Consider the following 67055-nt stretch of genomic DNA (forward strand, 5'->3'; position numbering starts at 1 on the left):
GCCCCTTCAGAATTCAAAGTCTTGGGAGGAGCCGTTATCACTCGTGCGCATCCAAAAACCGTGCCTATGTTTGCGGTATTGTATCGGTGTGGGTACGTGAAGCCAGTTGATTTTATATAAATGTTATATATATTCTAGTTTTTTTAAAATTTATAAAAAATTTATAGTATATATATCTTTTAATCTTGATGTCCATCATAATTAAACCCTAGCTCTGTCCTTGAGTGTATGCAGCTCTTTTCTTGAGTCATGCCATTGGTAATTCTAAAATTCTCATATAATTAAATTATTAAAGATTAAAGAGTATTATTATATTTTTTGTTTTTAACTGTTCACAATGTCGGATGTCTTATATTTTAAATTTTTTTCATATGATGTCACCTTTTAATATTTGAACTCGATGCAATTATATCCTTACAGTTAAAAAGGATGAGCTTGTTAGTTAACCTAGAAAATTAAAAAAAATCCCAAAAATCCCATTAAATGACCCTTTAAAAAAAAATTGAGTTTCTTAAATTATAAATAAATTTTTAAAGACTACTGTTATTTTTTACCCATATAAAAAACTAAAATAGCATCTTGACTAGTTATTTTGACCAACTATAGAATGATTATTGGATTATCATTGTTGGAAATAACAGTAAAAATTATTAAATATTAAAGTGTTAATATTTCAATATGATGTTATTAAAGAAAAAATATTATTTTTTAAAATTAATCACTAATATTGTTACTAATAATGATGACCTGTCAAAGTAGTTGGTCAGATATAGTATTAATTCTCTCTTATTTCGTTTTGCTTTCCATGAAAATTATTCTTTTTTCAAGTCTTTTTTTATATTAAAAGAGAAAGATTGTATTACAGCTCTATAAAATAAATTGTGTAATATCCAAAATGCCGCTCAGTACACTTTATTTTATTATTTTATTCCCGTGTCAAACGACCTATGGGTTGTGGAAAACTCAATCATTCATTATACATTTTTCTTAGATTATTTTTCATAAAATTATTTTTTTTTTGTGAAACAAACTCAATACTTACACATACTAATGATTAATTATAAAAATATTTTAATTCAATTTTTTTCATTTTAAATGTAATTATTATGCATAACCAAATTTCTTAAGCCGAATGATTGATTTGTTTTTCAATATGATTGATCTCAAATATAAAATGCTTGCACTAGTACAAAAGATGAAATTCAAGGGGTACTTTCTACATCGGTTGAAAGGCAAACGATGTAAAAAGTTAAGGCAGTGGCATTTTTGTAATTTTGATAATGCGTATTATAGTTTTTACACCGGGTGAAAAGGCAACCGATGTTAAAAATAATTTCTACACCGGGTGCATGGACAGCCGTTATAGAAAACTTATTTTCTACAGCGGGTGCACGGACACCCGCTGTAGAAAATCACTTTCTACAGCGGGTGAGAGGTGACCCGCTGTAGAAAGTGGTTCGAATTTTTTTTAACTTTTAATGCGCGCTTCTCCTTCCTCATTTTTGTGCCTTCAGAACATTCTTTTGTGCTTCCTTCCCTCGTCCCCTTTCCCATACTCCCGTCCTCGGCTCTTGCCCCCCGCCCCCCATCCCCAATCCCACCGCCCCTTTCCCCACCCCCCTTTGGCCCCTCCCCCCTCTCCAGCCCCCCCTCGGTCCCCACCCCCGTCCCCATCCCCCTCTGCCCCCTCCCCCTAGCCCCCTTCGGCCCCCAGCACCTACTCGATCCCCACCCCCATCCCTACCCCCCTCTGCCCCCCTCCCCCGTCCCCAGCCACCCCCTCGGCCCCCCTCCCCTGTCCCCACACCTCTCCCCCTACGGCTGCCCCTCCCCCCTTCTGCTGCCATTTCCTCCCCTTGCCTCTACCGCCTCCTCCTCCTCCTCCTGCTTGCTCCTCCTCTTATTACTGCCGCCACTTTTAATTGATTAGGTATGGCTCTTAATTTTTATAAAGATAATTTTTTATTTAATTATTTTTTTATTAATTTATTAAGCTGATATGTGTATATATATGATAATAATGATATTGATTATTGTTAGGAGTACTGTTAGTGGATTTATAAATCCTTAAGTTGTTGCATGTGATCTTTAATTTTATTTAAAATTATCAATTTTCTCTATTAAAATTTTTTAAAAGTCTTGGGAGGTCCAATTTTTAGGGGAGACTCTGTCGAAAATTTTTTAAATTCATTCTTTTCCCTTGAATTGCTTAAAATTAGTTTTTAAGAAGGCCTCATCAAGTTGTTTGCATGTGGTCATTTTTAAGAAGGTCCAATTTTTAACATTAGTATGTTCTTTAGGAGTTGACATATGGATCGTACTTAGATGAATGCTAGACGAATGAGTGATGAGTATGATAATGAGGTCAAAGAATTTTAGAATTTGCTAAGAAAAATGCTGTTGACAATAGTGCAAGGTTCTATTGTCCTTGTGTTAATTGCTTGAATGAGAGGAGATTAGGTGCTGCCGAAATAAGAGAGCACTTGATTTGTGATGGGATTTGCAAGAATTATACAGTCTGGATTTGGCATGGTGAACGATTGGAAAATTATAATAACACGTCTCAATATGTGAAAATTGATAATCTAGATGATGAAATAGATATGAATGAAGATCGGCTAAAGGACATGATCCGTAATGTGGGGGAAGAAGCTTTTGAATGAGCACATGTGTATGATAACTTGTGCACTGACACGGAGAAGCCTCTATACCCGAGGTGCACTGATTTTAGTTTGTTATATGGGGTGTTAAAACTGGTTACCTTAAAGGCAAGAGCTGGGTGGAGTGACCAAAGTTTCACTTGGTTGCTAGAGTTACTTCAAATAATGTTGCCAAAAGGCAATGTACTACCAAATCGTTATTATGATGCCAAGAAGATCTTATGTCCAATGTGTATGAAGTATAAAAAAATACATGCATGCCCTAATAATTGTGTGTTGTACAGAAAAGAACTTGAAGAGGAGAAGAAGTGTCCGAAATGTGAGGCACCACGGTACAAAGAGAAGGGGGCTCTTGCAAAGGTCTTATGGTATCTTTCAATTATACCAAGGTTCAAGCGCTTGTTTGTAAATACTAATGATGTGAAGAACTTGATGTGGCATGCAAATGAGAGGATATCTAATGGAAAACTTCGACATCCAGTCGATTCTCCTTAGTGGAAGAAAATTGATCAATTGTTTCCTGAATTTGGTAATGAGCCAAGAAACCTGAGGCTCAGACTTTCTACTGATGGAATGAATCCTTATAGTAGTCTCAGTAGTATACATAGTTCATGGCCTGTTCTTTTGGTGATTTACAACCTATCACCTTGGCTGTGCATGAAATGGAAGTACATGATGCTATCCATGTTGATTTCAGGACCAAAACAACCTGGAAATGATATTGATATTTACTTAAGACCTCTAATTGAAGATTTGAAAATGTTGTGGGAGGTAGGTGTGGAAGTGTTTGATGCAAATCGAAAGGAAAATTTTAAGTTACATGCTATGATCTTTTGTACTATAAATGATTTTTCTGCATATGGGAATTTGTCTGGCTATAGAGTGAAAGGTCATAAAGCTTGTCTAATTTGTGAAGAAAGCACAAACTATCATCAACTTCAACATGAAAGGAAGACAGTCTACCTTGGCCATCGGAGGTTTCTTAGACGAGATCACCCTTATTGTAAATTGAAGAAAGCTTTTCATGGTCACCAAGAGCACAATCATCCTCCGGATGCTTTGACTGGGGATCAAGTGTTTGAACGAGTGAAAGATATCAATATTGTCTTCGGTAAGACTAAAAAGAACATTGGTGCAAAAAACATATGGAAAAAAAGGTCTATCTTTTTTGACCTTCCATATTGGAACAATCTTAAAGTGAGGCACTGTATTGATGTTATGCACGTGGAGAAAAACGTGTGTGATAATATTATTGAACGCTTCTGAACATACCAGGAAAGACCAAGGACGGTGTGAACGCAAGATTGGATTTGAAAGAAATGGGAATACGAGAGGATTTACACCCGAGACCAAAAGGTAAGCGAACTTATTATCCCCCAGCCTCTCATACATTGTGCAAGTCTGAGAAAATAAATTTTTGTAAGTGTTTACATGAAATTAAAGTTCCTTCAGGGTATTCTTCAAATATTGAAAAGCTTGTGTCTGTGAAAGAGTTGAAATTGGTAGGCTTAAAGTCTCATGATTGCCATGTCTTGATGCAACAACTATTACCTTTGGCTATTCGAGGTATATTGAAAGAAGATCTAAGACTTACAATAACTAGACTCTGTTTCTTTTTCAATGCTTTATGCAGTAAAGTTATAGATCCCTGTAAACTAGAAGAGTTAGAATAAGAAGCTTGTATGATTTTGTGCCAACTTGAGATGCACTTTCTTCCTACTTTTTTTGACATTATGGTTCACCTAATAGTGCATCTAGTGAGGGAGGTAAAATTGTATGGCCCTGTTTATTTACGATGGATGTACCCAGTTGAGAGATACATGAAAATACTAAAAGGGCATGTCAAGAATCCATATCAACCTGAAGCATCGATAGTTGAAAAATATGTTGCCGAAGAAGCCATGGAATTTTGTTCTCATTACTTGTCAAGTACAGAATCAATTGGACTTCCTAAATCTCATCGTGAGAAGAGGCAATTAGGTCAAGGCACACGTGAAGTATCAGTAAAGAGCATGAGTCATGATGAATTACAAGAAGTACATTTATATATCTTGAATAATATTGATGAAGTTAAAGAATACATTTCTTCTCACAAAGAACTTCTAAAGGCAGAAAATTATTGAATGAGAATGACTGAACAAAGGTTGTTGAAAGAGCATAATAAGACTTTTGTAGATTAGTTCAAGCAGAAAGTTTTAAATGAAAGTAACGTTTCTAATACAATTAAATGGTTGGCAGGAGGTCCTAACTTTGATGTTATATGTTGGAGTGCGTATGATATTAATGGGTATTCTCTCTACACAAAGTCCTTAGATGAAAAGAGTACAGTGAAAAATAGTGGGGTTATGATAGTGGCTGAAACCGTTCACTTCTCTAGCTCAAAAGATAAGAAACCTAAACTAGCAGCAAGGACTTATTTTGGGGTTATTGAAGAGATTTAGGAGGTTGATTATACAAAATTTAGAGCTCTTGTTTTCAAATGTAAATGGGTTGACATCAACAGTGTTTCTGATGATAAGTTAGGATTTACAATGGTTGATCTTAAAAAAATAACTTATGGGGATGAGCCATTTATCATGGCAGACCAAGCTAAACAAGTTTTTTATGTGACAGATCCAAAAATAAAAATTGGTCAATAGCACTGAAAGGAAAAATGGTGATTGATAGTGATGATAATCAAGAATCAAGCTTCAATATTTCTGAAACCCCTACCTTCTTATCAGGGCTACCAATTTTGAATGTAGTAGATGAAGTAAATGACGAACATGCTACAAGAAATGATCACCATGAAGGGATATGGGAGAATATCCCTATATGAATTTAGTTTTTAAATTAAAGTATGTTTCCTAAGTTTAATTAAATTTATATTATGTTTTGTAACTATCTTATATTTGTTTGTTTTTCTAATTAATTTAATCTATATGAATTAATAGGAACATGGAGTATCAGAGTGAACATAGTGATGACACTCAGAGCCAGCCCACTATTGGCCAGCCATTTGGTGATGACTCAAGTCAGGGTACCCTTAGTGAGAGCCAATCTGTGAGGAGAGGTAGACGTGGCACACGATTGAGAGATTTGACATTAAGTAGGAGTGCTGGGCATAGGTTACCAATCCAATTTGATCGGAGATGGAATCCGATAGGGGAACACAAGGCCAAGTTTGTTAGTTTTCTTGGTCTCCTATCTCGTACCAAGCCCCCTATTGTATTTGAGGACTGGTCTGATGTGCTAGAACGTGTGAAGGACCAGATATGAGAAAGTATTCAGGTACGTAATTAATTTATGCATATAGTTATATATTATTGTTAAATTACTAATTATCATTTTGTGTTTTCATTACAGCTCACATACGATGTTCCTTTTAATCAAGATTGTCGACACAGGTTGATTTCCTACTGTGGAATGCACTGGAGAAATTTCAAGACTGATCTTGCTAGGAGATATATCCATATTGAGGTGCTAGAGGGTCAGGCTCCTCCTAATCCTCTCGACACATACCAGTTCCTTGATGAAGATACTTGGCAAGAATTTGTCAGGATTCGAACTTCTAAAAAAGCTTTGGTTTGTTGATTTCTAATTAATTTAAGTTTTGTTTAGTTTTACTTCAACTATAAAATTTAAAGATAATTTTTGTTAACAGGAAAAACGAGCTAGAGGGCAGGAAATTGCTCGACAGAATCAATGCCCCCACACGCTGTCTCGTGGGGGTTATGCTAGGGTTGACAATATATTGATGGTGGAGAAACAGAAGAAGAGAGAAGAAAAAGTTAAGTTTGATCCTTCCATACTCCTTTCTCCACCATCCCCGTCTCCCGAGAGGAGAAATGGAGATATGGACACCAATACAAAAAAGGAGGCAAAAAAGGCTATACAAGCGAGACGGCACGCGAGATTGCTGAAAGGATTGTAACTAATATTATTATTTCTTGTCCCTTTAAATTTCTATGCAATTATATATAATATTAATTAAGATTGTTATTTTTATGTTACAGGATGCTTTTAAGGAGCAACAAGCCCAAGGAAGTTTCATTCCAGAAGGCAGAAATGATATCTTGACGGTTGCAACAGGAAAACCAGAGCATCCAGGTCGTGTGAGGGGCGTTGGATGGGTATAAGAGACTACTTTGGAGCACCTTTATGCCCAAACTCAAGAGGTGTAGTGACTAGAGAAGAACTTGAAACAGTGATATCCATTTTGAGACAGCAAACTAAAGAAGAGTTTGAAGCTTCATTCGAGGCCTGGCTTTTACAAATGAAGGAGCAAATGAAGGAGGAGATGATGAGCCTGATGAACTCACGACAGGAGACGCCTACTGAACCAGTTCATACATCTCCTGGATTTCATAGCACAAAAGGGAGTAATGTTCTTGAGCGTGTGTCAGAAGGTCCTTTTGGTGACAACATTGGTGAACAATGCAAGATGTTTCTAAAAGATCCTGATAGATGCTTAGTTGCTCTTGGTAGCATTTACAACTTGGGGTCAATTATCCACCAAAAGCAAATTCAAGATTATCAAGTAAGAGTGGTGGTTGAAGATCTAAAAGTGCCAAACGCGTTGATTCCATTCCCTACTGATGAGGTGAAGACTGTAGCAGAAGCTGTTAGCAATTTTATCCTGTGGCCCAAGAGACTTATAAATATGGTTCAACCTGTGGTATGTAATTTTATTATGTTGCAGCTTTCCTAAAATGTTTTCTTACTAACTATTTCTTTCTTTTTTATTATGTATAATAGCTTTTCACACTGAATCTCCCAAAACTTCCAGAACCCTCGTTAACTCCACACCAACAAATGATCTTAATGGCGTGTGATCCATCATTCAAATTCAAAGATTTGAAATGGATCCGAAGGTTGTAGGTAAGAAAGATATGATAGTGACAATTGAACGGGAAGATTTGCTTGGACTTTTGTCAGATAGTCAGCTTACCATACCACACATTGAACTATTTATGATATAAGTTTATGTTTTTTTAATAAAATTAACTTAATTATCAAGTCTAGTGATCTAACACAATTGCATTATTGTAGGTACCTTCATCGTTTGTGCATCACATCGGGCAAAGGTGATAAGTTCGGATTCCTTTGCCCACATCACATAACAGAGAAAGGGAATACTCCAGAGTTAAGGGCCCAGTATCTCCAGCAAAGAATAAGTGAAGTCAAGAAAGATGTTTTTATGGCTCCATACGTGCACTCGTAAGGATCAATTTGTAATTAATAGTTTTTTCGATGTAGATTTACTTTAACTCGTCATATTTTGCAGGGATCATTGGTAGTTGTTTGTTCTTTCAATGAAGAGCAACACTATTATTTTCTTATATTCCCTCCATTACAAACTTGAGAAGGAAATGAAGAAGACGATAGACTCGTAAGTATATTTGTGGAAAAATATTTAATATAATTTACACTAAATATTTTAGTTACTAACTTGGTGATCTTGAACATAGAGCAATGAAAACATATCAAAATATGGTCTTGCAAAAGCACGGACATGAGCTCAAGGATTCTACATGGATCGAGCCAAAGGTAATGCTATACTTTATGAATATGTTCAATTACTAAGATTTTTTTATTGATTTCTTATAATTTATTCTTATACAGAGCTGTAGACAACCAGTGAAGACGAATTTGTGTGACCTATATGTCATGAGACATATGCTCAACATTATCACATTGGGTATGACGGAATTTACAAAAGAGGTAAATATATTTTTAAGAATTTTATTTTATTATGTTATTTGAGAGTACATAATAAGTTTTGTAAAAATTTTTGTACAATTTAAGAAGTTTATTAGTTATAAATAACTTTTGAAAACATTTGTTGACACAATGTTTTGGATAGCTCAATATATAGTTCTTAGATAGTTCATAGATAACTTTGAGTTTTGGATAGTTGTTTATTTAATTTTATATTAAAAATTATAAATAAATTGAGCTGTCTGATTTGGCTGTGGTAATTTTTGTGTACAGAGTAGGGTAAATTTAAAAATATGGATGTTTATTTTAAAAATAAAATACACTTTTTACAGCGGTTATTACCATAACCGGTGTAGATATTAATATTCTACATTGGTTAATGAAAAAGTTGGTGTAAAATAGTAAACTTTCTACAGCGGTTGAGGTTCCAACCGGTGTAGAAAGTGTTTCAGTTTTTAATTTTTGAATCGTTGAACTATTTTCGACATCGGTTATAATTAACCGATGTAGAATATCTATTTTTTACAGTGGTCGTATAATCGATATAGACTTTCTACATCCCCTGTAACAACATCATCTATTTAACCGCTGTAAAAAGTTATTTTTAACCGCTGTAAAAAGTTATTTTTATAGTAGTGTTGTAACTTCCTTGCCTTTGATTTCATCTTCACTTATGAAGCCTTGTCTGCTTTTTCTTTTGTATCCTTGTCATGGAGGCTCATTTTATTTATATATGAGAGTCATGAAACCTTTTTGTTTTTCTCAATTTATGTGTAAAATGAGACAAAAACATTCACCAAATCCTAAATTTTTTTTTTTTTACAGAAATCACCTAATCTTTTGGCTGTCGGTATCTCATAACCATTTCAAATATTTTTAAAAACATTCTCAAATTATATAAAAATTCATTTTTTAGAATAAACTGCTCCTTTCAACTCTATCTATAAATCCTCTTCTAGAAAAATTTGTTGGCTTAAATATAAATTACTTTACAAGAGTTTATGCACTATTAATTACTTTATTCCAAATATGCCGTTTATTCTATTCGATTTCAAAGACAAAGAATGTTTATTTCTTAAAAAAATTATTGTATTTATTAGTTTTTTAAAAAATTATGGTATTTCTTAGGAGGTGAAAATGAAAACCAAAACAATTAAGTTTTAAACAAGGGAAATGTACGTATAAGTTTCATAGAGTAGATTTATTTTAAAAAAAATCCTGAAGACCTGACTATGGTTTTAAAATAATGCATAGTTTCAAGGGAAAGAAGCCAAATGATTTTAAAAATAATGCATAGTTTCAAGAGAAAGAAGCCAAATGATGCATGGTTAGACACAGAGATCTCTGATTGTGGAACCTTGACAACTCTGTTGCTACGTCCAAAGTTATTGTCCTTCCGTCTCTATCAACTCTGCCCCAAAGAGGTATTCACTTTGGCCATCTTAAGAAAAAGAAAAAGAAAAAAGAAAAGAAAAGAACAAAAAAATGTTGGTAGATCTCTCATTCAAATGGATAATCCAGATAAATTTAAAAGAATACAAAAGCAAATTAACTCTTAAATTATTGATTCAGGAGCATTTGGGTCAATTTTTTTTTTTAACAATGTTAATTCTTAACTTTTAAAAACATTTTAATCTAATCCCTATAGTTAAAAAAAATTTATATTGACCATTAGTTGATAAAAAATTATAAAAAATGACCAGTAAAATGCTCTTGGTCATTTTCTATAATTTTTTTATTCTTTATTTCTAATTTTTGGATTTTTTGTTGTAATTTTTGAGTTTTTTGTTGTCATTTTCTAATCAATTAATAATTAAAATTAACTTTTATTAACGGCAGGAATCAAATTGTATCATTTTTAAAAATTAAAGAGGAATATTATATAAAAAATGCGTTTAAAATTTAAGATGTTCCTAAACCTATAATTTAAATACCAATTTGCTCTTTTACCCTAAAATTAAAATACTAAAAATTTCATTCCTATCTTGCTCAAATTTTAGCTCTTCTTATTCTAAATGTTTGAGAGGATCCAAGTTCTTACTTTATCACTACCACGGGCACGCTAAAATAGTTGGAAGAAATGGGCTTTTTTTTTTTTTGGGCACGATATGAAATTGGCAAAGGCATTGATGAGGCCATCATCCTATTTTGTTGATGACTTATCTAAATTAAATTAAACAAGTTCAGTGAAGAGGGATATGGATCAGTCCCACGGGTTCTCATTATCTGCAATCAGGACCTAGGAATCACAATGGAATTTCAGCAATGGATGATCCAAAATTCTGCGTTGATGAGGTTGTGGAACTCAAAGACGCGGATCATATGGATATGCTTTCTACTCCCATAGAACTTTCACATGCTCTCCTCCAAGTTGCTTCTAAGTATGCTTAGATAATTAATCAATGTTGATGTTGTGTTTCTGTATTCCTTGCGTCTTCTACATAGAAGGAATTAATGATTCCATAAATAAGTCACTTTGTAAGTTATTGATTAGCTTTTTCTAATATTACCTTTGATGTAATGTACTAGGAGGAGATTTGAAACTTTATGCAATGTTTTTCTATACTTTTAAATAAAGATTAAGTCATCCAGTTATCCTCTTGATTTCAATTAATTAGAGATTTGATATGATTTATAATAAAGATTGGAATAAATATTTCTGTTTTGTTTTGAATAATAAAATTTTTAGTTCATTAAATTTGCTTTATTTGTTGACTTGATTTCTTAAGTTTAATTTTTACCGATTTGATTCATTAAATTTTTCTCAATAATTGCTTTGAATTTTATTGTTTAAATAAGATATGACACTGATAAAATTTGCTAACATGAATAATAAAATATTAATGGCAAAGAAGTAAATTAATTAAATAAAAGCGTAATGATTTAAATGGAAAAAATAAATTCAAACAATTTTAAAAACAAAACGTATTATAAAGGACTTGATTAATAAAAATTAAATTGATTTGTAAGCTAATGTATTTATATATATATATATATATATCAAGTCATCAAAATATTTTATACATTAAATTAATTTAAAATTAAATTTATTTTTTAAAATTTAAAGGACTAATATAATAATTTAAAATAAATATAGAGAATCAAATCAATAAAAATTAAATTTAAGTATTAAATTGATAATTGAAGTAAATTTAAAAAGCTAAAATTTTTATTATTCCAAATTTAAGAAACAAACTTACAATTTAATACTAACCTAGGGAGGAAAAAAAAGAAGAAAAAATTCCAAAAATACATAACCTTGATGTGCTGGCAATGTGGTGGCGCTTGGAATGCGTTTGCATTTAGTGTTCGTCGTTGTGATGAGCGCCAAGCGCTCATCAATACGTGGCTAAATCATGGCCTTTTAGTTCATTTTGAAATGATCTCAGTTGTTGATTTTAAATTAATTTTTAAATATTTTAAATATCATATATATGAATATAAAAATTATAAAAATCCTGATGTTAAATCTGGACTCTCTTCCATACTTATTCAAAAATGAGAACCATTATACTCATAATATTTGATGAGATTTGGATCATCCAAATATTTTTTTTTTAATTACATTTATCAAAATAAAAATTTTAAATATATAAAAATTTTTAATCAATTTGTTATTATCAATCTGGCCAGTACATATTTAATCTGAAAAGTCTAATTTAATATTAAAATTTTTTATAATTTTTATAATTTGACTATCCAAATGTATTCTGGACAGTTAAGCTATAATTTAAATGATTTAGTTTAATATTAAATTTTATTATTATTTTTACATATTATATAAATATATTATAGACAGTCTAGATTTTACATCAGAATTTTTTATAATTTTTCTATTAATATTTAAAATATTTAAAATATTTAAAAATAAATTTAAAATGAACGGTAGAAATTATTTGAAGATAAAATCAAAGGCCGTGATTTGGCCACATCTGATGAGCGCTTAGTGCTCATCAAGGCCAATAGCCGACAAGCGCCGAATGCGAACGCAGCTTGGAATAAAGGCGTGAAGGATTGGAGAACATGATCATATGATCAGAGGCAGAGACGACGACCTTGATGTGTATGTGTTTTGCATTTGGGTGTTTGTGAATCACCCACGTCTGAAACCCTGGCTTTAGCCACTCGGCCTGGTTCGCACACTATATACAATGTAGCAACGCTTCCGAAGTCATCATGTGTCATTTTGATTTCTCGTTCCAGCACTTCTTCGTCTCCATAGAGCCGAGTGGGTCTCACCGGTGTCAGCACCAGGCTCAAATCCTGCTTTCACATCAATCATACAGTGATGTCATTCATACAGTTGCGATAGATAATTATTAAAGTTGTTACTGTATTCATGAATGTGGGTTTAAGAATCGTGATAATCTCATAAACTTGTTATTATTCGTGAATTTTATAAAAACAAATTGTCAACAAATAAATGGTTTTGTCAATATATGTATCGTTATCACCACTCACCAGTCTAACAGTGGAAATCCCCATGACAACACGTCTGCTGGTAGATTGTCCCGTTTGTCCGGGCCCAGAGGATCCGAAATTCCGAATCTTCCAAAGAACACGGGAGATACAGATGGCAGAAACACATGCATCCTCGTGTCACATCACGGAGGGGCTCCGGAAGATTGAATTGCATAATGCAGTTTGCAGATGCCGCTACGCAAGATCCGGATTCAGAAATCGGGACTATGGACGTTAGTGTCTGTGATGGTGAAATTCCCCAAATTCTTAATCGGTTCGGTGCCTTGACTTCTCTGATTCCAGTACCAATGAGGAATATCGCCGAATCTCACCACGTGCCCTCCTCCTCCTCATCCGATTCTGCGGTTCTTCTCATCTTCTTCCCTGCCTCCAATTTAACTTATTCTTCACAACCGAGATACAGTGCCCTAAATTCAACCAACATGCCAAAGATCTCGCGTCGCCCAATGTCTCATTCTTCTGCTAAGTTCTTCTCAGTATACTTATAGTTCAAGTCCCAGCTCTGTCTCTGTTTATTTCGCCGGAAAATCTTAGAGAACAATAAAACAGTAGGAAGACGGAATGGACATGGAAGGTACATAATCTTTTGAATTTCCCTAGTTTTAATTAATTGAAATTGAAACCATGTGATTCAGTTTGTTCCTTAGAATATTCATAATAGACGAAATGCGAGGATGGAACATGGAAGCCATACCCTATTGGCAATATAAGCTAGTGTTTGCCTGTGGAATTGATATTATTTTGTGCATTTGCAAATTTGTAATTTATTCATGATATTGATGGTGCAGTAAACATGGAAGCTTAGCGTTTTGTGGCTCTCCCGTCCATGACGGTTGAGGCTCTAATTCCTCTACTTGAGTGCGATGTGGAAGCAGCGAATGAAATTTTTTCAGCCTTTCCAGGCGATGAAATGAATAAACAAGACAATCCAAAAATCCAGGCTTCCAGGGATAAGATTCCGGGAGGGGAACTTTGGAATGATGGACTCATCTGTGCTTTTGAATTTGTCTCTGCACCTCGGAGGGCTAGACTGACAGAAGAAGTTAAAGAGGTGGCAAAAAGGAAAGTCTCACTAGGAGATCAAACTAATTGCTTCTTAAGAACAAAAGATAGTGGAAACTGCTCGAATGAGTCTTCATTACCAGTTGAATCTGGAGTTAATGAGAATCAACCAGAGCACCTCCATGGCAACAGAGAAAGGCTTCCAAGGAGCTATTGGAGACCAATTGGTTGGACAAGAATTTCTGAGCTTATACAGACCGTGCAGGTTGAAACTGAGTGGGCCTCATCACAGTCACGTGGTTTCTCAGATGAAGAAACTGATATTACTGTTGCGGATGTAGCAACTCCTTGCTGGGAACGGCCGGTAGGTCCGACTTGGTGGTGTCATGTGGATGCAGGTCATCCTTTTATCAGTGCATGGTTAAGCAGTGCTCAGTGGCTACATCCTGCTATTAGCATTGCTTTGCGAGAAGAAAATAAACTAATCAGTGAGCGAATGAGATACCTTCTTTATGAGGTAATCCTATTAAATTATCTATACTATACTCTTATGGAGAAATGATATTTAAGTTAGGTCTTAAAGAGTCATTTAATAGTAATAGTTGAAGTGCCAAAATATTTTGAAGAAAGATGAGTTGCAAATGTAAAAAGTCTCAATTATAAATTACTAGGAGTAGCATTCAAGTCCCCCGAATAGAGTCTTAGTAATGGACCATTCACATTTATTAAAGCTCAACGGTCCAGATTTAATGCTATTTTATTTTATAATTTATAACTTTTTATTTTAACATACGCAATATCTGAAGTAAAAAACAAACTTTTAATTTTCATTCTATCAAAAAATAATTACTTATTTAAAAAACTATACTCACTCCATCTCAAATTATAAAACACTTTTAAAGAAAATCTTACATGTTAATAAATTTTATTAAATACACTTAATAATTTTATTTTTTCAAAACAAAAATATGAACTTTTAAAAATATCTTTCATTTAATAACTTTAAATTTACACTTAATTAGTATTAAATAGAGAGAGAAAAGCATAGTACTAGAATAAATATATTTAATAAAATTTTAATCTTCTCAAACATCTTATATTTTGAGATTAAAAATCTCTTCTAAAAATATTTTATAATTTTAGATAGAGAGACTAATAGCTATTGATGTGCTCATTACTGGGATAATCATCCAAATTAAACCACTGGCTCCTTCCGCTGCTTTGCAGGATTTCCATATTTATAATCATTTGGATGGATATTTATAACTTTTGTGAATGTTTTAAGACTTGATTGTCATTAATGGGACCTAATTATTATTCCATTTGTTATTTTTGATTTGGGCAATGCCAATTTTTTCTTACTTTATACGACGTGCGTGTCATCTCATAATAATATTTGTATCGCAGCAAATATCTTTTTGAGTTATGAAGATTGAAGAGGGCTACAATCTTAATTTGTTTTGACAGGTTCCCGTTCGAGTTGCTGGTGGATTACTATTTGAACTTCTGGGGCAGGCTGCAGGTGATCCTTTTGTTGAGGAAGATGACATCCCCGTTGTTTTACGAGCATGGCAGGCACAAAACTTTTTGGTGACAGCATTGCATGTCAAAGGCGTTACATTAAATGTCAATGTATTGGGCATTATAGAAGTTGAGGTCCGTCCTCTTTTCATGAGATAGGAATTTTATCATACTGGTCGATTTAATTAAAAAAAATTGGATTAATTAGATTTGAATGGGTTTGAAATTTTCATAGAATTAATATTTTAAAATGGTAACAAAAAATCAATAGAATCCGTAAAAAACCATAAAAGATGAAAACCGGATATATATATATATATATATACATATATGAGTTATAACTTATCAGTTCAATCGATTTATTTTTTCTTTTAAATTTTTGGTTGCAGGTTTAAAATGTTGTTGCCTATTTGAGTCAAATTTATCGTCTATATTTTATAAATATTATTTTTGTATATATTTATTAATATTTTTATTACATATACGATTTATTGACGTAGATATAGATAATTGAATTAATAATTCCGGTGGTTGAATAGAAAAATGGTAGTATTTTTATATAGATATTAATGAATTTAATCTCAATTACTTATGGATTATAATGATTAATTTTTAATTAGTTATTTTAAATTCAAGATGTGATTATGGATGAACAGTGATTAACTTTTTTTATTTTCATTTAATATTTTAATACACACGCACACATTAAAAATATTAATGTCATCAGAACTAGTTTGATCATGATAAAAAAATTAACTGAAAATTAGTGGCTTCGTTTGTTTAATAACCGACTTGATTTTAGGATCATGTCAAAAGCACAGTTATTTGTTTATTTATTCTAACATCATGCTGCAAAATTTTTCTGAACATTTAGTTTTGTATTTTTATGTAGGAACTGCTTGCTGCTGGAGGGACAAATATACCACATTGCATTCACGAGGTTGTAGCACACCTAGCAAGTCATTTGGCTCGATGGGATGATAGGTGAAAAGTTACTTGAATAAATTAATAAATCATCATTGGTTTTGCCTTTGATAAGCATGATTACTTCTTTTGTGTTAATTTAAATTTTATTTTTTTCCTCTTTTCTGGTATACATGACGTTAATTAACACGGAAAAATAGATATTTAGATATCACCGGGAGTGAAAACACTAGAAACAAGTGGTTTTCCAAATGACTCTACTAGGAAATTCCGCAGAGAACATGTTACAGGCTTACAGGGCCTTGAGGAAAGGAATGTTGTAATCTTCGTAATTAGATTGGCTCTTCCCAGTTACCTCGGTTAGGATACTGTCATCTTTTCTGTTTTTTGGATCTGGAATACATATTATGGTTTTCCTTGGACATGGAATATCTAAGGCATCTGATGGCTTTCCATTCTTTTGAGTTTTGATTCCAAAGATGTACTTTAGAAGCACTCCTTCAAATAGTAAAAATGAAAAATATGTTATTTCTGATTGAGACTAACCTTCACTGAACTATGACACACTAGGGAAAGAATTTAGGAAGAAAAGGATTGACACTTGCAGGAATTAATTTATCATGTTGGGTTAGCCTATTTAAGGATAGATATTGTTGGGCTGACTTGAATTTATAACTGAAAATATTATCAATATCATGTTCCCATTTCTGCTTCTCTAGATTCTCCCTCATTTAAGTACCTGTCCCCTAAATCTCTCTTTTTCTTGTACTTTGTGCATCACTATATTAATCATCTTTTTGATGACGTGCATATACTTCATTGTTAACATGTTTGATGTAGGTTGTTCCGTAAACACGTATTTGGGGCTGCGGATGAAATTGAGTTGATGTTTATGAACAGGTGGTTCCATGCGCATTGGACCATTACACTTTTGCTGTAAAAGTTGAACTTTGTTGATCGTTTCATATTTTGTTGGTAACTTGAAAGCCCAGTGTTTTTAATCTTCTTGACAGGAGGAACCATGAGGATTTACATCTTTTCAGCATTATCTTGAACCAAGAAATCAGAAGATTATCAGCCCAGGTACCTTTATCCGGGGATTGTGACGTAAAAGCTAATAGTTAACCATGAAAATTAGATTATTCTTGAAGAGAAACAAATGGGACAGCATTTTGATCTGCAATGAATTGTTTTGCAGTATGAATTATCGTAAAAGGATAATAAAATAACTGTAATGACTTGCTCCTTCTTTTGCCCTCTTGAAAAAGTCATTGTAGATTTAATGAACAATTTGAATTTAATATAAACGATATGTTTTCTTGAACAACACTGGATAATGGACGTGGTATGTGGGCTTGGGATCCTCATCCTGGTTGCATGAGTATTCCTTGTGAATCAAATAATACAAACATGATTTCTGTCTATTTCTCATAAATTTATGTTCTCTGATAGATGTTTTTGTATCTCTAAAACATAAAGGCAAAAACTCTTATTTACAACATATTGAAGATTTGTCTTTCACAGAAAATCTGGGATTCTAAGGTGGCTTTGAAGGATCAATAGATGCAGAGTTTGCATATTCTTGCTTATCTCTGCACGATGTTTATTAGTTATGTTATGGGCTTCGAAGGGTTTCAAGGGGTACGTTTTGAAACTTGGAGTTGTTATGGGCTTTAAGTAGCGCTGAGTGAAGTAATCATGTATTGGTTTTTTTTATATATTAAAAAAAAAATCTTCTATCCCCGCTAACTTTTTGTTTGGTATTTTGGCCAGCCCCTGTTAACTATATTGTAAAGCACAGTTCGTACAGATGATAACGTTTGGCATAAAAAATCTAGACCGTGTTTGTCTACTGCTTCATAACGTTTGGCATAAAAGTCAAGTGTTTTGAGATTGTGTAGTCCCTTTTAATGTTGATGTCTTTAAAATTTCTTTTTAGTCATTTTCTCATTTTAATTAAGAAATCAGTTATCATTATTTGCTTGAAATATCTGATTTTCCATTTTGAATTTTGCATACGGATATAGAGAGTAAGGCTCAACAAATTACACAGCTTTATTTGTAGCACTTAACTAGGTGTTTTCTTCTACCATAAAAATATCTCTTTGGTGCTACTTCCGTGTGCAGAATAATGTCATAGGTAGATTTCTTTTTGCTTGATTTATCAGGCTATAAGAGTGAAGTGGTCGCTCCATGCACGAGAGGAAATTGTTTTTGAACTTTGTCAACAATTGAGAGGAAGCGAAGCAAGATCCTTGCTAGAAGGCGTACGGAAGAGTACTAGAGAAATGTTAGAAGAGCAGGAAGCAGTTCGTACTCGCTTATTTACAATTCAAGATGTCATGCAAAGCACAGTCCGTTCATGGTTACAGGTTTTGTGATGCTCGCTCACTACTGAACTATACATGATGAGGAAGGTTCAGATGTATCATAGAGAAATAGATTTGTGTGTATATATGTGCTTTAACATGATGAATGTTTTACCTTTATTTATATGTATATGTCATTATTTTGCATGCTATCTTCCCTAATTGTATACTGGGATGATTAGGTGATGCATACATCTATATACAGAAATCTCCTGTCCTCCAGTTTAGGAAATCTTGCAATGCTTATCAGTAATTTCTTTCTTGCATTTTACAGTCTTGACGATGTAAACAAGGTTAAGTTGGCTCCTAGTGATGTCAAAATATGGAACACATCTTCTGATTTTTCCAGCACATCTTATTATTAAACATTGGATCATATTTAGTTGTCTACAATCATATCCTTTTTATGAGAACTTTCAGTTGTCCTGCCAAACAGGGGAATCCTAGGAATGAAGTGAGCAAAAGCCTCCTTATGTTCGGTGGTTGTTTCCTATTGGCTTGATTTATACTGACTGAATGAGGATATGCTGAATTATTATCAAAACCTTAGTGATTTTGAATGTTTATGCGATTGACAAAGATAAAAATCGCTCATACTGATACTCTTGCTACTTGTTATAGGATAGAAGCCTCACGGTGACTCACAATTTAGGAGTGTTTGGTGGTGGGGGTCTTGTTCTCTCCATCATCACAGGCCTGTTTGGTATAAATGTAGATGGAATACCTGGAGCTGCTGATGCTCCCTATGCATTTGCTCTATTCTCTGGCCTCCTCGTTTTATTGGGAATTCTACTCATTGGAATTGGATTGCTTTATCTTGGGCTGAAGAAACCCATTGTGGAAGAAAATGTTGCAGTCAGAAAACTGGAGCTTCAAGAGCTGGTCAAGATGTTTCAACATGAAGCAGAATCTCATGCCCAGGTGCGAAAAACTGTACCCCACAAAGATTTTCCTCAAACAGCAGCACGTAGGAAGTCACCTAATGGTGCGCATCATCTTTCCCTTGTCTAAAAGCTATTCTTCTTTTTTTCTTCCTTTTTTTTTTTTTGGGTTTGGGGGGGGGGGGGGGGGAACACGCGCGCGAAGAGATTATATGTCAATAGGGTTCAAATCCTAACCACTACCTTTAACCTATCATTGTCACCTTGGTTAATCCGAAGGGCCCATAAAGCTATGCTTCTGTTTACACTCGACATATGTATGGTTGTTTTGTATGGTACTTGATGTTTAAATATAGGTTTTATTTGGGTTATTAATTTCTATGTTTGTGAATCATCAATCATTGTGTCCTTCTCTTGTAACAGTAGCAAATGAAAGCATTGTCATTTAGTTGCTAGGGGGTGTTAATTGTTTATGATCGCCTTTTAAATGTCTTGTGAAAATGTAAGATGTGAAATAATTAAAGAAATAAAGCTAATAAAGGCCTTTAATTAAAAAGGAAAAAAACTTAATAAATAAGCGGTTTAAAAATTAATTACGGTTAATAATTTGTAATCATTCCTCCGCGTCCATAGGCATAGATATGGATTGCAGTCTCCACTCTCTGGTGGTTTCCCTTGATCTCTCACATCAACATCTGGTATGTTTCTAAATCGTGATAGTAGTTCTTTGCTCTGCTCCATAGCACTTTTTTGTTTTTTGGTAAAAAAAATTATGTGAGTTGAGCTCCAAAAGTACATCCAGATCAAGTCATACCTCCAGATTTTAAGAGCATTTATAGATGTACTTATAAATTATCTACTAATAAGGTTTTTCCATTGGCAACAACATTTAATCTCACAACCTTATGGATTATAGATTAAATTTTTATTAACTATATCAATCTTTATTGATTACTTCATAGTATGTTTTATCCAAGTTAATTCATTTTTTTTTAAGCCAACTTACTGGTATTTTTCCATTATTCATTAATATTTTAATAAATTAATTTATCATAGTTTTGAAAAACGTCTAGAATTTTTAAAGGCAACGAAAAAATTGTGCTGTCTCATCCATCTAGGATCCAAGTATTACTAATCTTTATCCATGTTTATATAAATTCTTCAAAAATTATTCACACGTATAAAAAACAAAGCTAATTCAACAAAAACTATTCACTCATATAACAATCAAGTACCACCGTTGAATTTGATAGATGCCATTTGATCGTCTGCAATCGATAATCGTATGCCATGAATTTTTGAGGGTGCTGCATCACTAACGTACATGAGATATTAATGTGGCAGGATGCCTTCAATTTTTTACACTGCATGCCAAGCTTTACCTTCTTACCATTACTAGCCAAATACATTCTTAATACTGTAAATTTAGACGGTCAGATTGAATTTGATTGTTTAAATTTGATAATTTTTTAAGTATATAAATAAATCTGTATGTTAAACTTTAATCTGAACAGATCAGATTTGTATGGGTAAAAAGAAACGTGGTCCCAAAATGAGAGAACAGAACATCGTGAGCATTTTGCAATTTTTGGGCCAACCAACATAGACGGGTTGTGATAGAGAGAGGCCCCAGCAAATTTCTGTATTAGTTTTAGTTTAGTGGGCTTAATAGAATAGGATTATTATTCTTCTTGGGCTTTTATGTTTGTAATCTTTTTACTTGGTTTTAGTAAAGTTTGCTTCTTGCTTGAAAAAGAAATCATTGACCTCTCATATAGCAGTAAAAAAATTGGCTTGTGATGGAATCGAAGGTTATAATATTGGCCATTCCATCTGTTTTTAATTTATTTTTTTTCAAATGATGACTTGACCTATATTTAAAAATATCATTCCATTATATTCTATTCCATCTAAATAAATTAACTCCCAAACACTGTCTAGGTCGATCAAATTTTACTGGGGCATATATTTTTTTCCGGGTTAAATTATCAATTCTTCGACAGACTAGATATTCTCATGTAAGACGAGAAGCTTCTCATCGAAAATGGAATTATGCAAAAATATTAAATAATTTTTTTTTGACCAGCCAAAAATATTAAACACTTGAAAGAAACGTTGCATATGAATGAATATAGCATGCTGGGACAGTGTACCGCATATTTACCTCTTCGCATTCATAACTTGATTCGGCAACAAGAATGTAATAAGTTTATATCGTTGAATGTGATATATTATCCCTTTGTATTTATAACTTCATCTCTTTGAATGAATACAAGAGCTGTTCGCAATTTTTTCATAAAACGATCAATTAATCATACAATAAAACGAAAATTACAGAGTTATAGTGGTGATCATATAGTTGTTCAGGGGTTTGCAATATATATATATATATATATATAGAGAGAGAGAGAGAGAGAGATGAATTATTATCGTACCTTAAGTTTTCCTTTTGATGTAAATGAATATTTAAGGAAATATTTAATGACAATAACGGTAAATAAAATTATTTGGTCTAACAGAAAATATTAAAAAAAATTTCCAGATTCAGACACTCGACAGCGTGATTAAGACCAGAGAGAGTTTCATGGGGTTAAAAACGTTGCCACATAAACCCCAATAAAGCCACAAAGGGTAAGTTTCAAGTTTCAACTTTCAAATGGATTATGTGAAGCTGTCTCCCATCACGTGATTCATTGCACCACCATAAGTCTGACTCTCAGCTCAAGAAATCAATGCAAATCCCAACCCACCATTCTTCTCTGTTCTCTGGATTGACTTTTAGTTGTCAACAACAAAACAACGTAACTTCCAGAATACAAACCCAAGTTTTGAAACCCAAAATGCAGTAATACAATGGATGAACCCCTTCTCTCCAAGAAACGAGGACTGGTGGCAGAATCATCAAGCAGGCCATCGTCCCTAAGAGAACTTAACTCAGCCTATATTGATCTTATCACCAATGAAGAGGTCATTCAGATAATTACCACACCCAGGACGAGCCCTTCTTATTTGAACCTCATAGCCAACTTGAACAGAAGAAAGAAGATCATCCATCGCTCACACTCTGCTCCATCAGTTTTCACTAGTGTCAGAAAAGATGGCCATGATTCCTTTGACCTCAGAATCTCACAAAAAACATCACCTACTATAGTAACGCTATCCTTTATTGGTGTCATCTTGTATGTGGCAATTGGGGTTTTAGTTTACTTAGTAAGTGGGAGTTTCAAGGGCAAATCCACCTACAAGCCTGTGGATGCTGTGTACTTCACAGTGGTAACTCTCTGCACAATAGGGTATGGTGATATTGTCCCTGACACAGCATTCACCAAAATCTTTACCTGTGGGTTCATTCTGGTGGGTTTCGGATTTGTCGGCATTCTGCTAAATGGCTTAGTCACCTACATTTGTGATAGACAAGAAGAAATGTTGCTGAGTGCCATGGATGAGAATCGATTCAATACACTCATCAAATCATATATGATAGACAAAGAGAAAGGAAGAATGAGAATAAGAACCAAAGTGTGTCTAGCTATGGCAGTGGTTGTTTGCTGTGTTGCTATAGGAACAATTTGTGCTCGCTACCTTGAGAACTTGGATTGGCTGGACTGTTTTTATCTCTCTGTTACTTCTGTTACAACAGTGGGCTATGGGGATTATGCTTTTGCCACTGAGAGTGGAAGGTGTTTTGCATCAGTATGGCTCTTGGTGAGCACATTGGCAGTTGGCAGGGCCTTCCTTTACCTAACTGAATACAGCATTGACAAGAGAAATCGTACTATTGCAAAATGGATTCTTCACAAGAAGATTACCTTGTCAGATTTAGTGGCCGCTGACCTAGACAATGATGGATCCATCAGGTATGCTAGTGTTTTTCTATTACATAGAATCTATGTAAAAGTAAATAAGCTTATAAATTTGCAGCTAAATTTTACATTATTGTTGAGTTGTCTGTAACCCAAATCAAGTCAATCAATAATGGCATTTAAGCTAGGTTCAGAGGGGGGAAAATACAGTAGGCTTCACTTAAAGGTATATATAAGGCGGGGGAAGGTGCATCTGAGTTATTTGCATGTCATATTTATATTTAACCTGAGCTCTCTGCCTTCACAAGACTGGGTCTGTCTTAGAATTACTCTTAATAACTATGAGTATTACTATTAGGAGTCAAGGCTGGATTATAAGCAAGATTGGACAAATTATTGACTGACTTAGCCACTTCAAAAATACATTTTAGGAATAAGTTGATCTGATGAAGTATTAGAGAGGGGAAACCTCGGACTTCTTATGTTTGCAGAGTAAAAAGAAAACATCAACATGTAAAAACTGATGAAGAACAGAGGGAGAGGGTCTACCTGGTTTAACAGTTCAGCCACCAGACCACTGTCAACAACTAAAGGACAGAAAATTAGCAACAAGATGGAGATTCTGAGTTGTATGCCTCATTTCCATTGTAGCCTATAGGCCCTTATATAGGATGTGCAATTGCAATTTAGCCGATATTCTTAGATCATTATCATGCTTTCAAAAATTATTGAGGCATAGCACGCAGAACTTGCAGAGATTGCGATGATGTACCAAGTGCAGTTAATATAGTAATATTTGCCAAGTGTTCTTGTTGTATCATATACAGGCTTTATATTTTTGCGTAACCTTTTCTTTTTTGCTTGCAGCAAGTCTGAATTTGTCATATATAAGCTTAAGGAGATGGGGAAGATAGCTGAGAAAGACATTCAACAAATAAGCAAACTCTTTGACTCATTGGACAGTAGCCAATGTGGCAAGATTACTCTTGCTGACCTGATGGAAACTGCGTGATACAGAAGGCAACACTATAAGAGAAATATTTTCCCAACCTTCATCGCCTTGGCAACGGCTACTTGCTTTGGTCTTTATTTTTCATATAAGATGGTCCAGCATTGCCAACCATTTATTGTCCACAAACTTGATCAAGCAAAGGACTCTCAGAGGTCAGAATTAAGTACCAGGAGAGACTGCATGATCCACACCTGATGATGTGGGGTCCTCAGGACATTTCAGGTGGTCGGGCGTAGAGGAAATCTAGGACATGATTGATTCTATCACATTTAGCAACAAGTCTAGAAAAGTTAGTTTGGAAAATTTTAAGTGGCAAACCCACTTTCAGTAATAATTCAAGCAGATAACCCATAAGTTAAGAAGTTCAGCATACATTACCACTACAGTGGAATTAGATATTCAACCAGGGAATTACAATATCACCAGAACTAGCACATTATTGTTTTATCACAAGATGGTCAAGAAATATGTTAACTATTTGTTAACTGTACTCACGAGCATGTACCGCTAGAATCAACACAGTGTACAAGAATTGATAATTAGATTTTTATCGATATTTGCAAGTTCTCCCATTATAATAAGTAGGAAGAACCACATCAGCAAATGATACGAACATTTGCATATTTTGTAACTCAAAAGCGAGCTAGGACAAGATACATTGCAAGGTGCGAGTAGGAAAAATATGACATTCTCAGAAGCCATAGTTATGAATTCCAAGAGCCAGACCATTCAGCCTGCATGAAAAAATGTAGACATATTATTGAGTATGAAATTGTAAAATATGGCCTAAGTAGAGTTGAGATTCACTACAAATAATCCACTTTCTTACGCTGAGAGTCAATCTTGAAGAGTATTTCACCAGAACCTTCATGACTACATTCATCTAACGAATAATAGAGTGAACACTTCTCAGAGTAAGTCACGGGCATGAGTCTTGCAACTTCACTTAACTCTCTTTAAGTACAGCAGGAAATTTGCCAAGGGTAAATGCTCCAGCAATTGATTAAGCAGATGACGGTGGCTGGAAGGACCAGTAACAAATCAATACATCAACATCTCATTTCACTTCGAGAATAAGCATCTTCAATGTTTTTTGTCCATTTCAAACATTAAGTAATTTAGTGCTAGAAGCACAGATGCAAAAGATTTTTCCTAAAGAACAAGTTAGTGCTCACCTGGCAGCAGAAGATGAATTGAACAAAACAGAAAATGTGATCAGATCCTTAATGTTGCCTCCCCGATGCTTCTGAATCTGAGGGTTTAAAAATTTCAGAAAAGCCTTACATTACTATTTTTTTCACTATATTACAGAATATGCTAAAAATACTACTACAGCCAAAAGCACCCCAAGCAACAAAAGTAGCAATATCCAATTCTTTAATAGAGCAATAAGTCTGATACTTTGGCAGATAAAAATGTGTACCTTTGTCTGATCCCATGGATACTCTCAAGAAGTTCCACGATTTGGTTGCCACCTTGAATTCTCTGGTTTCTCATCACAATCCAGCCACAAGTTTGAGGCTTTCAAAGCAGTGATAAGTTCAATTTCAATCTCACTGAGTTTTTGATCTATATGTTCCATTAATGCTTCATAAGAGGAAATTTCCGTCAAGGCAATAGCTTTTTTGTCTTCATCCAAACTACCAGTGTTTAAGGATTGCTTAAGATCATCAATCTCCTTGTCACTCATCGAATCCCCTTGACTTTCCATAGAAAGCCGCACATCTGAATATCAAGAATAGTCATTTCATCACATTTTAATTCGAACTGGACCTGAAGAATCTTCTGTTTTTGTCTTCAATATTCAATGAAACATGTCCCATTAGTTGACTTTCTTTCAAAGATATTGCCTGAAAACATATTAGCACATCTTTTTATTTCAATAAAAGAGTGAAAATTTGAAAATAGAGCAGATTCTTTGACTGCAAATGGAAAATATAGTTACTCCAATAAATTTTAGAGATAATAAGTGTTTCATAGGATTTGCAATCATAAAATCACCTCAGAAAAATACAACAGAAAACAAAAGTAGTCATTTCTTTACTCTTCTATAACTTTCTACAGCCAACATATACCAGGTCAAAGCAAGTTCCAATGGTCAAGATTTTGTTGTTTTGACCTCTCAGAAATAAAGGTATAAATGGGTGCACTGAGAGTGAGGTTTTAGAGTTAATTAAGTCACTTTCTTGTCTAAAATTTCAAAATTTTCCCAACCATATTTTCATTTGCTATTTAGGCCATCCATCAAATGCGTTCTAATATGAATTTCTGTCATCTCCATTCATAATTTTTAACTGAGAACTTTAGACCTGAAACTTTTATCAACATATTTATGTGTCTGCAGGTGTCAATAACGTGAAAACAAGTCAAAACATTATACATGTACATGAAGTAAGTCTCTCCCTCAAGAATTTGTCCCAGGTTATGGATCCAATAAACAACCAAATGAACAATTCAAAATTTAGCAAATAATATCATTCTACCAAAACATTGATTTTATGGAAAGGTAATTGCCATAACGAAGTTAACAATTGTATGTATGTAACATTACATTAGTAGTAATCGATTCATATTACCTCACAAAGCTTTGTAATAAGTCCGTCAAGCAATTCAATGCGGGTTTTGGACTTTTCTAATGCTTGCAAGACCTTCTTCCTCTGAAAAAGTATTTCCCTTGCATCATTTTCCTTCCCCTTTTGAACACTGATAGCTGCTTGCTTTTGAAGCTTCTCTGCTGCCCTGACAATCGCAAAAACTCAATCTAGCATTTTTTGCTGCTTCAACAGTTTGTGTCTAACTTCTTGATGCACTTGAATTCCAATTTAACAATGAGAAGGTCACATAATAGTCTCATAAAGAAAGAGGGGTGAACACATGATTAGTCATGGAAAAGCTAGCATTCCACGCCTTAAAGCAATATTCAGTGCCCTATTTAAGCATTGCATAGTTGGAAATCAATATTAGAGTCAAGAAAAGGTAGGAAAAGCCATACACCTTTGTATAGTTGCAAGTATTTCGCCGAATTTATTAGAGTCAAGAAAGTTAGGGAAGGCAGCAAAATAATCCCGTATGTTGTGATTTCCCATATTTATAGAGAGAGCCATAACTGCTCTCCGTCAAGGCAATAGCTTTTTTTTCTTCATCCAAACTACCAGTGTTTAAGGATTGCTTAAGATCACCAATCTCCTTGTCACTCATCGAATCCCCTTGACTTTCCATAGAACCGCACATCTTGAATATCAAGAGATTTCATCAAATTAAAATCCAAGTCATTGTCAGTAATTTCTTTGCCACATTCCTCCTTTGGACTATGATTCGAACTGGACCTGAAAGAATCTCTGTTTTGTCTTCAATATTCAATGAAACATGTCCCATTAGTTGACTTTCTTTCAAAGATATTGCCTGAAAACATATTAGCACATCTTTTTATCAATAAAAGAGTGAAATTTGAAAATAGAGCAGATTCTTTGACTGCAAATGGAATATAGTTACTCAATAAATTTTAGAGATAATAAGTGTTTCATAGGATTTGCAATCATAAAATCACCTCAGAAAAATACAACAGAAAACAAAAGTAGTCATTTCTTTACTCTTCTATAACTTTCTACCAGCCAACATATACCAGGTCAAAGCAAGTTCCAATGGTCAAGATTTGTTGTTTTGACCTCTCAGAATAAAGGTATAAATGGGTGCACTGAGAGTGAGGTTTTAGAGTTAATTAAGTCACTTACTTGTCTAAAATTTCAAAATTTTCCCAACCATATTTTCATTGCTATTTAGGCCCATCCAATCAATGCGTTCTAATATGAATTTCTGTCATCTCCATTCATAATTTTAACCGAGAACTTTAGACCTGAAACTTTTATCAACATATTTATGTGTCTGCAGGTGTCAATAACGTGAAAACAAGTCAAAACACTATATACATGTACATGAAGTAAGTCTCTCCCTCAAGAATTTGTCCCAGGTTATGGATCCAATAAACAACCAAAATGAACAATTCAAAATTTAGCAAATAATATCATTCTACTACCAACATTGATTTTATGGAAAGGTAATTCCTATCATCTTTCGCCATCGCCTTCGGGGCCACGAAGAATGTTTTGTAAACAAAAATTCTTTTACAAAAAGTGTTTAGCTTCAATGTGGCCCAAATCACTTTCAAATTAGGCCCAGACTTGTTTTAGGCCTGAAGGAAATTTCTTCTTTTTAAAAAATTTGTTAACTTATATAAATTTTTTTTGCACAAAAAAATTATAAATGAGTTCTACATGAGAAATTATTTAGAAATAAATCCTGTGAAAGTATATTCAAGTCTTATGAAATTTAGTTGTAATTAATTCACCATATAAAATGGCACAAACGCCTTTAAATTGTTACTATTGACTTACATGAATTAGTGTTGACCAATCACTAATGATCGTTTATCATTGATCGGTAATCATTGACTGATTACCACTCATTGATGATTAGTTAAAATAAATTTTTTATTGAATTACTTATATTTTTGATATTTATAATATCGCACATTTACAAATAATTTTTAAGATTTACATTTTTTTTGGGGCCAAGTCATGATTTACAACAATTAAACCAGCTATATTTACAAGGGACCTCTTATAATATTAATAAGTAAGATTTACAAGTTAACTTTCACATATTTACAAGTTAAATATATTACGTTACAAGTCCAACTCGCAAATTTATTACTTTTAATTTGTAAATATTAAAGTAATATATTGCAAAAGATGACTTATAAATGGAAGAAGTTTTATTTATAAACCTTGAATACTTATTTATTATTGTGTGATGCTTGATTTGTAAACATTAAAGTATTAATATTTTAATAAAAATATTTTTTAAAAATTACTTTCGACCAATGAACTCCAACTAATGACCAACCAACAATCATCAATGTCAGTTAATGTTAGTAAAAAAAATGAGAGTTAAAAGATAGTTATATCATTTTATATAATAAATTAATTACAATCAAATCTCACGGACCTAAACATATTTTTACAAATTCACAAAACTTATTTATAAATAAATTTTTTAATAAAATATATTTGTGATTTTCTTTTTGACCTTTTCGTGAGTGCATGTGGGCGCATTGTCAAGTAAAGGTGATATTTCGGCAAATGGCCCATTATTCTTGGCGCGTGTTAAGTAAACAATCGATCTAACTTGTTAGCCCATTATTCCTTTTTATCCCTCCATTTGAAACAAGAACATGAATATCAACATGGATCAACTCAGAAATTGCGGAATTCAAATTCAACTCATAAATACGTAACTCTAATACAAAAGCACAAACACGGATAAAAATGACACAACATGGATAAATTTATAAACAACAATAACACGATGAAAAAACAAACTAGCAACAAAGCAATTACAACTACTGTAATTCACGAAAATACCAACAGAACTCAATCAAAACTATATAAACCTGTACCAAAACACGAACAATAGCTAACATACAGAAAAGAAGCACAATGCCAGAAGGAGAAAGAAAGGAAGAACTCTCAGACAAATACAGAGGAATTGAAAGACCATAAAATTCTCGATACCTCATCACTATCACAATCGGCCATATGTTATGCTCTCAGCTTCAGTGGCAATTTGCAAATTGAGTTGCTCCTTCGCACCCCAACTTCCTCATTGTCCTCTCTGACAAGAAGACTTAAAATCACACGCACTCCTTTTTTAATGCTTTGAGGTACGAAATCCATCTTTAAATTTAATTATTGGGGGAAAAAAAGCATTTTAAAAAATCCCCACGTGATCTTTCACTGTTTAAGACTCGAGTTCAAGGGGCATCATGTTGGTTGGCTTGAGTTCTACAAGTCACTTCCCTATGTGATGAAGCATAAGCCAGATAAAAGAATGTACTGTTGTAATATACAACAGAACTGGCTAGCGAGCAAAGTAGGCATTAGAGTAGAAAAAAGTAGAGGCAGACAGGATATTTTACTGTCAGCCGCTACTAGTCAATAAAATAACAATATTTCCTTAATCTATAAGGAAAAAAGCACATCAAATGACTCAGCATTTAACATGTTTTATAGATGATCCAGCAAGACAAGTCAACCGTGATTTCGTATTAGCCTCGGCCAATGGATTCGGCTTCCCTCGAGTAGCCATGCGATCATCCCAGACGCGTATGTCTCCATCAGATGAAGCAGTTGCCACCAGGTGAGGGTCATCGCCGTTGCTGGCACTACCATGCTTAGTGAGCACAACAATTCCTTTTACTCGAGATTTATGAGCATCTTCAATACAATATGGCAACCTTACCACTGTTTGTATCCCATGCTGTGTAATATTGCGGTCCTCACAACCAATAATAAAAGACCATTCTGTCAAATACAGAATCACTTCAAAGCATTAAATACTGTAAAGCAATGAATAAAATTCAAGGTTTAATAATTTAAACACAAACCACAGTACACAACACAACACATGCTATATTTACACATTCCCAATAAACCCTCCCCCTAAAATGGAAAAAAGAAAATGGATTTTTTTTTTTTTGGTAGGTTATTCCTGAATACAGCATCGTACATAAGAGCTAACTTCACCACCAAGGCTATCAACAATTAGAAAGCAACCCAACTTCAGTCTTTGTAGCTGTTTTCTTAAGAAAAACTTGCTCAGTAGCCAATATACTCGCTTTGAAAAAAAAAGAATTCATATGGTTTATAGGACAATTTGCAAGCACCAAGTAGATTTCCATTAACTCGATACAAATGTACTATTTTTTTTTTAATGATAAAACGTGAGATAACAGCAGTTTCTCTTGATATTGCTACATTTCCATGCCATCATATATGAAGCGTGCACTGTGCAATCAGACAGTATAGGAATCTAGAGGAATAAGAATTCATCTCTGGGCAACATGTCATATCAAAAAAGATCACATCCCGAGTCAACACAGTAAATTGTGTCTTCACATGAAAGATTACACAAGACAGGGCCATTGTTAGCCGGCATTCCATTCTGAAATAACAAGAAGGACATTCAACTCTACAAGTTATAAAGACGTCCAACTATTGCCGCGTCATATTGACAGGACAATAGATGTCCAACTTCCAATTTCCATGGTTTAATTTGCCACATAGACGTGATATGCCCTTGACAAAAAAATTTGAAGATTAAAACAAATGCTTCGTTCCTATAAGGATTAAAACTACATCCTGCAGTCCATCTATGTCATCCACCTGTAATATTCCTCCGAAGTTTAAGTTTATCAAGTCCAAAAGTTGTGAGATTTTGATACTATGTAGTAGGTACACTATCTAAATCAATGTCAAAACCAAAACCAAATCTAACTAAGTAATATGAAAGATACAAGGTCTATCCACATCAAATGAAGTCAAAAATTTGCACCAGAGAGCATTGACGCATCCGTTGAGACAATGCTTTGGATTGTTCTCAAAATCTTAAAAAGTAAGACGCTTTCTTCGTCCATATCAATTCTTGATTGTACAATTAATACAGCAACACGCATCCAATAAATGAAAAATTTTGAATAAGAAGTACAGAGCAAAAGAGATGCACACTATCCCAGTTCCAAAATACATGTAAAAAGGAGTGGAACTAACCTCAACCAAGGCTCGACACACAAAGAATCCGCTTCTGGTTCTGGAATTCCAACAACAACCGAGCATCCTCAGCCTCGTGGACGCGACACCTTCTCTTCCATGGCCATAGTGAACTTATCGCCATTCAAATCAAACTTCACCAGGCGTAGCTTCTCTTCCCAACCTACAGCAAAAGCTCCTTCTTCCCCTCACCAAATTCAGCATGGCTAAGCACTCATCCCGACCAACTGTCAATGCTAACTTACCCGAGGGATAAGGCGAGATCGTTAACATCTTTCTTGTGGGCAGATATGGTCTTCAGGTGAACGAAGGAATCAGCCATAGATGCAAACGGCTCCGTCAGCGGCGGCGGAGATGAGATTGCGAGGAAGTTGAGGTGCGGAGGAGTAGGAAATGAAAGGGCGGTGATGGTGCCGGTGTGTGTTCGTGAAGAGAACCAAGGAAGAGGAATCATTGAGATTGTTATATATGGATGGTGTCGTCGGTACCGCCGGAGGCAACAACGGGACCGGAGACTGCAACGGCTTTGATCTGGGAGAGATGAGAGGGGTACGAGAATAGAGGAGCTAGGGATAGGGTTTCATCTGAATTGTGGGCAGGCTTGAGCTTGAATCCCCATATGAATCTCTCATATGAACCTGCCACCAACTCATCGTCAGGATGATGAAAAACCCCACAAAAGCCCTGGAATATGGTTCTGGGTTGATTGATATATATATTACAGCGGATGCCGCTATTTTCAAGTGGAGGGCCTAAAACGTGAAATGGACAAGAATTGGGGTCATTTTATATAAAGAGTAGCGAGAATTTTATCAAAAAAACAAGTGGAGAGACTAAAAGCAACAAAAGTGCAGTTTAGGGTTTCAACATGTTAAACATGAATAAATTAAAATTTAATTTAATGCGCTAAGCATAAATTATAAAAAAAATGATAAAAAAATTTATTTAAATTATATAAATGATATATTAGTCCATAATAACATAATTTACCTGCATTCTTAAGATTAAAAAATTATAAGAAATGACATTTTTATCTTTTATTTAAATTAAAAAATTTTGTAACTTTTGTTCATACATTAATAACTTTTGTTTTAAATTCGTAACAATTTATAATTATTCACAATTCACAAGTCCTTAATCTATAGGTCTTGATATATATCATGTGCTAAATTTATTCACAACTTTTATTCATATAGTAACAGCTTTTGTTTCTAGATTCGCAAGAATTTAATAGCGATTAACAGGTTTTGATATACATTAGGTGTTGAAAATTCATAACTCTTCATTCACAACTTTTATTTTTATATTAACAACTTTTATTTCTAAATTCACAACAGTTTAATAGTCCATTCGCAATTCCACATATACAGGTCTTAATATGCATTAAGTGTTAAAAATTCGCAACTTTTCATTTACAACTTATATTCCTATGTTAACAACTTTTGTCCCTAAATTCACAATAATCAATAAGAAATTATAATTTATCAATACCCTCTGTAAATTAACTAAATCAGTAAAAATGAATTACCACCCTAATCCAAGAGATAACAAATTTGATTAATTTAAATGATAAGAAAACCTTAAAAAGTGACAACTATATGAGGTTTTATTATCAATTATATGATCTATAACTTGTATCAAAATACTCTACAATCCTTTTAACAAAAATATATGAAAAATTGAATCTTCTAGTGTCATCCTTTCTTTTATCATTTTCCCTCTCACACTTCCCCCATCATATTGTATTTTACTTTCAATATTTTTACAAAATGTCCCCATATGTGAAAATCACAAAATAGTTTCCTTTCAAAAACTAAAAGCAAAAGATCATTTCTCATGTCAACCTGAAATAATGAAATAGTCCTTCATTGACATATCTATTTTTTAAATATCATAATTACATATTTGTTATATTTTATCCAACAATAACTATTGTTTCTTTTGTTCACAACTTTCTATTTGTTATTCACAACTTTTAGTTTATACTTTTACATTACAATTGAAAATGACATATTTTTATCATTCATCTATGCTAAGTAAGTATTAGTGCTCACATCTTTGAGCTTTAAGCATGAAGAGAAAATGAAGACATCAATCGTTTAGGTACAATAACCCACATTAACTTCAACTATCACATATGGGAGGAGAAAATTTCAAAGAGGAGAGAAAATTTACCCATGTATAGTAGGTGCAACAAAGGAAGAATGTTTGCTGATATATACCCATATACGGCAGCCAAACAAAACAAACAACCTATGTACATAAACTACAAAAAAGAAATGAGAACAAGAACGAGAAGGAGAAGAAGGAGAAAGAGAAGGAGATAGAGAAGGAGAAGGAGACGAACCAGAAAAATACCACGAAGCAAAGAAGAAAATGAGAATATGAAAAAGATGAAGCATATCTTAAATGCGCGCGAATTTTTCTTTAGTGAGGATTAGAATTTTTGTTTACATTAAGGGCAGTTTTGTCATTTCATTTGATTCCCTAATCAAAAGAATCCTAAGGGATTTTAAAGGGAATTATACCATTCCAAAGACTAATATATCAATAGATAATTAAATAAATTTTTCAAATTTTTCTATTATTTTTCCTAAATTATAGTTTTCATAATTATTGTAATCAAAAAAATTAGTTTTTATGAAGATAAAAAAAAATATAATATGAATGAATTAAGGCAAAAGAACTATGGAAATGGATCACAAAAAGAGAGTTGGGGAAGGAAAAAAAAGAATAATTTTCATTCATACAAAACATATATAGTGGTTTAATAGGGAAAAGGATCAAGTTAACCTTACAAACACTCAATGCCTTGTCTCCCTTGTCTCCCTTCAACCCTTTAAGTAAAATGTGACAAGAGGAAAGAAAATTCATGAATAGACCCCATTACTCCACCCTATAGGAACTACAAGATCACCCTGATGATGCATTTTGGCATCTAAGGGTTAAGGACCAACCATAAAAACCCTATTTAATAAGCAAAACGCATTAACTGTTTGCTCTTAGGTTAGACAACAAGGGTTGAAAAGGGTAATTACTCATTCTTAAAATTAACATTCCTAATATCAAAGAGTAGAAGGGAAAGGGGGGAAAGCTATCTATTCCAGTTCTTCTATAGTTGGATCCTCCGAACTACAAAAATCTTTAGTTAAATGGGATTCCAACTCAACACTTTTAAGATTTTGAAAAGAGTTGCTATTTACACAGCATTTATTTGTAACCTTCCAACCTCATTCAAGATTTAATAGCAAAATGGTAACACACCAAAATTTTTTTTTTAAATAATTTAAACTCAACCATAGTTGGGTTACAGCCACCCAACACATTTTTTATATCAATAATTTCGATATAAAATATTTTATAATTGGCTTCAACTTACACACTATAACATTTCAGATAAATTTTTACCTCCCACATGCCATTAGGCTAAATCACATTTGTCCTCCTATACTCCCAACAAGTAAACTAAATCACATTTGTCCATCCTTATACTCCCAACAAGTAAAATAAGCAATTTAGTCAATTTTTCAACACAAGCCAGTTTGTGGCCTTATAATCATGCCATTTTAACCAATCCAAAGTAAACTAAATTTAAAATTACAGTCATCCAAATGTACCAAAAATAGAAATAGTTTGAAAGGCTGATTACATTTATATATTCATATAATTGACAATAAACATAAAAAAGTCCTAATATTGGCAATATAACACATTATAAATATAAATTAAATACCCAAAAGAGACAGTGGATCTATACCACTAAGCCTCTGGGACTCCTCCACGTGTCACTCGTGGATCTTCTCCTGAAAATTTTTAACCACATATGAGACTCAAAAGTCCCAGTAACCAAAGCCAATTTATGATAGCGTATACAAACAGTTAAGTGGTGTGCTTACTAAGTGAGAATTAAAAATAATATAATCCAACAAATATATGAAATATTACAATACACACAAACAACCATCCTTATATCCCTCCATTAACCTCGAGCGTAGCCCTCAGCCTAGTACTCGCTACTAATTACCCGGCCAAAGGTAGATTAACCCGAGTCCTTACAAACCACCTATTGAGCTCCAATAGGGGCTTACCACGTGGCACATAAATATAACAACAATACAAGTCTCCCAACACCTCCCACAATAATCAAATAAATTCATATAATATTGCACAATTATATAATATTACAAATTTATAATTTTCTCAATAATCACCCAATTAACATGAAGTAATACAAATCACAAATTAAAAGCATGGTTACTTGTGGCTTTTTCAATAAATTATTCCTTAAAATTTCTCTCTCACCACAATCTTCACCAGTAATACAATCTACAAATAACATATTATTTATAAATATTAGTTTCAATTTTTGAAACTAATAAAATAATTCTAATAATAGAATAAAAATATAACATAATTCTTAATCTCAATCTTAATACAAATCTATAGTTAATACTATTAAGTATAATTTTAACTCCTCTTTAATTATCAATAAACATTAATAATCTAAAAATCAACTTCTAAACTAATTTTTATTATCAAAATTTTCTTTTTATTCATAAATCGTACCTAAAATACCCAAAAAATTAAAATTAAATCTCTAGCTTAGAATCATAATCCTATAGCCATAATAATTCATTTCTCATCCTAAATAATCATGTAAACCTCAATAAATCACATACATTTTCAGATCTAGTCTAGAATTTGATCCATAGCCATAAAAGTCAAAGATCATTAACAAATTTATACTCTATAACATTTATTATACTACTGACAACCTCAAAAACCATATTTATTCAACATAAATTCATCCCCTCTTCCAGATCTTAAATTTTCTACCACTACAAACTCAAAACTAAAGAAGAAGGATGACTAAGAAAAATTTTTAGAACACTTACTTAGTCTAAAAAGCTTAAAATCACACCCTAAATATCCTATTAAAAACTCTTACCTTAAAAATTTAGATATTTCGCACCGGTGACTCGCGTTCTCTCCGCCTCAGCGCGCGCGCAGGAATGATGAGGAAATGAAGGAAGGTGAGTTTTTTAAAAAATTCAGTGGGTCCCAACATTTTTTTAATTATTTTCTCTCTCTCTTTCTTCTCTTTTTATTATTATTTTATTATTGTTATATGTTGAGGGCGGCGGACGAAGCAATGCGTTTCTTCTTCTTCTTCCTTTTTTCTTTTTATATATAATAATAATAAGTTAATAATTTATTATTTTTTTATTTTTTTATTATTATTATTATTATTTTTATTATTTTTTTTTTTTTTTATTTTTATTTATTTTTTTTCATACCTTTTTTTTTATAATAATAATTTAATAATACTTTTCAAATTTTTATTAACCCAAATTAACTATTAAAATTTAAATTGGGATGTTACAAAAATAATTCACATAAATACAATATACATAACATTTGAATTATATTCATTATAAGTATTAAATATAACAAACTCTTAAAATAATTCATGACATTTATAATCTAATATTTATAACATTTTCAAAAATGATTGGTTGTGATAATAATTTCATATTTTAAATGGTCATATGTCATTGAATTGTATGCTATTAAAATCCATGTTTGAAAATACATGTGAAACTAACTTACATAAGAAATGATTAATTGGGTCAACCTTAATTGAATTAGTAAATTATTAAATTAATTGATTTGTAGAAAACTTCAATAAATGTTTAGCTTGAAGTTCTATATAAATTCCTCACATAAAGCACTCATTTTGAGCCTAACGTCACAAGGTAATCATGCTTTTATTAAAAAGCTAACTCATTCGCTCACATATACAAGACCTTCCTAAGTCTCTCTGACCAATTTGTGATGTGCCTCTCACAAGTGGTCTATTGGAACGGCTCACTGAGTTGGCAAACTTGGGTTTGACTATAATGTCATTTTGTTATGGAGCCATTACAATCTTTTAAAAAGCTAATTTAGTGGGGTACACAGCATACCTGCTTATATACCCAAGAGTCTTCCCAAATTCCTTCGAAGTGGGCCGTAAACACTAAGGTAAGATCAAAATATCACAAAAACCATAAGAATAACATACGCACGCACATGTTGTTGTATGGACAATAATTGCTCAATCTATAACAGCTTAGGGAAGATCTTAAGATTTTGCATGCATGATAGTTTAGTTGTTTTGTTGACTTTATAGGTCTTATTTCTCCTTTGTATACTTGTACACTATTTACCAATGAAATTTTCACTTCATCTTATCTTTTCTTACTACTTTGTAAAGTATATTATTTTATTTCTCATCTACAATTTTTTTTTTTCTTGATAAAAAGGCAAATATATTAACAAAAAGAAAACAAAGTCTACAAAGTAAGTGTTAAAATAGGTAGTTTAAAATAACAAGAAAGTAAGAAAGTAAAAAAAAAAAAGCAAAACATCGGGATCACATTTTTGAAGAGTATAAGCATTAAAGTCTTGCAAGAGTTTTAAGATATCCTAGTCTATGAGATGCTGTCCATTAGAGCAGAGGCAAACCCTTTTATTATGTATAATTTTTAAATTTCTAACCTCACTGATCTTCACAAATGTTTTCAAAGATAAATTTTTAATCCAAATTGAATACTATTAAATATAAAAAGGTAATAAGAGTTGTAGGGAGATAGCTTTCATATCTAAAAAATGCTCATTTACATTTGAATGAATAATAAAAATGATACTTTTATTTATTTTTTAAAATATTTACATATAGAAAAGACATGTGGAGCCCGTTGTAAGAAGATAGGCACAAGTTTTATAGTAAAAAAAAAAATAATAGTAAATAAGAGATCCATCATAAAAAAAATGATAGGTACAATATGCACAAGGCCTTTTATTCGTTGCTTTGAAATAGCAGTGAATATGAGATTTATTTTATTGCTTGTATTTTGTGTGTATGTATAATATAATAGATTATAAAATAAATTGCAAAGTTAATAACAAATCATAAAGTAGTGCATGATTTATTATGGTACATGTTTCATTTTTCTTACAATGATACATGAGAAAAATTATGAAAGAACATAAGACAAAGGAAAATCTCACTTATGGCTACGATAATACAAAAATTTTACATTTAAGGCTCAATACAATTTGAAAACTCTCTACGGGCTTGAGAGCATTAAGCGGAAATATGTTTTTAACAAAAAAAAGATACTTTTGCCCTTGGATATTTTGTTTTTAATGTGTAAGATATTGTGTTAAGAAGTTATGAATATTATATTGTGCATTCATGAATATTCTATTGTTCTTTCACTCTGTGTAACTTGTACATTTCAAGTCAAAACATTTTCACTAGATCAATTGTACATTATATGATATTGTGTTGAGATTTTATGAATAATTATGTTGTGCATTTATGGATATTTATTGCTCTTCATCCAACGCAATTTGAACATTTCAAATTAAACTATTTTTACGAAATTAATTGTACATCACAAAATGTTGTATTGAGATTTATGAATATATGTTGTGCATTTATAGAAAAAGGGAGGGCAAATGTGTTTATTTTGGTTTTAAAATATATTTCTACTCATGACCCTTAAGCTTGCAAAGAGGTTTTAGATTGTGTTGAACCCTAAAATATACTTATGCACTCGAGAGTCCTAGTTAAGGTTCTCTTATAAGATATTACAATTTAGCTTACATGAGATAAGAATTTTTAAAAATAATAAAATTTTTTAATAGGAAAAGAATAACAAACTGCAAAATAAACGTGTAGGCTTAAAAAAGAATAACAAACTGCAAAATAAACGTGTATGCTTAAATTTTAATTTATATGGGGGGAAATGAATGATGGTTCCAAGAATATTTATTGTCGGCTAAATTTTTTCTTTAATTAATTACAAAGGATAAAAATTTAATAGAAATTTATTTTCTGAACACGATTTTAAAATTTTTCCTAATGTTAATAAAAAAAACAACACAAGTATAGATATCACTAAGCATCCTTAAGACAACACATTCTAATAAAAAGATTTTATTATTTATATTTTTAGATAGACCCAATACACCATGTATTTATAGTCTATTCAAAAAACATAAAATTTAGATAATATTAAATATAAATTAATTATAATAGTAATAATAAATAATAAATAAAATAGAAAAAATTAAATAGGCATTCTATTATGAAAATAAATCATTAAAAATAATAACACAAACAATTTATTTGATTAAATTTGTTTAATTTTTTTTGAATGAATGAATCATGAATAATATAGTGTTTCAGGTTTACTTAAGAATTTCTTAATGTTTGATATACATGGACAGAATAAATTTTAAAATATACTAAATAATTATTTAAATTTTAATTATAAAAAGTATTAAAGAGAAAATACAGCTTTTCGTCCCATATTTTGCTCGAATTTTGCTTTTAGTCCTTTTTTTTTTTCATGTTTTAAGTCTTTTACATTTTATTTTCATTGTTTTTTATCTTTTCAGGTTTTTACGCTTTATTCATAGAGTGATTGAAAATAATAAAAATAAAAATATAAGGATTAAAACATAAAAAAAGTACATAAATTAAAAGCAAAACTCAAATAAAGACTAAAAGTTACTTACTTTGTTAAAAAATATAAGATATTTTTTGAGAAGTTGAATGTTAAAAAATATAAGGCATTTTTAATCTTTTAAAGTGTAATTATTATCTTTTTTAAAAAATACATCTATTAACGAATCACTTTATATTTATTATAAGGTATTAATAAAAATAATATAAAAAAATGATTAATTTAAAAATAAATATTATTTTATTAAGAATAAATTTAATTAAAAATATTTTATATTTTTAAATGAAAGGAGTATATTTTTTAATAATAAATTATAAGTATATGTCAATAAATTATCTTATAAAACATCCCTGTACTTGAACCACAGTGCTATAAAACATTAAATTCTGGATTCAGTCATTCACTGTCCCTGAAACTAGGGTTTTCTCTGCGCGGCTACCTATCCATTCGCCTCCCGCGCCAACATGGAGGAAGCTCCTGCATCAGCTGCACCATCATCGACATTCTGGAGCAACGTAGTGAAGAGCCAGCAACCTCCGAAGCCGCCTCAGGAGGATCCTCTACAGACTGGCCGAGTTTTCGTGGAGAGCTGCAAATCCTCTAATGGCATATCAGTGGCTGTTGTTGACGCCAGTGCCATTATTGCCGGAGGCGAAAGGCTGCACAACTGTGCCGACAAGTTCTTCTCCGTTCCAGAAGTCATGCAGGAGATCCGCGACCCTGTCTCGCGCCACAGGCTCTCATTTATCCCCTTTACTGTCGAAACCATGGAACCCACTCCAGAAGCCATTAACAAAGGTATATGCAATCATGTCTTAAATCATATGATCTGTGTGATTTTGTTACCTTAGTTTTGGGGCGAGATTGTCTTATTTGTAGAAAGAGCGATTCTTTGTACCTTAAGAAAATTAATCAGGGTATGTGAGCTCTGATCATTGCAGTTCGAGTCAGTGCGCATTGTAATAGAGGCAATGACGTTGACTTGAAGAGGGTGTTAGTTTAATACAAACAATTCGGCAATCCCGACTGACTATATTGGCTATTTCTAGTTAGTAATGTTATGACTCACTTCTTTGTGACAGTATTTGTCGTCCTCTAACTTCAACTCTCATGTACTGCTGGTACTTGACAGTTATCAAATTTGCAAAGGCTACTGGTGATCTTCAGACTCTATCAGACGTTGATCTCAAACTCATTGCTCTAACTTATACTTTAGAGGCTCAAATCCATGGAACAAAGCATCTCAGGGACATCCCGCCACCTGTCCAAGTGGTCAATGTTAGGAGGTTGCCTGAAAAAGACATGCCTGGATGGGGTTCCAATGTGCCGAATTTGGAAGAGTGGGAAGCATTAGAACATGAAACTGAGGACAAATCAAATTCCAATTCAAGAATACTTCCATTGCAAGACTTAAACCTGAACTTGGTTCCACAAGATAACCATTCTGAAGATGGTTTGAGTCGACAGATGAGTGAACCTCCTTCTGAAAATCTAGAGGGTAGTGAGTATGGCTCAAGGAAGCCTAGGAGACGCTTCCCTGAAAAAAAGGATATAAACATTGAAGGCAAGAAGATGGTTGCGGATGGAATTGATGCATCACAAGGACAGTGTGATGATAATGCTGGTGATTGGATGCCTGCTGTGAGTAGAAGTACTCATAGGAGATATCTGAGAAGAAAAGCTAGACGTGAGGCATTGTCTCTCAGTCAAGATCAACAAGATTTGGAAGAAAACATTGTTGACGGTGTTGCTATTGAGGATGGTAGAAGTTCAGATCAGCTTGTTCATCAAAGTGATGATGAAAAAAGTCAGATTGAAAATGTTGATTTTGAGGATAGCAAGTTGGTAGAAGAGAAGGAAGGAAGTGAAAACCTTCCAGGAAGTCTCAAGAAAATGAGTCTGAAAGAAGGTTCATTGGAAGTTATTGATGGAGAAAATGAACTTAGTGCATGTTCGGGTGAACCCCAGTCCAGCAGCTCCAGACCTCTGGAAACTGCTTCCAATGGTGATGCAACCATGGCCACTAAACTATGTGAACTAGATACAATTAACGATGAATCAAATAACTTTGAGGCTATAAGCCAGTCTAGCGAAGCCTGTGATTCTTCATATGCGGATGATGATAGTAGTGAGCAGAGTTGGATGCTTAGATCTTTGTGTGAGTCTAGCGTAGCTTGTGTGACTGGTGACTTTGCAATGCAAAATGTTCTTCTCCAGATGGGTTTGCGTTTGCTAGCACCTGGAGGAACACAGATCCGAGAGCTGCACAGATGGATACTCAAGTGTCATGCTTGCTACACTGTTACGGCTGAAATTGGGAGGATTTTTTGTCCTAAATGTGGCAATGGCGGCACCTTACGCAAGGTAGCTGTTACAGTTGATGAAAATGGAGTTGTTTTAGCTGCTCGTCGACCAAGAATTACCTTACGTGGCACCAAGTTTTCATTACCTTTACCCCAAGGTGGAAGGGATGCAGTCACAAAGAACCTCATTCTGCGCGAAGATCAGCTCCCTCAAAAGTTACTCTATCCTAAAACTAAAAAGAAAGCTAACAAACAGGACGATGATTTCTTCACTCCAGATAAAATCTTCAGCCACAACACAGATAAGAGGGCTCCTTTCCAGCCTCCTGTAAGGAAAGCATTGGCAGTTTTTAGTGGGAAGAGAAATCCTAATGATAATCACTATTCACGTTCTAAGCATAAGTAGTGGACGTGTGATTGAATTTTTTGTCTCTGCTTGTCTGATTTTTTTTTTTTTGTTAGTTGTCAAGAAAATTTCTGAAGCACCCTTGAAAGTGCTCTATTCACCCCCTCTTGTGTTGGACAAAGTAACCCTTCTGTTATGAAGGCGTATTTTTGGAAGCAGGACTGTTATATCTGAATCCTCTATCATCAATGATGCTTTTGGTCTGCATAATTATGTTCAAGGGCAATGCTTACTTTGGGTAACACGAGGGGGCGTTTTGGTTGTTGGACTGATTTTTATTATTGATTTTCAGTCCTAAAAAAATATTAAATTTAGAAGTAAGTCAATAAGAACTATGACAAGGTTTCTAGATCTTTCTTGAAACCTAAGACAATGCAAATGATGTCAACTAGGAGTGTTTAGTTGTAGATTGTTTTCAAAATTGGGTTGTCACCCTTACCACTGTTTCTAACATAAGTTTGATTTTGATAATGATATGCAATTTTATTTGTTCACACAACCAATTAGAGACATATTTGAACAATCAAGATATTATTTTTATCAATTTCATATATATGTTAAATTAGCTAGCAGTGATTATAATAACATACTGTGCATCAAACAGATGTATTACTAATGCCACTTTAAAAGAAAGTAAGGTTTAAAGCTTCAATCTTGTTTTGCCACGAGTCTCTTCATTAATGACAAATGCCACTATTAAAAATAATAAGAACAGCATGCCATGTGAAAATGAATAGAATTTTCACTAATGCAAGCATGCATGCATGTCACATTTGTGTGTTTAATCAATTGATATATCTTTAATACGATTGACATTTTCATTTGTCATGTTAATTTACAAATAAAGTAACCAAACATTATCATTAAACTTAAAAACTAATTGATTTCTTTTTATAGTTTAGAGATTGCATAAAAAGTGATTTCTTCTGTAAAAAATATATGAAAAAAAATATTATATTACATTTGGTTACAATTATAAAAACAAGAGTAAATATAACTTTTGATTCATGTATTTTATTTGTATTTTACTTTTGGTTACTATGTTTTTTTTTTCCAGTATTTTAGGTTCTTATATCTTTATTTTTTATTATTTTGAATCCTTATACTTTGTTTATAAAGAAACTGAAAATAGTGAAAAATAAAAGTATAGAAACTTAAAACATAAAAAAAAAAGTATAGGGACCAAATGAAAAACTTGAGTAAAATACAGAGATTGAAAATCATATTTACTCTAAAAAGTAATTATTTTTAGATTTTATAATATTTTTGGATATCTCTATTTATAAAAACAATATATGTTGTTTTTAAATTTTATTTATCTGTATAGTTTTGTGACTTTTTTTATTTTCCATATTAAATTATTTTTAAAAACTACCAAGGACTTGCTTGTTTAAATTTTTTTCATGAAAAAATCATAAAATCTTAAAATTTGATAAATCATGAAGAAAGCTTTTTATTCATTTTGCAATACCTTGATAGACGTTTAACATTAATTTTGGATTTACAACATAACTAATACAAAAATTAAAGTTGAGATAAAATCTTATCAAATTTTAAGTTCGCATTTAAATTTTAAAAATGCAATTAATTATAACAAATCAATATTAATTCAATGCCAATAATTTTTAAGTGAAGTCAATAATGATGATGATGAAATTGTTATTATTATATTGCTATGTTTTTATGATATGTATTAGATTTAATGAGTATGGCATTTTAAATTATTATACGTGATCGTATATGCTTTTTGTTTTTTTTTGGGCAAGTATAAAGGTAGACTCCGCTAGAGCAAAGGTTAAAGAATATTTCTCCAAAGGCAATGAGAATAATAGATAGACTTTTTTAAATTACATTGTTACATATATAAGAATTAAAATTTAAACTCTTAACTACATGCTTAGAGTATATATGCTTTTTGATTGCATTCAAATTGTAAAAGATCATAAATTTTTTTATAATTATGGGGAACATTGAACACATTTTAAAGATATTTTATTAAGAACGTTATGTGCATTATATGGGTATCACAATAGTTATTGTATAAATTTTAACTTCCACAAGAATAATTTCCTCATAAAGGAAAAGGAGAGTCAAATATTTTTATAACATGGCACGCACATGATGCACGTGAGGGGCATGTTCTTGGTGGCAAAATGCAATAGCATATGGCACTTTCCATTCAAGTCAATTGAACTTTCATTGAAATATTTATCCCTCTGAATTAAAATTTAACTTGTCAAAATTATTTGAGACATATTTGGTTGATCCCAACTAGGGCTTGAAGCCTAAATTGCTATCATTGGACTCGAATGAATATCTCAAATCCCCGAACTCAATTAAATTGTTAATATATTATAGAAATTGTCGATTTAATTCAATGATGACTAGAGATAATTGCATAACATATGGAAAGAATATCAAATCATAGCTTTACATTTTGTTATGCCTTATACTTGAATCCAATGATTCATATGATTGTAGAGAGATGATTAAAATACATCTTTATAAAGCTTCCCTTTAATATGTCATTTTATTTATTTGTTGTTAAATATGAATTTTCAACGGTTAATGAAATTACATGGCTATAATGTAAATGTTTGCGAGAATGACTCTTTGAAAAAAAAAAAAAGAAATAGAGATGAAAAAAAAAAAGTTGTGCACCAAGTTTTTAAGATGTGGACAACACTTTTCTCTAAGCTTAACTCACCCCCACATATTACAATATTTGGGTGTAAGTCTGATGATTTTTTTTAGAATTCAGTGAAGACTCTTAATTATGAAATACACTTCTAAGACTGAAGCCATTACAACAATAATTTTATAAAGTAATAATTTAACTTTATCTTTAGTATACTTAAAAACAAAGATAATGAGTTTTAATAGCTGAATGTTGATGTTTGAATATGATATCCAAAATGAGTGATATAGTGAGGGAGTATTTATATATAGATAATCAAGTGGTACCTTTGAAGTAACAAAATACTATTTAAAAGTCATAACTCTATATTGGGTCACGAATAATCTCATGTTGATTTGATAACTAATATTAACTAAGAGTTATTTATAATAACTTTTCATGAAAAATAAGATCCTTTTAATATATAGAGTTTTTTTGGAATATATTTTTTGCACCAAGTAATACTTTTTAATTTTATAACCTTTCAAATGTGTCTTTACAAATTAAAGAGACATAATCTTGAAGATTATAACTTTCTGCATAACCTTTCATAAAAATTCCTTAAATTATAAGAAAAAAAGATATTTTTTCTCCATTTTAAAAATATTCAATAATAAATACTCACTAGGCTAAGGTTTGAGCCATAAAATCTATAGTCAAAGTATTCCGTAAATCTTAATCTAAAATTCAAAAAACCTAAGTCCTTTAACATGATTTTTTGGTGCAAACTTACTAGTCATTATTAAGATACAATAAGACATTAAGGTAAAAAATAACCATCAATGTCAATATCTTCAATCTCAATAAGACATTGAGGTAAAAATAAGACTTTGTTGCTGTCTCTTGTTTAAATTTTAACAAATATCCATTAATTTTTTAAAAATTGAAGCATAATGTTTGATTTTCACAATTTTAATAAATGTCAGTTAATTTTTAAAAAATTGGAGTACAATAGGTGATTTTCACTAAATGATATTTGGTGAAAATCACACATTATGTCCCAGTTTGAAAGATAGATATTAAAATTTAATAATAAGAATAAAATTATTTTAATTTTAATTGTTTAAAGTTTAAAATATACTTTTTAAAAGTTTAGAGTTCAAATTACCTCTAGACCTATTATTTAATGTTTAAATTACATATGAATCCATTGTTTAATCAAAAATTTGTCTTCTATGCTTCACTCATTCTACGTCAACACCATAATCAAGGAAAATATGGGGTTTGTTTGAAATTATTTTTACTTTATTATTATGAGAATTGATGTTTTGTAGGACATATTTTGAAAACCAAAAAAATAATAAAAATATTTTTTTATTCTCTCATTTTTCCCAGAACAATAATTCTAGAACATGTTTTCATTTTTCTATTTTTAAAATAATATTTTTTATTCTTCAAAATACTTTTTAAAAACACATCATTAAATATATTTTTTATTTTAAAAAATAAAAAATTATTCTCAAAATAAATTGTTAAGTGGCTCATGAAAAATTTTATTGCAAACAATGGACACACCTAGAATTTTTAGACTAACCCAAACTGAAAAGAAAAGCAAAGTCAAAATCTTCAGGAAGAATCAAAATCTCCAGGGAAAATGATAATTAAGTTTAAAAAAAGAATTATGAAAATTAAATTTTAAAAAAGGAATTAATGATTGTTATACCTCAGTAAAATTTTATAAAAGTAAATTATCAAATATCAATTTAAATAACTATAAATTCAGGAATTTCAATTTTCAATTATAAATAAAATATTTAAATTCTAAATATAATAATTAATATGTTATTGAGTTTTTATTAAAAAAATTATAATTCAGATTTTATTTAGAATTGCTGAATCAACATTTAGTACTTATTTTTTAAAAAAATTATCAAAAACCTAATTATTATTATTATTTTTTGAATTTTACCTTTATTCTCCCAATTCTTTCTTCAATTACTAATAGTTACTTGAAATTAGAAAAAAGAAAAAGTGATTGGCATTGGATCACTCATCAATTAAAAGGTGATGCTTCCCATCAAAGTCTTTGAACTTTGATTTTGCCATACTTTTTTTTTTTTTTTTGTCTGGACTTGAAAGCCATCACGATAATCACAAAAAGCCACGATTCCTGCCTCAAAATTAATTGATAAATTAATTGATTTGATTTGCAGATTATCTTTACAAAGTTCTAGATATTATGCTTAGTCAAATTCCATTGACAAAAATACCCTTTGCTAGATCCATCGATATTTTTAATCCTGCTTCTGCAGACTGTACAGCCAAACATTCTGACATGTTATGGACCAATTTTAAAAAATAATAATTTGAAAGCAGGTTCTATTTTCAGCGCATTATATTGAAATATCATTCGTTTTTGTCAAGAAAATATACATCCATATTGTCTTATATAATATATAACACTAAGTAAATAACACGATTTACCATAACTTTCAATATTGATGATATATTGGTACATAAGTTGACTCAATTAAATGCATTTTTTTTGTAAATTAAAATAAATTTATGAAAACTATTAGGTTAGGTCTAACGAAATGACTAATCTCCCATACACTAAATCAATGTTCAAATTTTCATTAGAATAAGTGTTCACATTTAATGTTTGGCTTTATTTTGAATAACAATGAAAAAACTTGGTATATATTTAACATTACATTAGGTATTTGTCTTTAATTAAATTGAAACATATAGATGTTTGACATATTCTTTATTTGATAACAAATTTTTATTATTAATACTATTATCATGTTAAAATTTACTTTTTTTATTTGATCAAATAAAAATATATTAAGTACATATTCCATCTACTAAAAAAATGTATATTTTTTTAGTCTTTAAAAATATAATTAATAAGGTTTTTGAAAAATATCATTAACTAGGGATGTAATTAATAATTTTTTTAATTAATATATCTTATTAAATGAAAATAAATATTGAAAGAGTGTGTAATTTTAAAAATAATTAATTAATTTATTAATTATGTAATTTAATTAAAAGTATTTTATAATGTTATACAGAGAGAAATGATTCCTAAGTCTTACCCAATAGAAGAAGACATGTAATTAATAAAAAATAATAAATTTAAGAAATAAATTACATATTAAATGATTATAAACACTGCTTTGAAATTTATTTCCCCAATATGCAAATGAATTAAAAACCTTACAGTGCATTAATCTTTGACCGTTTCTACTTACAATGAATTTTCCCACTGGATTTTGGGACTGAGAGCTCAATAAATGTGTATGCCAGCTGGAACAAAAGGAAAATGTCAAATTCTCGTGTAAGTGTAACCCATGGAGGCAATGGATGTCCACAAGCCCAAATTTGGCTGTCAATTGCAAAAGCATGATGCTGTGGCTTGTGGGGTGACACAGAATAATGCCATCTTTTCAGATCTTCCTTTAGACTTTTCCTTTCAGCGAATTAGACACAGTTTTAGTAAGAAAGAAGAATAATAATAGTCCAAGCGAGGAATTGAAGTCCTGTCCTCCCTCTCCTCTCTCTCTCTTCGCTTTACCTTTGCTGCTGTTTATTCAATACTTTTTTTTTTTTTTTCCCTTCCTGCTTCCCCTTTACTGTTTCAGGATCCTTCCCTCTCTCTCTCTCTCTCGGTTTCCTCCATTGCAAACCAAGCTTCCTTTCCAGCTTGCTCTGGTCCCGATCTTTTCTTTTTCAAGCTTAATACCCACCAACCATTTTACCCGCTTTCACTTTTTGCAATTTCTCCCTCTGAAGTTTTCCATGGAAATAAGAGTTCTGTCTGGTGCTCATTACTCTCCATTATTTTAATATCCCACTTGAAGCCACAGTCCCACTTGGTAGTATCTGGGTTTAATATTGTGCTTATAACAGAATCTATCTATACTCATTCAGTTTCTGTTGGTTCAAAGAGAAGGCCGTCTCTTGCTTCCTTGGTTGCTGGATGTAGAAGAAGATAGAGGGTAAATGAATTCTCTGTCTTTCTGACTCACTTTTTGGATAACTCTCAGTCTCAGTTGGCTTTGTCTTTTGTTCCGTTTACTTGGATGATAAGTGATGCTTTGGAAGTTTCTTTTTCTTATTGATATCTGCTGCTTGTGATTGCAAATGGTGGGTTAATGGACAGTCCTATGGTTTCCCAGGAGATTTCGAATTTGATTTGCCTTTTTCTGATTAGGGTCACAGACGGGCCAATGGGTTTCTGATTTGTTCAATGTTTGAGTATTGCATACCTGCATTGCCTTTTGGTTTGGTACGACTGAATTTTTGCAACATTTCCTAATTTTTTTTCTCTTTTGCCATTTTAACTGAAAACTCTATACCTTCAAAGTGAACTGGTTGAAATTTTCCTACTCCAAATCTTGATAAAGCTTTGTGCCAAATTATTTTAAAAAATCATGATAAAGCTGAAATTGGTGATACTGTTCTGAGTTTTTGCTCACGGAGATTCGTCGCAACAACTGAAATGTTTGCTGTAAAATTGGAGTGTTTGAATGTGCGTTTCCAAGCTGTGTGAAAGAGATACTTAATTTGATTCTTATCCTCAGGTGGGAATGCAATAATTGTGCCGGTGGAAAATACTTGGCAGACGAAATTAATTGTCCGAAGAGCATTTAATTATGTCGTCCAACAGTTCTCTGAATGTGCAGCTGTCTAAGAAGACGACATTTTTGGGTTTGAAACTATGGGTCTTAATTGGCATAAGTGTGGGTGCATTTATTGTGCTCATTCTTTGTATGTTATCTATATGGGTGATGTTTTGGAGAAAGTCAAAGAGACCTGTGAACAAATACACTACATCACAAATACCAGACGTGTCGAAAGATATCAAGGTTGATAAGGTTGGAGTGCATGGTTCTTATAGTCACCCTGAAAGTGTATATGCTCCCTTTCATGACAAGGCAAATGATAATAATCCTGATAAGGTGTTAGTTCAGTCAGGCATGAGCAGATCCAGTGATCCGGACAATACCAGTCAGTGCAGTTCAATATATCATCATGAGAGAGGAGGTAGTTCGATGTCAGGTGAAGACGGGGCTCTGGGACCTTTAAGAAGCAATCTGCATTACCAAACGGTGGAATGGTGACTGCCTCTCCTCTAATTGGTTTGCCAGAATTTTCTCATCTTGGGTGGGGCCACTGGTTTACACTCAGGGATCTTGAACTTGCCACAAATCGATTCTCAGCAGAGAATGTGATTGGTGAGGGTGGATATGGGGTTGTATACAGGGGAATACTGATCAATGGAACCAAGGTGGCAGTGAAGAAAATTCTTAATAACTTGTATGTTTTTCTTCCTGTTGTACTCATTGGCATTATCTTAAACAATGACTTTATAGATTCTTCCTCTCTGTAAATGTATGGTTTCATAGGGGACAAGCAGAGAAAGAGTTCAGGAGTGAAGTAGATGCTATAGGTCATGTTCGACATAAGAATCTTGTACGCCTGCTTGGATATTGCATTGAAGGAGTCCACAGGTAAAATTTGTTATTATGCTGTGGCTAGTGCATAGGATCTTAGCTGAAGTTTTGCATTTATTGAAGTGTTTTTTTGGGTCCAAAACTGAAGAAAAATGAATCTTTTGTTTTATGTTTCTTTTTGTTTTATAAACGATGTACTTTCAAATAAATATGCAGGCTGCTTGTGTATGAGTACGTGAATAATGGTAACTTAGAACGATGGTTACATGGGGCCATGCGCCAACATGGGACACTTACCTGGGAGGCCCGCGTGAAAGTTATAACTGGCACAGCCAAAGCGTAAGTTCAACTTTCAACCTTAAAAAATTAATCATACCGTTGTAGTAATTTATGTTATGGACAGTTGATTTGTGTATCTGCATAATTTTAGATTATGTCATTTACATATTCACATTTTCTGGTATCCTTTAGAACCCATTGGGTTTCCAGACTATACAAGACTGGAGTCTCTTCTGATGGGTTACTGATTGAATTCTTATGTCCTAGTAATCTGTATATTTGTTGTTGTGTCAAGATTTTAGTTGCTGTCTTGCTGACATTGTTGCCTAGTGTACTTAGCAGTTTCCAATTTCCTCATGGTGAAGTTTCATATTTTTATGCACTCACAGAATTTCAGTTTGTATTAAACTCCAATTACATTTGAATCTGAAAAAAACTTCTTGCTATGACTGTTGTCAGACTTTCATACTTGCATGAAGCAATAGAACCGAAAGTTGTTCATCGGGACATAAAGTCTAGCAACATACTAATTGATGATGAGTTCAATGCAAAGGTTTCTGATTTTGGTCTGGCCAAGCTCTTGGATTCAGGGGAAAGCCACATAACAACCAGAGTCATGGGAACATTCGGGTAAATATATCATTCTTTCCTTACATTTGATTAAATGTTTCATACACTTGGAAACTTACTTCTGTTCTGAATTCCAGCTATGTGGCACCAGAGTATGCTAATACTGGTTTGTTAAATGAGAAGAGCGATGTTTACAGCTTTGGTGTTCTACTTCTCGAAGCAGTTACAGGAAGGGACCCAGTAGACTATGCTCGACCTGCTAATGAGGTACCAAACTCTTAAGAACTTGTGTACTAGGTTGCTAGTTCTTTGTGTCTTCCATCAGACATGATCTTTACTATGAGTGCTTGTTTGTCATTTTGAAAGGTTAATCTTGTTGAATGGCTCAAGCTTATGGTCGGTGCTAGAAGAGCTGAGGAAGTCGTAGACCCAAGCCTTGAAGTAAAACCATCAACACGGGAATTAAAACGTGCCCTTCTGGTTGCACTTAGGTGTCTTGATCCTGCTGCAGAAAAGAGGCCCAAAATGAGTCAGGTTGTGAGGATGCTTGAAGCTGATGAAAATCCATTCCGAGAGGTACGTGTCAATATATCTTGTCCTCTTGTATAAATTCCACTGTCTGCCTGAGGACTCTGAATTTGTTTCCCTATTTATGTAACTTTTTAGTTGCTATGTATATTCTCATTACTCTCCAATGAATGTTTGCTGACTTGCCATCAACTAGAACAATTAAAATTTTAGCTGTCACCTGGTGCTTGGGTCAACTTGTAAGGGGGTTGATTCAACTTAACCAAAGATCTCGAGTTTGAGTTTTAGGCATGTGGCAATGATTAAATTCTAAGTGGGAGGCATCCCCCCCCCCCCAAAAAAAAAAAAAGAAAAGAAAAGAAAAAAGAAGTGCCTGCAAACTACCGACCTAATTAGTCTAGGTTAGAGACCAGAGATACCGCAACTTATGCAATATATATATATATATATATTAACTACTTGGGGCTAGCTCAAGTAACAAGGATCAGGTTGGACAAGGGTAGTGACCAAATGTGTAAACCCCCTCAATGTGATTTTTTTTTTTAAAAAAAAGAATAGTTGAAATATTGGGTGTTAACTTGATGGGAAATTCTCTCTGGATTTTCTTCCTGCATTTTCGTAGTCTAACTTGGAAACTGGTCAACACTCAGATATGCAGAGGAAGGTTAAGGTTACGCCTATGATATGATTCTTATCTGCATCTTTACATAGCATTAAGATGCAAAATACTCTAGTGATTAAGAGAACTAACTGGCTGATAATAATCGCATACAGGATCGAAGGAACCGAAAGGGCCACATCACCAGCATGGAAATTGAAACCACGAAGGATCTTTCTGGTGGATCCAATGCTGACAAGTCTGGGGATTCTGCAAGCCACAAGCCAGAGACAACTCAAAAAGTATGATTGACAATTGTGATTACTTGGCCTTGTCATGCAATTGCCTTTGCATCGATTCCAAACCATACACATCCAAGTTTGTCTTTTTGAGAAAAAAGAGAAGTTTTCTGGGTCTGAGAAGACTCAGATCAGAATCAGCCCCATTTGATTTTTTGGGTAATGAAGGATTATTTATTCAATATGATCATCAGGTACTATGATACACAAAAACCCACAGGGAATGTAGAGTCAGCTCGAGCGAGTTTATGTTGTACAGATATCTTCAGGGCCCATTCATTACATCATTGTTGATATTTTGGCCCTTTCGGCTATGAGTCTGGATCTTTTAATAGAGTTATTTTTGTTACAATGTTCTTGTAGGGTTCAGAGAGAGAAAAGAAGATTGCGAGAAAAAGAAGAGAAAATCTACTGTATGAGAGAAAATAAAGAACTCTAGATGATCCTTATACTTGGACTATTCTTTATCTTTACTTACATATTTATAGAGAATGAACATTGTGTTTGTGCTATATTTGGATTCATTTTCCTTGCCATTTTTACCATTTTGTGTAAGCTTTTCATTCTAGTTAATCTTTTCTGAATTATATCAGTTGTCCCCAGAGAGACTTGTGCATGCATTTTATTCAATCGGGTTATACTATCCTCATCTTTTCTTTCACTCTAGCATTAGTTTTTTCAAGAGTTGAAAAAAACTAAGCTGATGCTCTACAAGTTGAGATGGCTTATGTACTATGTGGAGATTATAACATTATAAATTTCTTCATGGCATGTCAAATTATTATTTCATTTAGGCTGATCTTTTCTTTTTCTATGTTTCTATGGTAGAGGGAAAAGTGAGAAGAAAATAAGGAGTAAGAGAAATTTTCAAAAATGATATTATTTTTAAGAGTTTTCTCTTGTAGTTTTCCTTCCTCCTAATTTTTTTTTCCCTCATCCAAATGAACGATAAATATTTATCATATAAAGTTTATACAATTGTATAAATTATAAATAATGTGATTTATTTGCTAAATCTTGCCATTCACATCTAACTTGTAGTTTATATTAAAAAAGCAAAAAGCATGCTGGCAAAATGTGGAGTAATGGTTACCACCGGATGCTTGATTTAACAAATAAGAAAGTTTTGCCAAGTTAACAAAAAATCTTGAGTCTGAGCATGAGAATGTATTAATATTGATAGTAGAGTTTTTACCTTAAATAGTTTCAGCTTAGCTCAATTTGAATTAATCTGAATCTCTCTGAAGTTCTCTCAACTTGATGTGATGCTGGTCTAGAATACCAAATGCTTCATATAAGAGTGATAGTTTTTTTTTTAATTTTTTTTATAGAATCATCAATATAAAATATATAAAATATAAAATTTATTATGAGTTACATTATTTAAGTTATGGATAGTGTGATGTAGTCTTCAAGTAGAGCTTGCCCATGTCCATTAGAATCACTAGGAATGGAACATTAACATATCAATTTCATATCGCAACCTAGGGGTGAGCAAAACCGAACCGAAACCGAAAATCGAACCGAATCGAATCGAATTTTGTCTATTCGATTCGGTCTATTTGATTTTTCGGTTCGATTCGGTTTTTTTATTTTAAATATTTCGGTTGATCGGTTTGATTCGGTTAGTAAAATTTAAAATCGAATAGACCGAACCGATTGAATTACATATAATTTATTAATTTATAAATTATATTTAATTTATAAATTATTTTATTTTTATTTTTATTTTTATTTTTTATTTTAATAAAGAATAAAAAATAATAACATCACTTAAAACCCCATTTAAATTAATCACTCTCATCAGTAGATATTGTGACTGGATTATGAGGCTATTATTTGATCATCGGTGTTTATTTATGGTTATTTATTTGATTATCCATGCCTTTATAATATTTGGGCTTTATGTCATATGGATATAATTAGAATGGGCTCATATTGAAAAAAACGAATAGAAAAAAGGCTCAATTTTGTAGTGTTGTTTGTTTTAATATTTAAAAAATAGGCCCAAATTGAAAAACTGAATTAACCGACTGAACCGAATTATCAAATTTCGGTTCGGCCCTTGTTCAGTTCGATTGGCTTGTTCGGTTCGATTCGGTTTTTATTTTCAGTGTTATTCGATCGATCGGTTCTGCATATTTTGAGACCGAACTGAACCGACTAATGCTCACCCCTATCGCAACCTGTATACCTGCATTATTAAGAACTTCCCCATTTTTCCCCTTGAATTTTGAAAGTAATCATAATTTTTTTTAAAAAAATCAATTTTGTAGTTCATTCACCTCTAAATATAATCAAATTTTAACTATTTCGCACTGTGTAGAAAAGTTAATTTATCCTAATAATTATACCTCAAATTGAATATTTTGGACTAAAATACTTTGTTATTAATGCTTAACTTTGTTCCTAACTTAATAATACTTATTTAATAAAAAAATTTGAATATTAGTGGCTAACCTGTTAATTCAACTATTCATGGGCACGCTTTTCTGATCCTCCTAGGCGTAAATAAATACTTTTGATTTAAAAAAATATATATACAATTTTATTTTTATTATGTATGGTACCCTAAACTTTACAATCATTTTAAGTTGGCACGCAGTCAAAGAAATGATTCATTGGTCAAAGTTTCTAATAATTCATTCAAAATTGTGAGTCATTGCTCCTTTATTCACGGGCTTGCTTTTCGGCTTTCTGCTCCTTCTCTAAGCTAAATATAAATATAATTCACACAACTCACAATTTTTTTTTCCTGAACAATTCAGCTCCTATTATTTGAAACTGAGTTGAAATATAAATAAGAATTATTGATTATTATTTTTTTATCTTCCACGTATTTTTATAAATTGAAATTAAATTATGACAAATATATAACTTTTTTCAATGGTAACATACATAATCTAATCGAAAAATTATGTACTGTATGTAATGCTTAATGTTACGTTTAAAAATATAAAGTATTTTTAACTAAATCTCATCTTAATAAAGTAGTTACATACTATCAAATTAATAGTTTTTTTTATACTTAACCTTATTAAATATCCTATAATAAATATAAAGTCATTCATCAATAGAGATATTATTAAAAAAAAGTAATGATTACACCTCAAAAAATTAAAAATGTCTTATATTTTTGAATATTCAACTCTTCAAAAAATGCCTTATATTTTTTAATAGAGGGAGTATTATTTAAAAATTATATTTTTCTACAAGAGGCACTTGTTTTAATTGGTTGAGGGAATTGAATAACTTATCATGAAATTTCGATTTTAAATTCTAAAATATGAAGTCATGTTAAATAAATATCTTAAACCCTTTGAATATACAAATAAAAATTAAGTATCATGAGATGTGATTATTTTTTGTCTTTGAAGACTTGCCTAATAATTTTATTTTGTATATATGATATTTATCCTTGTTTTAAAATTTATAATTAAAGTTCAACAACTTAAAATTCATTACTAATTTTTTTTTGAATGACTAGAATGGACTAGCAAATTCAAGTTGCTAATGGGTGTAATTTTTTTTTATTAGTAAAGACCAACTAAAAATTAGTTACTACTTTTTTTTTTGAAGAAATGACTTGTTTTCCTGAAAAAATAAATAAAATGAAATAGAAAATTATTAATTTAATGGCCATCTTTCTTTTATTATCTATAAGAGTGAAAAAGTCTTTTTACAATAAAGCTAATTGACAGACAAGTTCTTTAAAACTAGAAAATAATTATTACATTTTGCAGTACCTAAATATCATTTGTATATTTTAGAGATATTTTTCTATCATTCTCCTTTAAATTACTTTTTGGTTTTGTAAAGTTGTGCTAATAAAATTAGATAATTGTTACAAAAAAAATAACATTAGATAATTTTTTTCAAGTCAATATTACCATCAGCCAGTATCAGTATATCAATATAACAAATTAAAATGTTTATAAACTGTTAATAATATAATATTACCTCTGTTGAAAAATGTAAGGTATTTTTTGAGAATTTGAATGTTAAAAAATGTAAGATATTTTTAGTTTTTTGAGGTATAATTATTATCTTTTTTTAATAACGTCCCTATTGATGAATAACTTTATATTTATTATAGAGTGTTTAAGAGAAGTAAATATCAAAAGATAGGATTAATTTAAAAGTAGGTAACTATTTTATTGAGGAATGAGATTTAATTAAAAAAGTTTTATATTTTTTAACGGAGTGAGTACCTGCCCCCCAAACAAAATTTGTAATGTAGGGAATGATGATGTGTTTAATTAAAAAAAAAAAACTGCAATTATGGGATTGCATTTTGGCCATGCCATTATTGGGTTGCACTAACAAATAATTTAGAGATTGAAAAAGAAACATAATTTTTATAGGATGAAAATCTTGAATTATAAACTAAAAGCACACGTGTACGTTATTATTAACGGATCTATGTGTTGAAACATGCCTAAATGTGAAACTAGCCATTGTTGCTTGTTACATAGACTTGGTCGGTTGAAGAGGAGAAGAAAGCCACGTTCCACAAGTAACAAAGACAGGTCGAATTAAATTATTGAAATTTTTTATTATGAAAAAGGAATGTCATAAATATTTTTGTATCTGCAACCACCTAATTTCACCTAAGTCGTTCTCTGGTTCCAGAAGACTAGGGGAAAAATCAAATAAGAAATTAAATCAATATATTTTATAAAACTCATTGGAAGTTATATTATTTACAAGTCATGGATGGGATGATTCATTCCTTGAATTTCATATTGCATGGGAAAACATGTGCGTGATTTTATCTTATATTTAATATTTTTGAATATGATTTGAACAGGATATCGAAAATTGGTCATTGAATTGATTATACATATGTTTAAGAGCTAATAGTCAAAATTGTAATTAATTATGATTAGATTGACTAGTTATGAATAAAGTTTTTTGTTAAATTAGTCAAGACATTGATTCAACCAACAACTAATTGGATTGACCCAAATTCTAATATTATGAATTCGAGTGTTGTCAAACTTAATTAAGGACACTACATTTTTTATTCACATTATGCAAATTATCAACCTCATTCAAAAAAAATCGAGTGTTTTTCATTCAACCTAACACTATTAGTCATGGAAAAGAATATATAACTATATAAGTAAAAACATTTTAAATTATAGAATTATCCTTCTCTCAAATGAACATGCACACTTTAAAAATTTTCATTTTCATTCTATTCATTAATGTGAACATATAATAAAAATAAAACAATTTTATTTATTTATTTATTTATTTTGTAATGTCGTCACTCCTCAGTCCTCAGTTCTCATGCCATCACTCCATATAGAGTCCATACGACATGTGGTTCGTAATTGAAGGCAGGCAAGAAGTCAAACACATTTTTGAAGCTCACTGAATTCAAAATTCTGCTCACAGGCAAAGACGATGATGATGGTGACACATACAACAATGTTGACTTTAGAGGTCGGTAATTAACGTAATTAATTGTCTGCTTTTAGTTTCAAATTGGAAATGATTATGACAATACAATAAAATTAAAATTAAAGGAGCCCACGAGACAAGCAAACTGTTTTAGACTTCAGTTTTTCCTGGTCAACAAATGGTAAAGTTAATCCTTTGAAAAGTATAGCCACAATAGAATCACGACTATACAATACTGCATTTCTGCATAATATATGGTGACATGGAATGTTATGAGCTTTACATCGGAAACCTCATAAGCAAGATGAAATTTATAATTAGTTCAAGGAGGTTTATCATCTAGTAGATTAATTTTTTGGGATAAATTCTTCGGTCCTTTAAACTTGTGCTGAAGGCAGGGTGAAATGCTATGAAGTGAATAAGTTGCTGAGACATGGCTTATAACATAGAAATAAGTAAACATTTTATTAAGTGTTTGTTTAATTGGTTTTACTATGCTTGATTTTTCTCTCCTCAAAAAACTCTTCTTTAATTTCCTAGTACAAGTAGAATGTTGTATTTTGTTAACCTGGGTTTTTTAAATATTGAGTTTTCCTATAATCACTTTTTTTTTATAAGTGATATCCAATCATGTACTAAGTGGACTGTTTATTGTAGTAGTGGATTATCCAATTAAATTTGATGGTTTAGATTTGATAATTTTTAAAAGTAAATGTTAATGTTAATATGTATAATTATAATTTAATTTAATTTGATTAGTTTATAATTACAATAAACCTTCGTAAAATATGAAAAAAAAACCATATAGTTTTGTCGGGGGAGGTTTTATTTATCTTTTATGTAATTCAACTAATAATGATTATCGCTTTCTTAGTTCCGCTGATTATGGTGATACTAGATAACTTAGTCCTGTAATGATATGCACCTAATCATGTTCTTAATAGGGAAATATTATTGCGATTTGCCCAAAAAAAAAAAAAAGGAATTTGAATAAGGATAGAAGACACACACACACTTATATAGAACAACCCTTTGACATGTCCTAAAATAAATGACAAACAAGATTTAAAATGATATATTTAAAACGTGAGATTGCCTCTTATAATAATAATAATAATAATAATAATAATAATAATAATAATTCCAGTATTTTGAAATGTTCTTTTTATTGTTTAATAGGCGCAGGGTATGCCTTAATAAGGCCGGACTTCGGTATGTACAAATTTCTTCAAGTTTTTCCCCAAAAAAAATTACATTTTTTTTTAAAAAATAAGAATATTATACTTGATTTGAATTTTAAAAATATTTATGCCGACATCTCAATAAATGTTAATTTTTTCCTGGAACTATTGAGAGTTCAACATTCTAATTTACACAAATATTGATGTATATCGAGATTAACTTATACATTAAATAATGACAAAGTTGTAATATAAATTAATCACACTAATTTTTTAATCATTTGCATATGTAGATGCACTCAAGTAACTTATGTGTGGCTTAATTCTCTATACATAACGTTAAAACTTTGAAAAGTCACGCATTTCGAAAACATTTTCTGATTTATTTTTCGCGAAATAATATATACATGCTTAATATAGCATCCTTATTTCTAACTTAAAAATCTTAGAATATAATATCAGATCAAAATATGAATAAGGTCTTGATTATTGCAAAAAAGCCAAACTCCAATATGCTATATTATCCTTGTGGCCACTTAGTTTTATGAGAAATCAATCAATCAAAATATCAATATAATATATAAAATAAAATTATTCATTTCTGTATATTTATTTACTACTCACAGACACCATCATTCATAATTTTATACAGACAAATATTACTTTTTTTTGAAATACAGGATGCTATTTTCTAGAATTAGGGTCATTTTTTTGTTTAATTTGAATACTTTTGTGCAAAAATACACAGAAGTTCTTTCTGTTGATGTCCAAATCTCAAACACAACATTAATTTATGATCCATTGAACTTAGATTAACTACGCACAGATATTCAAATATTTAAATTATTACTTTAAGCCAGCTTGCACGCCCAAAAATGAGAATTGCATCAAATTTCAAATCAATCAAATATGCTTAGCTATTTGATTTTGACACCTATATATAAAAATTAAAAGTTATATCAATACACTATTTTCATCGCAAATTATGGTCCAATTTGAGCAACATTTTTTAAATTCAAATGGCTGGGACTTGGAAGTACTTTTATAGTGTTGGATTTTCGTGATTCATACTTCATGAACCAAATAGTTATACAATAATATATAAGATTATTTAAAAAAATTGGAATAATTAATGGGAGAAGTATATAAATTATAAATTATTATTACCTTCAGAACCATTCCAAATTTTCTTAAGATATTATTGGAATATTTATTTGAAGCATGCTATATTCCTAAGAATTTTATAAAAATCGAATCCATCGAAATTGATTAGTTAATAAGATGAAATCTGATTTAGATGAATTAGATCATTTCAGTTATAATTATTAGATGGTGAAATTAGGCATCTAACATTAACGAAATCGATTGAATTTAATCATGTATATGCTATGCATATATACTTTAGGTTTTTAGTAAGTATAAAAACCTAGTACATATCTATTTGTGAATTATTCGAGGCATCAAATTTTTACATAATAAAGTTTATTTTTAGTAAATATTTTATTTTTTTCATTTCGTCCAAAATATCTTGATTCATTAGTACTTTTTGATTTTTATTTTTTGGCCAGCCATTTGTAATTTTTTTGGGTATAAATATCAAAGGTATATGTGTATACGGTGCGTACACTGTACACTTTTTTCTTTTTAATAGAGCACTGGTGTAACAACTGAGGTTTTATTACATTTTTGTTGAACCTTAATACTCTTATTTTATTGATTCAGACTATAATGATTGTATAAAATGCCTTTCCATTCCATCGACATTATTCATTGATCAAATCATTATAAATCAGGAATATTCTTTTGTGTATTACATGTTTAACTCAATTTCATGTTTTAATAAGTTATTTAATTTAAAATTACATATTTTTTTCATATTTATCTTTATTTAAGAGGACATTTCAATTAAAAAATCTTATTAGTTGCACCAACTAATTAATAGTATTTTTTTTAAAAAAATACCTTATTAATTGCATCTTGAAGGACCCTAAATATCTTAGTATATATTTTTTAACATCATGCTTTAGAAAATCTCTTCTGATATTAAACAAAGAAAGTAAATACTTCTTTTGGCCTGAAATATCATAAATATAGTTATATACTTCCTTTGTTAAAAAATATAAAATATTTTTAACTGAATATTATATCTTAATAAATTAATTAATTATATTTTAATTAATATTATCTTTATATATTTACTCATATTTAATAGAATATTTTACTTAAAAATAAATATAAAGTGATTTATTTATTAAGAATATTTTTTAAATAAAATACATTAATTATATTTTAAAATATTAAAAATATTTTATATTTTTTAACATTTAATTTTTTAAAATATTTTTTAAAGAAGGGAGTATATATATGACTTGTGAATAGACTAAATCTAAACCGTTATAAATTTTCTATATTGATGGGTATGGGAAAAACTAATAATAATAATAGTAATAGTAATAATAATAATAATAATAAAAGAAGGAAATATATATGATCAATAATGGAAGTGAAGTTAGGTATGCATCCACAAATCCAACTAAAACTTTAGCTGCTATAAAAGAAGATCAAAACCAACACGCAAGCCCTCAAACTCATACACATGCATTGAATTTCGATTTCATCTCTCTCACCTGTACGGAACTTCATTCCGCCATTAATTCAAAACCATTTCCATTTTTGTACGCAAAAGGTCCAACACAGTGACACACACACACACAAATATTAATTAATTAACAAGACAACCTATTGTACACGTTAATATCACAACCCTACTTTCCCCCACCACCCAGCTGCGTCCCTATGAGGGTTAAAAAAAAAAAAACACACACACACACACACACAAACACACACACGCACGCGCTCTCTCTCTCTCTCTTGTATATATATCATCATATGTGTTACAGTAATGTATAGTAATTATATAACGTCTTGTCAAAGTTCAACATTATTTATGAATTATATATACCGGCTGTGAAATTAATGCATTTCGTACTTAATTTATTGAGAACCAACTGCTTCCCTTATCTATATGTTCATAGTCCAAGTAGTACACATGGCTCTGAAATTGAGAGTCTGGGGTTGGTATATCCATAGGCAAAAGATATACCACGTAATAATAGTATTTTGACTATTTGCTATACATACGCAATGCATGAGGAATGATACTATGATGTAAATCCAAAACCAGACTAAATATGTATAGAAAATAAATAGAATATCCAATATTCAGTGAGTAGAAGTAATACATGTAAATGTATGTTTCGGAATCGGATCGATTAACATTTTTCAGTAGTAAGCACGCTCGCTTCTCTCATCAAGGGGTTTGATTTTCACTACATCATACGTGAATTTTGAAATTCTGATAACCTTATATATACTAGCTGAAAAATAATCAGAATGATGATGAAAACTGGTTTCAGAATTTCAGAACGCAAATAGTGAAAAACAATCAATCTCTCCTAAGAAGCACGTACTAGAACTCTTCATAGAGAGAGTCAATAACGAGCTAGTGATCACAAGTCTCTGTCTAGAGCCATGAAAGCAATCGGTTTAGCTTATCTTTCTCATCAGTACAACGAGTTCATCTATCAGTGCTCAAATTTATCTCGATGATACTGAAATAGCTAGGGTTTTTGTTCATGGCTCTTGTTGTCTACCAGGGACGGATGATGAAGAAGGAGGTAACAGGTCCTGCAACAAGCCATAGTCATGTGGAACTTGGTGTTGCTGTTGCTGGTGATGATGATGATGAGTATTATTAGGGTTTTGGTGGAACATGGGATGGCTTTGGTGATGGTGATGATCATTATTATCACCTTGGCTATAGCTTGGAAGAAACTGAGCAAGGAGTTCCTGGGGAAACATGGTTGTCCTCCCCACCAGCGAAGAACCGAAAAGGGAAGGTGTTGCCACCGCCGATGATAACATCATGGCGGCGTTGGCGCTGCCACGAAGTGTCGCCGGACAGTGGTGGTTGTGCTGCCCTTCGTATGTTGTGACCACAATTGATGGATCCTGGAATGACCTCTCCACCCTCTTCTTCACATTGCACTTTTGACTTGTGCATCTGTAATAACTCCTGCAAAAATATAATATAAGAGCAATGCAATGTATTGGCATTAATTAATTAATTAATTACATGGATTTGATTTCCTTGAAAGTAATTCACGAGAAAGGAATTTAGTAGTTCTCAAGCAATTAAAATCCAAGAATCTTTACAGCAATTTGAAAGAAACACTGTATGCATCAGGTGCATTGAATATAATGAATGACATGCATAATCGTTGAGTGGAATCTACATGAACTATTTTGATAAGATCATAAGCAAAACAGTTTGATCACAAAGTAGTACTTGGAAATAATTAAAGTGTTAGCTAGTTATACTAGGACTGAATTATTGCATCAAATTTGAAACCCAGATAAATGAATCGTTTTGGGTTTGAAATTAGCTAGAAAGTGAATATATAAAGAATATGGGGGGAAATTGAAAATAATAATGATAATAATAATAATTAACCTTGGGTAAGGACTGTTCTTGACGGCTTTCTGTCCATATTTTCTCCACCTGTATCCATCTTCTAAGTGATCAACCTCACTTTTAGTCAAGAAGGCAAAGCGCGGCTCTCTTGGCTTTTTCTCTTTCTTATTCCCTTTTGCCTTGTTCCTGAGAATTCACACCAAATTCACAACAAAAATCTACACAAAGTTTCATACATGTCTATCACATACATGTGTGTGTATGTGTGTGTGTGTAATCAGTTCAAACTGATAAAGAAGAAGTTGTTAGGGTTCAATGCCTTTATCTCCTTGTTCTAACACTTTGAATCTACAGTTTCAAACCAGTATAGAGAAATCTAGCTTCATAAAAGTACTAAGATATACCGCCCCCAAGAAAAAAAAACTGAAAGAAACCCATTTCATAGAGGCACTGAAAATCATAAATCTGTAGTTGGAAAAAGCTAAAACTGATACAGGAATGAGTTGATCAATATACATATGTTGTTCATCGATCTGCAATGTTAATTATTGTAATTTCAACAGTTATTCAAAGAAAACCAGAATAATTCCCCCACAGCACACATAAGATGTACATTTAATGAACATTCCAGAGATCCTACGTACTCATCAATTAAAGACGAAGAAACCAAGAAAGATCGATCAGAAAAGTAGTTCAGGCACAAACATTTGACCAAATAGAAGATTAACGAAGAAGAAGAACCTACTCTTTCTTAGACATTTGGTCGCCATCTTGGCCTTTGTCTTGCTTAAAGCTTTTGGCTGAGTCTTCTTCTGTGACCACTGCTTCTTCTGCCTCTTCATTATTGGAAGATGAATTGGACACAGAGGAATTATTGGGACCCACTTGAGAGTCTCCCGCATCAGTGGCCATAGGACTAGTGGCTGCAGATGATGGCTTCTTTGGATTGAGCTGATCATCGTTAATGGAGGACGAGATCACTTCAGATGCAGATGAGCAAGACAAGTCGAAGGCTCTAGAGAGGGCATTATAGTCCATGAACCCACCATTCAAGCAATCAGTGAAGCTCGTGCCGTGTGAAGATGGATGATGATGATCAAACCCTTGAACAAGGTTCTGATGGTGGTTGTAGTACAGATTATTAAGATCATACTGATCATAATAATTATCCTTCTCACTCGCCATCGAAGATGAAGAGGAAGAAGGAGCAGAAAAATATAAGGAGTTTTTGAGAGAGAAATTTCAGCGAAGACTTTGTTTGCTTCTTATGGGAAAGGAAGCTTTTGGTGTGTATAGACTGTATACTTTGTTTGCCTTTTCTTTCCACTTTCACACTCTCTTTGAGGTTTTTTAAGGTAAAATTAATAGAGTTTTAAGAAAAAATTAATTATTTAATTTTGTAATTTTGATTTGACCGTAATTTAATCTCTAAATTTTAACTATACACAATTCAATTACTGTAGTTTGATTAAGTGACTCAATTGTAATTCAATATCAAAATTTTAATTTCATACAACTCAATTTTTATAATTTTAATTATTTAAATGATTAGTTCATAAATTTCAAAAAGTAATTTTAATTCTTATAATTTTATTTCCTAAACCATCATTTTAGATGATAGTATAGCACAGTTCTTATAATTTTAATTTAGTTTTTAAATTTTAAAAATAATTTTAATTTTTATAATTTTATTTTCTAAACCAAGGTTTCAAATGATTAAACCATAGAACTCAATTCTTATAATTATAGAAACTAAATTATACTAAATTAGAAATTATGAATTGAGTTTAAAAAACTATAAAGATTAAGTTACATCAATTAAACATTTAGTGATTGATTGATTGAATTACACTTAATCAAAATTAGAGAGATCAAATGAGTAATTTTTTCTTTTTTCTAATACCACTATTTTTTTAAATGTTTATATTGATTATAAATTATGTTTTAAGAGGGACAAGAATGGAATATTTTGTGGTGTTGCTGCTTAGCTTGAAGCGTGGTTTGGTTCATGATCTATTTGCGACGCTGTTGGTTGAAGAATTATTTGTCAATTGGTTGGAAGACTTATTGCATATTTAGTTGATATTGATAGCGACGTCTAATCAAAGTGACAAAAGAAAAATACGTGCCTACGTGCCTACGCGCACGGTAAGTTATTTTTGTTATTTATTTTAATTTTAAAATTAAATTTAATATAATCATTTTGAGTCCATGGACGTAATGATTAATGAATAGGTTAAATGTGTAACTCACTTGTTGTCCTGCTTCCATCCCATTTTATAAAAAAATTTTAAATAAAATTTTATATATTAATAAATCTTATTAAATATATTTATTTTTAAAAATAAAAATATAAATTTTAAAAATATCTTTCATTTAATATATTAAAAAGAAAGAAAGAAAAAAATTAAAAAAGAAGTAAGGATAATATTAAAATTAATATATTTAATTA

At 31.7% G+C, this 67055-nt stretch overlaps 5 protein-coding genes and 2 pseudogenes across 7 annotated transcripts; 4 read left to right on the forward strand and 3 right to left on the reverse strand.

The window, feature by feature from the left end:
- Positions 1–13073: 13073 nt before the first annotated feature.
- On the forward strand, positions 13074–19720 carry LOC129317857 (uncharacterized). The gene is made up of 8 exons (XM_054962261.1): positions 13074–13416; positions 13631–14361; positions 15312–15500; positions 16258–16349; positions 17130–17189; positions 17303–17372; positions 18458–18661; positions 19280–19720. Exons 2-8 carry the CDS (start codon positions 13669–13671, stop codon positions 19667–19669), a joined length of 1698 nt encoding a protein of 565 aa, XP_054818236.1. The 5' UTR covers positions 13074–13416; positions 13631–13668; the 3' UTR covers positions 19670–19720.
- Positions 19721–22218: 2498 nt separating this feature from the next.
- LOC129318959 (two pore potassium channel c-like) lies at positions 22219–24902 on the forward strand. Of its 3 annotated transcripts, none has more exons than XM_054963975.1 (2): positions 22219–23396; positions 24210–24902. In XM_054963975.1, the coding sequence occupies exons 1-2, from the start codon at positions 22393–22395 to the stop codon at positions 24352–24354; spliced, it is 1149 nt and encodes a 382-aa protein (XP_054819950.1). In that variant the 5' UTR covers positions 22219–22392; the 3' UTR covers positions 24355–24902. The 3 variants fall into 3 exon arrangements, with proteins under 3 accessions (XP_054819950.1, XP_054819951.1, XP_054819952.1); XM_054963976.1 differs by lacking the exon at positions 24210–24902 and adding an exon at positions 23801–24179; XM_054963977.1 differs by lacking the exon at positions 24210–24902 and adding an exon at positions 23774–23912.
- A 143-nt stretch (positions 24903–25045) lies between these two features.
- Positions 25046–27573, reverse strand: LOC129317251 (uncharacterized). Its single transcript, XM_054961617.1, is given in 8 exon segments — positions 25046–25088; positions 25319–25375; positions 25530–25606; positions 25756–25821; positions 25823–26140; positions 26142–26204; positions 26931–27109; positions 27462–27573. Coding segments are annotated over 8 exon segments (915 nt in total).
- Positions 27574–29679: 2106 nt separating this feature from the next.
- On the reverse strand, positions 29680–34184 carry LOC129317252 (uncharacterized; annotated as a pseudogene).
- A 6692-nt stretch (positions 34185–40876) lies between these two features.
- Positions 40877–43396, forward strand: LOC129317677 (RNA-binding NOB1-like protein). Its single transcript, XM_054962027.1, has 2 exons — positions 40877–41275; positions 41610–43396. The coding sequence occupies exons 1-2, from the start codon at positions 40942–40944 to the stop codon at positions 43184–43186; spliced, it is 1911 nt and encodes a 636-aa protein (XP_054818002.1). The 5' UTR covers positions 40877–40941; the 3' UTR covers positions 43187–43396.
- Positions 43397–49407: 6011 nt separating this feature from the next.
- LOC129317038 (probable receptor-like protein kinase At2g42960) lies at positions 49408–54079 on the forward strand (annotated as a pseudogene).
- Positions 54080–63298: 9219 nt separating this feature from the next.
- Positions 63299–65887, reverse strand: LOC129318432 (WRKY transcription factor 71-like). Its single transcript, XM_054963183.1, has 3 exons — positions 65349–65887; positions 64643–64789; positions 63299–64204 (listed from the first exon to the last, which is right to left on the reverse strand). Exons 1-3 carry the CDS (start codon positions 65786–65788, stop codon positions 63763–63765), a joined length of 1029 nt encoding a protein of 342 aa, XP_054819158.1. The 5' UTR covers positions 65789–65887; the 3' UTR covers positions 63299–63762.
- Positions 65888–67055: the final 1168 nt, after the last annotated feature.

This window comes from Prosopis cineraria, unplaced genomic scaffold, assembly GCF_029017545.1.
Source record: "Prosopis cineraria cultivar Desert tree isolate PC_DT_omini unplaced genomic scaffold, ASM2901754v1 PC8, whole genome shotgun sequence".
Taxonomy (NCBI): Eukaryota; Viridiplantae; Streptophyta; class Magnoliopsida; order Fabales; family Fabaceae; genus Prosopis; species Prosopis cineraria.

Excerpts from the sequence above, each read along its gene's own strand:
- LOC129318959 (XM_054963975.1), top strand. The coding sequence starts at position 22,393 with ATGGATGAACCCCTTCTCTCCAAGAAACGAGGACTGGTGGCAGAATCA. Across the intron at positions 23,397-24,209 it reads GACAATGATGGATCCATCAG|CAAGTCTGAATTTGTCATAT; the intron begins GTATGCTAGTGT and ends TTTTGCTTGCAG.
- LOC129317857 (XM_054962261.1), top strand. The coding sequence starts at position 13,669 with ATGACGGTTGAGGCTCTAATTCCTCTACTTGAGTGCGATGTGGAAGCA. Across the intron at positions 15,501-16,257 it reads TGGGCATTATAGAAGTTGAG|GAACTGCTTGCTGCTGGAGG; the intron begins GTCCGTCCTCTT and ends ATTTTTATGTAG. Across the intron at positions 17,190-17,302 it reads GAGTTGATGTTTATGAACAG|GAGGAACCATGAGGATTTAC; the intron begins GTGGTTCCATGC and ends TCTTCTTGACAG.
- LOC129317677 (XM_054962027.1), top strand. The coding sequence starts at position 40,942 with ATGGAGGAAGCTCCTGCATCAGCTGCACCATCATCGACATTCTGGAGC. Across the intron at positions 41,276-41,609 it reads TCCAGAAGCCATTAACAAAG|TTATCAAATTTGCAAAGGCT; the intron begins GTATATGCAATC and ends GGTACTTGACAG.
- LOC129318432 (XM_054963183.1), bottom strand. The coding sequence starts at position 65,788 with ATGGCGAGTGAGAAGGATAATTATTATGATCAGTATGATCTTAATAAT. Across the intron at positions 64,790-65,348 it reads GACCAAATGTCTAAGAAAGA|GAACAAGGCAAAAGGGAATA; the intron begins GTAGGTTCTTCT and ends GTGAATTCTCAG. Across the intron at positions 64,205-64,642 it reads AAGAACAGTCCTTACCCAAG|GAGTTATTACAGATGCACAA; the intron begins GTTAATTATTAT and ends ATATTTTTGCAG.